Below are 72,089 nucleotides of genomic sequence, written 5' to 3' on the forward strand. Positions count from 1 at the left end.
GAGATCTGGGGTAAACGGTTTCCTCATTTCTCCTCCATAAATCAGCGTGGAGGTTCTTGGCCAGCTCTCTCCTTGCGGGGTGGGCAGCTGTGAGTCAGCGAGGGGCTTACCTCCTCATCTCCTAAACTCGTCCTGCCTTTTGCAGATGCAATTCTTTCCCTGTCTGCCTCACACATAATTATTTTAGCAGACAAGCTCCACGCCTGTAGAAAACAGGATATACTCTTGAAAGTAATTATTGTACTGAAATTTAGTGGGAAAAGGCCCTCCTTCGGTGTGAGGTTTTTGAATCAAATCAGCTAGTGAAGGGGGCTTCCATTTAGTTTAGTTTGCCAGTTAGCAAAGCTTGAGCTATAAGAGTTTAAGATGTCATTTCAGAGAATGTGGGAACAGCAAAGGTTTTTTTTGTGATCCAGGCCATATTCAGAAGTTTTCGTCTCAGTGATTTGATGGCAGAGATGGGGGTGGGAGTGCCACAAATCTAAGCTTCTTTAGACTCTTAAAACATGGGCATTTCATTACATAAATCTTTCCCCTCATATATTTGTTCGAAAGACCCACAAATGCAACAAAACAAAGAAAACTTTCATTTAGAATGCTCAAGGAAGCCTTTTCAATTTTTTTAAAAAAACAAATACCTAGGAGAAGATTTCCATTGGCTCACACCACAAATCTTAGCTTCCCTTGAATGGTATGAAGAGAAAAAATGTTTAAGGCGTAAGAGTGCTACATATATAAAATGGAAGAGAAAGATAACTCAGCCATCTCTTTTCTGAGATTAGTAAAATTATCCAAAACTTAAAAAAAAGACAACCATGAAATTGTCACACCGTTTTAAAAGAGTAGTAGCTTAAAGTCAGAAGATAGTTTTCCTAGCACAGCCTTCACCTGTGTGTTTGAGAAAAGGCAAGTCGGAAACACTGATACCCCCCAAATCCACATTACGAACAGCGTTCTGCTTTAGGGGACCTTGTGATTTTTCAGTCAGTTTTCATGTCATAAGAAATGTATTGATAGCAGTCATTAAAGTGACTATTGGACATCATAAACATTTCCACTTTTGGACAAACTTTGCGTCAACACGGCGAACAAAGAAGGCTCTAAACATCTGATACACATTTTTAGCTAACTGTACTATCAGAGGTGGTGCTTAAAATGCTGGAGGATATTTGCTGTGTGCTCCAGGGTGAAATGGAAAATTTAAGAGAAGCTTAAAACAGTAGGAATGAGATATGCAGGCAAACAAATAGCAAGAAAATGCATCCAGCATCAACCACACACTTTCCTTCTACAGAAAATGCTAAAACTTACTTATATGAGCTATATAAGAATTAGGTTCAGAAGATAAAAGTCACTTCCTACTCACCCAGAGGATCCACCAACCTCCTCCTTGGAGAGCGTTTCTGCACTGAAAACTAACCACCTCCTCACCTGCAGCTGGTTACTTAATTTTAATATGTAGTAGCTGCAGTGCCCCGCCCCCCTCCGTGCAAATCTCTGGCTACAATTATTCCTGCCTAAAAGAGCAAATGCAAGAGTAAGCTTTTCTCTCTCTCTCTAGCAGCTATCAACTAAAATAATAAAATTCCACAAACTTCCAAATTTTATAACGAACTGAGCTTACAAAAAAATCAAAACTTGAATCAATTGTATATAAGTGGTCTCCACACTGCATCCAAGTTCGCTTGTATGTTAGTTGCATGGAACTTGAAACAGATATTTCCTCTCCAGAAGTAAAGCTACATCTGGTAGGTGGGCTCCTTGCAGACTACAAATCATTTCAGTCAAGTGCCTGGATCGTAGTACTAGCTGTACTACCTTGAGTTCAGGGAGCTGGGAACCATGCAAGTCAGAAGGGAGGAGAAAACATCTCTAAAAACCACTCTGAAATAAGCAGTTTGCTCTGGTCACTTCACCACTTCCAGCACCCAACTCGCATCTACAGGGGCCCCTAAAAAGTGAACTTACCCTCCTGACTTTTTTACTCTCCTCAGGATCCTGCCTGTTTTCACCAATGGACTCAGGTGAAACTTAGACCTTCCCTCCACTTAAATCACAAAGAGCTGCTAATCTTCACTAGGTGTCAGTCTGAGTCACTGGACTTCCTTTTAACTCACACCAACCTGTAAATAACTGATGGTGCTTTAACCTTCCCAGAAGAATTTGCATTTTGAGCAAAGGATAGTATCACCACCTGAACTGAGGATTTGTTTGGGGCGGTGGGGTGGAGGTCAGCATCAGTTTCCAGGGCTTGTTGACTTCTGAACCTATTTGCTGAAAGCTCTAGTTTTCAGAAGAGCGAGACAAGGGCATGCAGGTGTGGGCCCTGGGGCCCTGGGGAGACAAGGGCATGCAGGTGTGGGTCCTGTTTGTCCTGTTAATATCCTACAGCAGGGGAGTGAGGGCTTTGGCGGGGATCAGAACCATCAGTGCAGTTGGAAAACAGGCAAATCCTCAGGCCCAAGAGTCAAATTTGGAGGTCCAGAGTGGGGCCCAGGAACTTGCGCTTTTAAACACTCCATCTGATTCTGACTTCAAAGACATTGAGAGGCAATGATCTGAGTATTTTAAAAATTATATAATTATACTCTAGCTACATAAATTTTCTGTAGGATACTTAACATATTAAATTCTACCTAAACTGCTAAGTAAAAGCAAAACAAGCAAAATGGCTTCCCTAACTGATCAAGATCCTTTGAATTGTACCTAGTCAGTAGTTTTAGGTTCCAAACCAACATTCCTTCTCAATAGTTCTTAAATTGAATGCCAAACACTTTCACATGTAGATAGATCTAAGAAAACATATACAAACACACACACACATTTGGAGGTACACTGAAGATTTCAAATTAAGGGGTCAAATGTATATTATCAACTTACTACTTTCAACATTTGAACCTCAGTTAAGGCCCAAATTTCTCTTTTAATTTTTTTTTTTTGTGTGTGTGTGTTACGTGGGCCTCTCAGTGTTGTGGCCTCTCCCGTTGCAGAGCACAGGCTCCGGACGCGCAGGCTCAGCGGCCATGGCTCACGGGCCCAGCCGCTCCACGGCATGTGGGATCTTCCCGGATCGGGGCACGAACCCGTGTCCCCTGCATCGGCAGACGGACTCTCAACCACTGCGCCACCAGGGAAGCCCTATCTAGGTAACACATAGCCTTCACATTGTGTTATTATAAGTAGTCTAGGAATGATTTACAGAATACAGGAGGACGTGTGTAGATTACAGGTAAATACCATGCGATTTTATATAAAGGACTTGAGCATCCTTGGATTTTGTTATCCTGGGGGGGACACGTGGGTAGTGTCCTGGAACCAATTCCCTGCTAATACTAACTACTAAGAGCTGCCTTATTTACATCCCAACTTTATTTTTACTCTGTAGCTAAAGTAACTGCAATATGGCAGGGTTAAAGTCAGTAATTTGGCCTTTACAAAGCACTCAACACTTGCAAATATACTTTTCCAGGTCCTTCCCCCACCTCCTCCACTTACCTCTGATGTAGCATTTTCAAGCTTCTAAATAGTTCAAGAAATTTGAGCTGGAGGAAAAAAAGTGATCCTACAAATACCCCCAGGTACTGTGGGTAGTTGGCCAATTAGTCCAAGGTTAGACAGCATGTTAAATATTGAGCTAAAATCAATCCTTGAGTTTCTGGTTCACTTTCGTTGGATACCCTCTTCGATAGTTCTAAAATTAGTAGTTAATAACCACACTCAGTTGTACAGTGGTCAAGGTTTGTGGGTGAAAAAAAGAATGAAGAGCACTGAGTCATTCATTCCATCAACAATGACACCTAATACAGTGCCCCTCTGTAACATGGACATAGCAATCACACCATTCTTCTGGTGACCAGGAAGAGACTGGATAAAAGACACCAGAGGAGAACCTCAGGAAGTCCTGAGTGACTCTGGCCGTGAAGGGAGCAATGAGGTTCAAGCACACAGTTCATGGAGCAAGAAAAACAAAAATCCTCACATCTGCTCCCCAGACCCCATCCTCAAAGGTTAGTATAAAAGTAAGAAAGGGCTGGGTCAGCTTAATAAATTTTCATGTGTCTTTAGTTGCTTTGTTAAAAATAATATGCCTAGAAGTCTGCAGATGAGGTAAAATGTTGTTGAAAAGAGGCATGTTCCATATAGATCTCTCGAGCATTCCTAACACTGCCAAAGCCTCCTTAAATCTTCCGGGAGACAAAACAGTCTCCTAGAGGGAAGAAAGTCTAACAGAGCTGTAGCTGTGATTTGCTTTTATTCCTAGGGTTTTCTTCCCCCCTTAGGTATTTAAAATCATATCAGAAATAAAGATCATACCAAAAATAAATTATTGTTCGTCATATAGTAGAATGTCACTGAACTGAACTTTGCCTAACAACTAGCATAAAGTTGTCGATCCGTCTTGCATTAGCAAAAACGAAAATATGAATAAAAATAAGAAAATGAAACCAAAGAGAAATACTATTAAGAGGAAAAACAAAGACAAAATTCAAATTTACTTTGAAAAATCTGATTTTATTTTCTGAATCAAAAAGAAGTGTATTCATGTTAAATTTAGAATGTTTAACTTTCCATTGATCTCTCAAAATACTTTCCAAATATTGTTGACAGTGCTCAGAACTGTGTAAAAGATAACATCCAATACCACATTTTTTTTTCCAATAACACATTTTAAAGAAAAAAGTTTAAATGCAGGACCTATTTCTAAGAAACCCTTCTCAAAGGTCAAGGCATTGGCAATTCTAATTTTAAAAGAAAAGAATTTTAATTATTGGAAATTTAAGTGACAAAGGTTTTCAAGAGCTATATATCAGATCTCTTTTAAAACCGAAAAAAATTTAATTTCTGAAGGACTCATACCTGACAACTCCAATTAAACATGATACTTCCCCACCCCACCCCCAAATTACTAAATGCGTTATTTCACCTTGGAATAGGAAAATTATAAAATGTAATTTAAAAACTATACTCTTTCTATATATTAATACATCATTTTAACTGTCATGTTTGCTAGCAGAATTATAAAATTAAAACCAAATTCTACATTCAAGGGACAAATGACAAATGCTTTCATTGCTTTATTTAAGAGTCTATCCCATTCTTTGTTGTCTTCTACCCCCATATTTTAAAATCATGACCAAAGGTCAGAAGTCAATCCATTTACCTGAAATGAACTAGTAGATACTGGTCCTACATCTGTGTCCTTTAACAACTCAGTATTCAAAAGGCTGGGGTGGGGGGGATTTATAAGAACATGACTTAGGAACACTTTAGAATTCCAAAGTGACTCTGATACCCACGTCCCTAAAATCTAACAAACGTTATTCATAGGCTATTCACGTGTACTGAAGCATGTCCAGCATGCAGGCGAACTTCTTTTACTTGTTCAAATTGAGGTAAAACAGACAAAAAATACACAATATTAACAGAAGCTGCATAATTAAAACTAACCTTCTTTTGCTGCTCATTTCATATAAACTGATTTTTAAGTTTCTTCACAAAAAAAGAGATGCTATAGACAATAATTTCTCCAATTTCAGTCACCCAAAAAAGTACGCTTCTTCTTTCAAAGTCATTATTAGTAAAGAATGTTTTGAAATGAAGAAAAACATTTTTCTCCAGAATGTGCATTTTGTACTTAGAGTGATACAATTTCTTATTACTTTATTTTTCAAATTTAGAAGGAATTCAAGTCTGGGTGCTATTTGATATTTTTTCAGATACCAAGCAATACCAACAGGATTCATAAATATGGTTTTCTGACAGGTAAATCGGCTAACATTTACAAAATACCAACAATTCTTCTTTCAAGCTTAAGATGGCTGAGATTTAGTAGTTATGATTAGTTTTTCAGTACAAATATGCATTTAAATCTTGATTTCTTTTTGGCCAACATTTTAAATAGTCAAATTTTACTCCACTTCCAGGTTTTAAATGAAAACATAGCAACAAAAAAAAACTAGTGAAAATTACCCAACTGGCACAAGTCCCATATTTCAATGTTATTTTTAACCCAATAATTATAACCTACTGCCAGTAATTATTTATATGTATCTACTTGTTTTTATTAAATAAGCACTGGTTGGTTATATAAAAGAATTTTGCAAGAATGGTACTTGGCACTGGGTTACCTTAATGCTTCTGGTATTAACAGAAGCACTTAGAAAAATACCAGCTCTTAAGCACTTTTTGTCTGTAATTTGAATTTCCAAAAGCTTTTTTTCAATGTTACTTTTCCATTGGTAGATTCTAGGGAGTATACTCCCAGCTGATCTGGTTGATTTTAAAAAACAAATAAAAAATCCCTAAGTCACATAATAATGGGACACTACACTTGCTTTTTACAGCATATGGAAATAGTTCCAGGCAGACCAAAAGTAGAAAACCTGCCAAATCAAAGTATTGTAAATAAAGTTCATCTTACGTACCCCAGAGCAGAAAAGCTCAAAAATCAAAAAAATAAAATCAAACCCCCCCCTTTCCTCCAAGCAAAATCCCACCCCAAACGCTTTAGTTCTGAGCCTACCATTTCCCTAAAATGTTAATACCAGAAGCTTTAAGGTACTTAAAGCTGCAGCAGTAACACAGAAAGCGCCACACCACAGGGGAAACGCTACAAAGGGTTCAGCAGCCGCCCACTCAGCCCTCACCACCCTACCCCAATAACACATAAAAGCTCCTGTGGAAGTTGTTTTTTCTTATGCTAATAAAGGCATACCACCTAGTGTGCTAAAGACTAAAAACTAGCAGCATTAGAACAGGAAAGTGAAAATAGGAAGGCTACAGGAATGATCTAAATGCCTACTTAGGAGAAACAGAGCAGCAGACAGGACCCCGGCCCTCTAGTGTTTGCAGGGAAGTGGTGGAATTAAGCAGTCAGATTTACCCACATCAACACAAATTTAACAAAACTTCTGCAAGACACCAGAATAAAACCTGACCTTTCCAGTCAAAGGGCACAGAGAGGCCTCATCCATGTCCTGGAGTTGAATGAGTTCAAAGATTGGCAATAAAGGAAAAAAGAAAGCATTAGGGGTGTGATGGGAACCAGCTTCGCAGTTTATCGAACCGTCACCCCAAGTTTCTCCAGCACACGAACACCCTTCTCTTGGTATTCCTGTCGGGTCATCCAGAAGTTGTCTTTGTCCTTCATGATGTCCGCTAGAACTGCGCCACCCAGGAATACCATGTGCTTTCTGCGGGGTGGGTCTTCAATGCGGATCTTGAATTTCTAAAGGAGAAAGAGATGATAAAATGTCACACGCGTGGTGCTTTCTGCTTTATGAAAATGACTTTTTCTTATATTCTCTTGTTGAATTCTCACAGAGGTCCTGTGATGTAAGTATCTCAGTTAGAGAGAGAAATTTTGTAATTTGCCCAAAACTCACAGCCAGGAGATCACACATCCATCCCAGTGTGCTTAGAACAGTCGCAATGTACACCTGTGGCCCCATCGTTAACTACACTCCTTGTCACTCTCAAAAGCAGCCTGATTTGAACAAAGAATTCCATGTTCGCCCTACCAAGAGCCCAAGTACCAGAGCCCTGTGACAGGTTTCCCACTAATGGGCAAATCACCTGGCCAGCTGTCAAATGAAGAGTTGGGATAAGAGGACTGCTATAGTTTCTTCAAGGTCTCACGCCCCTATGATTGTAGTCCCATGCAATAGAGTAAGCTTTAAGTTCTTTTCTTATAAGCAAAGCTCACTTTCTATTCTCTCAAATTCAAACGAAATGTTCTCAAAATAAACAAGGCCTAATACGGTCAAAATAAATTATGAGGATGTTGGAAAAAATGAACACAGTAACCAAAATTAAAGACAAGCAGGAGCCACTATTAACTGTCTAACAAAGACCTCCATCTGTAGGTCAGTCAACACCTGAAAGAGAAACCTCAAAATGAAACAGCAGTTTTATTTACAAAGTCACAAATCCCACAAAAAGACTCAAAATAACTATGTCATTCTACATTGTCTTTACGTCACATAAATGAACCGTAGGATCTGTCATAACACATGACATAGAAAAACATCTGTTTACTTATTAATTCTGAGGCTAACCTACTGTTCTAACTGTTCTAGTTACTTTTTTACTCTTTGGCAGGGGTCAGCAAACTTTTTCTGCAAGGGACCAGAGACTAAGCACTTGAGGCTCTGCAGGTCTCTCTGGCAACACCTAAAGGCAGCCAGAGACGATATGTGACAATAGGTAACATATTATGTGACAAAAGAATGGGTCTGGCTGTGTTCCAAAAAACTTTATAAAACAGCCAGGTTTGGTCCAGGGCTATGGTTTGGCAACCCCGCTCTCGGGGACACCTGGCTAGCCCCTGAGGACACCACTGCCCCTGCAGCTTTCTCAACTGGCTGCTATTTCTCTCTCTCTCACTACCTGCCTAACTCTGGAGGTTGGTAACAGTAATTCTTGTTCACTGTTCTCTCCCTCCTCCATGCAACTCCACAGCCACTCAGAAACTCACCCTATCTGACTATTCCATCCACCACCCCTCTTTGCCCAGGGCAGCTATAGATGCCCAGGTTATTCCTCCTCATACCCGCTCTGTGGCACGTGTGCGTGCTCTCTCCACCATGTCCTGACATCATCCTCAGTGATTCTGTCTTTCTCTCCCTCACTCGGCAGAACACCAACTCGGGTTATCAACTCTCTTGCTCTGCCCCTGCCTTCAAGCAACTGAACACGTGTCGGAGAAACTCAACATCTAGCTTTAAACGTTACCTCAGGTGAGCCCCTCAGTGCTGCTCGGCAATCCCGTGACATTTCTCTTCTCTCTTGCACTCTGCAAGACACCACTTCACATCTCCTCGTCTATCTTATAAACCTCTCCCAGCTCCTTCCTCCTCTCAGAGCCTCCTAACCTGTCTTGTGATTTCACCTTTCCTCCTCCCTTCCCTCAACAATCTATTCACCACCCAGACTTAATGATCCTTTAAACAAGTCAGATCCTACCATCTCTGCGCAAGATCCTCCTTTCTCAATAGGAGGAAAGCCAAACTTCCCCGTGGCTGAATAAGGCTTACATCTTATCTCACGGGAGTACTTCTCTGATCACACTACACAAAGGAGCACACCGTCTCCCCCAATCACTGCCTGCTCTCTAGCCCCTAATCTGACTTCTCCATAGTGCTTATTACTACTGATATATTATTCACAGACTAAAGGCGGGGATTTTTGGTTTTGTTCACCACTGTTTTGTTTCTCCCACCATCTAGACAAGTGTTTGGCACCTAGAAGGAGTTCAAGAAGCATTTGCTAAATAATCATCTGAGACTGATTTTAAATTATATGTATACTCAAAGTCAGACAAATGAGTGAAGTACTTAGACAACATGGCTCCTTTTGAGTCTTTTAATTTGTTTAATGTATGAGTCCACACACAATTTAATTTCAACAATTCGAGTCACAAATGAAAGATGTGACGTAGTGTCTCTAATACATACAGCCCTCTGTAGGATGTAATCTCATTATATAAACTGATCAAAGTTGGTGAGATGAACCTCAGAGATTAATTAGAATTAAACGACTCTTAATTGAATGCATAGTATGTATAGTATACTTCACACAGTCCAGGGTTTGTAGAAAAAAAATCAATGCCAAATAACCACCAACTGTTACGTACTAGTTTAAAAATTTCTTCCTACTCTACACACCAACAACTACCAACTAAAGTCTGTTTCAAGAGCTATGATAGTTGACGGGGATGCAAAAGAACTGGAGACACGGTGTTGTTTACAATCTGACTGGGGAGATAAGACATATGCAAGAAACAGCCAGAAAATAACTCAGTCAGAAACATGAGACAGTCCAAGAGTAGCACTGAATGCTGACTACATATTAAAAAAACAAGTTAAAAAAAAACAAACCCAAAGGGGTCTTTCTCTCCCCATAGTACGACAGGTTCTTCCCATATACTTACAGGCACCTCTGGCTCCAGACTGTTTGTTACAGATGAACCAAAATACCTGGCCCTGGGCCCAGGTGCCTCGATACACTGAATACAGAGGTGCCCCGGCACTAGGACCGCTCTGAGACAAAGCTCATCTTGAACCATTTACTTCTTCCTACCTCTTCAAGGCTACACTAGACTGCATTAGGAATTTGTTTAGAAAGACTTCTTGCTCCCTCTGGTGGCTGTCAAGAGTCACAAACTATTTTACAGGGTTTTAAAAGTACGTTAACAGTTGGATTATTGATAGATACTTACAGAAAGTTTTTCCACATCTCCCTTCAACACTCGTTCTAAGTAAAGCTGTTTAAGCTCTCGTTCCAACCGTGATGGCAGCCCAGGGTACATAGTAGACCCTCCAGAAAGCACAATGTGCTTATAGAATTCAGATCTAGAAAAACACAATAGGTATTCATTAGGGGTTTCAGATTAGGAAAACAGTATCTCAGAGTTGCTTTTATTTACATCAGCCTCAGGTGGCTGCTGGGAGAATTAAATAAAATTCAACATGTAAACCACAAGGCTGAATGTTTGCTATTACTACTGTTAATAGATAATAAACCCTCTTTATATATAAAATTATTAGCATTTTGATAACAATACTTCTAAAGCACATAACATTTTCTAGCAAATGTAATTGAGTCTTTTAGTAATGACCAGTTTACATTACTAACTTGCAGTATTTGGACTGTGCTATCACAGTGCTTCCATGTAGCCACTTAGATGTGGTTGTTTACTATAATTAACCATATTCTACCACGATTCCAGTTCTTGCTTTGCTCCTTTGCTTTGAGGCCGTCAGCTACTCTTTTTGGTTAGATTGATGTGCTTGCTTCTTCTTAGAGCAGTCCTCGCTTTCTTCCTTAAATATGCTGTTGGTCATGATACCAGATAATCAAATCTAAAATAACCGCATATGTAGTAAAAGTAACATCATCTGAAGTGAGGGTCTGAGGAACTCTTCTCCTAGTAAAACTCAGGAGCTAAGTCACATCCATTTTGGCCTCATTCAAACTCACTTCCAGGTTTTTACTTACTTTCAGGTTCTCAAAGGCTCAGGCTATTATAATTCTAGCTTCTAGAATAAGTTCTGTATTGTATTTAATTGCAGAAGTATGCACATGAGTGTGACATAAACTAAGTTGTTGAGGTATAGCTACATGTGGTAAGTGCCCATGAGCATTTATTTTTATTTTATTTTTAAAATTAATTTATTTTTATTTATTTATTTTTGGCTGCACTGGGTCTTCGTTGCTGTGCACGGGCTTTCTCTAGTTGTGGCGAGCAGGGGCTACTCTTCATTGCGGTGCACGGGCTTCTCATTGCGGTGTCTTCTCTGGTTGCCGAGCACAGGCTCTAGGCACGCGGGTTTCAGTACTTGTGACTCACAGGCTCTAGAGTGCAGGCTCAGTAGTTGTGGCGCACAGACTTAGTTGCTCCACAGCATGTGGATCTTCCCAGACCAGGGCTCGAACCCGTGTCCCCTGCATTGGCAGGCGGATTCTTAACCACTGCGCCACCAGGGAAGCCCCCCATGAGCATTTACATGTATGCTTTCAACACACAGGACATGCAAAACAAAATCTGAGTTGTGCTGCTTTCCAGAGCTAGCAACGTGGAGAGGGTACTGAACCTCACTCCATTGCTTTAGGAACACCAAAACTTTAATCACTACCAATAGGAATGCACTTTGAAATATAATTTTGCTATTAGTGATCATTAAATCAAGGGACAAAAGCATCTACCCAATCCCTACCATAAGAATTTATCATAATTATTAAGTCTAGATGAGATTTTTGATCATCTTCCATTAGATTTACAGCTTTTTATAAGCCAACTGCTATTTTTATTAATTTCCATTACCAGCCTGTTCCCCAGCCAGCCCACAAAAATTAGGGGGTTATTTCATTCAGGGTTAAATAAAGAAGTAGGCAAACACTTGCTTAATAAAATGCTTCTGAGTGAATTTCTCAATAACTTGAGTACAAAGGAGAGCTTTCTAAACTATGACTCAAACTCTAGATGCAATAAAAGATTATAAATCTTTTTATATAACTAAATAAAAACAAAATTTTGTATGGCCAAAAACACCATAAGAGACAAATGAAAAATGACAAACTGTCTGCAATAGATGTCACAGAGCTAATATAAAAAGAACTTTTTCAAAAACTGAGAGAAAACATTTTTTTTAATTCCATAGAACAGGCAAAAGCCACAAACAGATAATTCACCAGGATAAGATAAAAAAATGGCCCTAGACATAGAAAAATATATTCAACTTCAATCTTAAGAGAAACGCAAATTAAAACTACATTAAGATATCATTTCTCGCTCATTAGACTTGGCATAAAAGTAAAATGCTGAAAAACTGTGTGAACAAGCTGTTGGGGACACAGGTGCCCTCATATATGACTGGTGGGAAAAAGAAAGGGTACAACTTTCATAGAAGGGAACTGAGCAATAACAAAACCACACACATTTATCCTTCAACCCAACTATTCCCCCCAGACATTTTTTCAGAATATATATGCCCAACAATACAAAGATACAGTGTGCACAAGGTTATTAAATGCAGCATTATCACTGCATTATCACACTGGAAAAAAGAATGCAACTGGAACAAAGAATAAGGACAACCCCTAGGAAGCGGCAGATGTAGAGAACAAACGTGTGGACACCAAGGAGGGAAAGCGGGGGCAGGGCAGGGGATGAATTGGGAGATTGGGATTGACATACATACACACGTGAATAAAACGGATAATAAAAACCTGCCGTATAAAAAGAAGGCAGTTTTAGACATTAAAAAAAAAAGCTTGTTTCAAATACATTAAGTGAAAAAAGCAAAGTGCAAAGGAGTATTTACAGTATGCTACCTTTTGTGCAAGAAAATAAAAAAGAGGGAGGAGGACTAGGGTGAAAGACAAGGGGTGGGGAGAGTAATACTTCTGAGTATACTTTTTTGTATAGTTTTCACTACCTATTCAGAAAACAAAATTAAAGATGAGCCAGGAATATCCTGTGCCACAAAACAGAATGAAGTAGAATGTGCTCAAAAAGAGATGAGGGCACATCAAAGGACACAGGAGCTTGCTTGAAGGGGCTCTCACAGGCGATATCAGGAACAATTTAGCACCAAAATGAAGTAAGGCAGTAATAAATTATAATCCACCAAATAAAATCATGAGACCATACTGATAATCAACAAACAAAACAAGGGAGAAAGGAAAAGGACTTCTTTATGCTAGAATGCCAACTAATAAATACAGAATGACAGAATGAGAAAAAATCACCTTTTTGCAACCACCACAATAAAAATGGATTTAGGCAAGAATCATCAACAGATGCCAAAAGGGGTGGGGGCCAGAGTTTGATGAGGAACAGGAGATTTACACAGTCTCAAAGATTTTCCCACAAATTACTTAAAAGTCAGGAAAGGAAAAAAAAAGAAAACGTACACAGTGGAGAAAATAGGAAACTTCATTAAGAGTTTAACACTAATATCACCAATTCGGAGCAAACAGACATCACTCTGAATGTGATAACCTGAGAAGGACACATCACTTAAGTACTGTTCTAGCCAAAAATGCACAATCTAAATCTAATCATGAGAAAACATTCAAACCCAAATTGTACTCTGCAGAGATATCAATGTCATAAAAGACTGAGGAACTATAATAGATAAAAGGTGACTAAGAGACATGACGACTAAATACAATGTGTGACCTTAGATTTGATCCTTTACTGGAGAAAAGAAAAACTGTATAAAGGACATTATTGGGACAGTGAACAAAACTGAAATACAGATGGTAGATAAAAGTATGTCAGTAATCAATCCCCAGAACTCAATAATGCACTGTGGCTGTAAGAGAATAGCCTCATTCCTAAGAAATACAAAGTGAATATTAAGCAGTAAAGAGGACTTATGCATACAACCTACTCAAATGGCTCAAGAAAGAAGAGAGAGAGAGCACACGAACATGCAGAATGTTAAAATCAGTAAAACTGAAAACTGGATAGTGTATAGGAGTTCTCTATGCTATTCTTGCAACTTTCAACATTTAAACTATTTCAAAATAAGATTAAAGAGGCACCTGAGACACAATGACACACCTGACACAACAACCAGTGTCATCCTATCAGAAACCTGAGTGAGACAACAGACAACTTGGTCATTCTAGCTATTTATATTCCGTCTATTTCTTTTCTTTTTTTTTTTTGCGGTACGCGGGCCTCTCACTGTTGTGGCCTCTCCCGTTGCGGAGCAACAGGCTCCAGACACGCAGGCTCAGCGGCCATGGCTCATGGGCCCAGGCACTCCGCGGCATGTGGGATCTTCCCAGACCGGGGCATGAACCCGTGTCCCCTGCATCGGCAGGCGGACTCTCAACCACTGCACCACCAGGGAAGCCCTATTCCATCTGTTTCTGATAAATAACTTTGAAACAACAATTTCTAATGTACCTGGTATCGATGTCAGCTGCCTGGATTGTGTTAAAAAGCAATTCAGCAACACCTACTCCCTCAACATTGATCAAGTGAGGCTGAAACAAAGCTTCTGGTGCTTCAAATCTCTCTCCCCCAACTTTGATAATGCGGCCATCTGGGAGCTAGAAACCAAGAACAATCAGGTATCAGCAAAAGATTTTAAAAGTTCCTAGTGCTCTTTAGATGTTAGTACTTATAAACTTATAAACACCTGTTCTAGAACCAAAATCATTATCAGCAATATATTTCTCTGAAAATACATTTTTGAAAAAAGACAAAAAAGGTAAATTAAATACATCAAAATAATTGTTTTTATTATCATGCTATGTTCTGCTTTTAAAATGGTATGTCACGGCCCCAAATAGGAGGAATTTCTTGGAGGATTCGCCAACGCACGAGTGTGTGATGATCCACTGGTGTGTGCAGGTGAGCACTACAGGTGGCGCTAATCGCCCATGGCAATTGGATTTTTGCTGGGGTCAGTGTTGCTTATCATTTTAACACATTTGTGAGTTTATGGATATTTTTACCATGGAGCACAGACAAATTCAATTAAAAATTTTAAGTAATTCCTTTCACCAAATAATTACTCTGGGAAACTATTATTTTGTCATCAAAACACTTTATATCACGTGTGAAACTTCTGTCAAATCATTTAATCTAAAAAAATTGTATGATCAAGAAAACTTAAAGAATATTGACCTAGACTATTTATTGGGCAATTCTGTTGTATCCTACTTACTAGGTCCTATTAAATTTTAAATGATAATGAATAAATATAATTTTAAGAAAATGAGATTTAAACAACTGGTCAGATACCATTACAACATGACCTTGTGCAGAAAACTCTTAAGTTACATCATGTTTATATTTAATTAAATGAGAAATGTTAAACAAAAACTCCCTCACAATTCACTGAATTGACCTAGGTAACAAGCATGCTTGTATACGCTGGCATTGGACACATTTTTGTATGACATACCAGAATTAGTTTTACATTAACATTTCTAACAGTATATTTGTTTAAAATAACATAATTAAAATAATTATCTTTAGATTCCAAAACTGACTTTCCAATATGACAAAGCATGATGAAGCAAGTTCCTTAAGACATTTACCCCCGTTTGCTATGATTGTTTACAAGTATGTGCAAAGCAATCACTCCAAAATTATCTTTTTATAAATCAAATCAATGTCTTTAAAAAAAAATTTACCCTTAAAAAAAAATAAACTTTAAAACCCAAACTTGAAATCACCCCAAGATACATGGAAAAACTTCACATGGCACACTACTGTTACCAAAACCTCTGTACCTGGCCCTTCCAGCCTCTGATGGTGTGGCTCTTCTCAAAGCTCTATTTGCAGGCCAGCCTGGGGCCACCTACCCTAGGAACTACCTCTTGGAACTGTTAAAACTGTATGCTTCCCATTTCTTTGCACCAAATCTTACCCTTTCCTTTATTTGTCCACTCTTATCCCTCTTCATTTACTCATCAGTTCACTGTTTATTTGTTGCATGTATTTTTGTAACCTACCTCAAACTCTCTGAGAAAGGAGAATAAATAAATAAAATATGTCTTACACTTCTAGTTCCCTTATGCTCTGCCTCATGACACTTTCTTCCAAAGTCAGGTAGGTGACAAATTATAAATCTAGGGTAACTGCCAAGAAGGCTTCAGGAAAGACTCCCCAGAGCAAATCTGGAGATCATTAAGTTGCAAAGTATCGACTTATTGACTATTTGGATCAGTATCTTCTAAAATTAAACAATATAACTTATAAAAATTTATAATTATTTTTATTCTTTTTTTTTGATTTATTTAGTTTTGGCTGCGTTGGGTCTTCACTGCTGTGCGTGGGCTTTCTCTAGCTGCGGCGAGCGGGGGCTACTCTTTGTTGCGGTGTGCGGGCTTCTCATTGCGGTGGCTTCTCTTGTTGCAGAGCACGGGCTCTAGGCGCACGGGCTTCAGTAGTTGTGGCACGAGCTCAGTAGTTGTGGCTCAAGGGCTTAGCTGCTCCGCGGCACGTGGGATCTTCCCGGACCAGGGCTCGAACCCATGTCCCCTGCATTGGCAGGTGGTTTCTTAACCGCTGTGCCACCAGGGAAGTCCCTATTCATTTATTTTTGTTTTTGTTTTCTTTTGGCTGTACCATGTGGCATACACGATCTTTAGTTCCCCGTCCAGGGATCAAACCCATGCCCCCTGCAGTGGAAGCGCAGTCTTTTTTTTTCTCCAATTTTTAAAAAAATAATTTTTATTGGAGTACAGTTGATTTACAATGCTGTGTTAGCTTCAGGTGTACAGCAAAGTGAACCAGTTATACATATACATATACCTACTCTTTTTTAGACTCAAGATCTTACCATATAGGTCATTACAGAGTACTGAACAGAGTAGCCTATGCTATATAGTAAGTCCTTATTAGTTACCTATTTTATATATAGTAGTGTGTATATGTCAATCCCAATTTCCCAATTTATCCCTCCCCCACCTTATCCCCTGGTAACCTTTTTTCTTTTTTTTTACATATCTTTATTGGCGTATAATTGTTTTACAATGTTGTATTAGTTTCTGCTGTACAACGAAGTGAATCAGCTATATGTATACATATATCCCCATATCCCCTCCCTCTTGATCCTCCCCCTCCCACCCTCCCTATCCCACTCCTCTAGGTCATCACAAAGCATCGAGCTGATCTCCTTGTGCTATGCAGCAGCTTCCCACTAGCCATCCATATGGAAGCATGGAGTCTTAACTGCTAGACCACCAGGGAAGTCCCTATAATTATTTTTTAAATGACTATTATGTACATATTTGTGATAGGTTGAGTTTACATGAATCAAATGGTTTAAGAATACTTGCTTTTATTGCCTATCACTCAATTTCATTTTAATAACTACTAGATCCTAGCAGCACCAATGACATATTGGACCTTACAATTCTTAGTTGCAGGGGATGCCCTGTTCATTGTAGGATGTTTAACAGCCTTCCTGCAAAGCTGTAACAACCAAAAAATGTCTCCAGATGCATTGATCAAAGATGCAATGTGGAAGTACTTTATACCCAGATGAATGACAGACTTAAAGACAGCAATACATTAAAAATTCAGGGAGGATCAACTCCCCTAGTGTAAACTATAACTAGGTTCTAAGTCTCATCAGTTTCAATTTCAAGTTAACATTTGTTTTGAACATCTCATTAAGAAAATACTAAGTCAGGAAGACTGCCACCTACTGAATTATAAAAGCCATCCTATAGGATGACCACTTCCCAAAGTATCTCAGAACACCAGCCCCATGAAATGCTGAGGAATTACTGCAGTCATGTACAAATCAGCATATCAAAGGCTCTGAGAAGTCCTTTAATAAAGTGAAATCAACTCTCTCCCAAACTTACCTGAAAATTAGCCCCCATTTTAATTTCTGTGAAATACCTATTAACATCTCACAGAAATAACATTACATGAAACCCATGCTGAAAAATGCTATTCCAGGTACTAGAGTCTCAAAATAATATCTCACATCTAACTGCATCCTAAAGTAGAAAAGCAATACATGATTCTTGCCTTATTTCATGTTATACGGTATCCTAAAATAATTAAATCATAGAATCATAATGTAGAAAGACATCAAAGATCACACATATACATATTATAACAACCCAAACCAAAAATACTGGATTCCAAGAAAACCTCCTTAAGCATACACCAATAGCCAAAGTTGTCCATTTTAAAACCACATATATATTATACACTGGAAATACTTACTGTGTAAGATTCAACTAATACTGTAGTTTCTAAGGCCAGTTTCTGCTCTTGCTCAATATTATACCCCACATAACACAATTTTTCTTTAATCATGCGAACTGTTTCAAAATCAGCAGAATGGTTGAAGGCGTAGCCCCGCAACAGAAGCAGCTGGTACAAAAAAATAGCAGTAAATCCACAAGTAATCTGAATAAGTTCAACTCTGCAAAAGCGATTAATGCTCTCTAAATATGTCACATCAATACCAAATGCAATGGGCAGTGAAGCCTTAGCTCTTACTGAGTATTTCAGAAATGGGAATATTACTTGCCATAATAGGATTTATATTTCAGTTTCACAGAGAGACAGAATTAACAGTTCATGAATAATAAATGGCCAAAATGAGCAAAATATCTATTAATAAATAATATTTTACACTGGACTCCTATAATTCTGCAATTTGCTCAATCAATACCATATTCATGAAATACCCCAGGTCTTAACGAAGTTTTATCCCTAACTTCTATTATGTCTGACACATATTAGATGGGCAATAGCATTTGTTAAAAACAAAAAAACCCCACATAATATGCATCATAAACAACATTTTCATATAAAAACTTAAGAAAACAAATCCCCTTATCTTTGGGCTTATGTTCAAAAGAAATCCCTTGGGCACTCCTTTGGTAGTCACCTTCGAGTAGAATTTTGGCTTAGAATGAGAGTATTATAATTCTCATTAACAATCTTATTATTACTTTAAATGAGATTAAAGGAACCCAATGTCAAGGTGAAGACTTAATGCAACCTAATTTATTGCACAGATTTCATCCTAGAACAGTCTCTTCACAGCAGCACCAATGACATATCGGACCTTACAATTCTTAGTTGCAGGGGATGCCCTGTTAATTGTAGGATGTTTAGCAGCCTTTCTGCAAAGCTGTAACAACCAAAAAATGTCTCCAGACACTGCAAAATGTCCCTGGGGGGTAGCATCATCCCTGACTGAGAGCCACTGACTGACCTGGAGAGAATACACTAACTACAGAATTCTGGTACAGACAACATTCTAAACCTTTTTTTTCCACATTACAAAAAACCCACATGCCTCCAAATAGTGGCCTTATATACTTTATCCAGCAATGTTTTAAAGAAAATTATAACTAATTATATTCACAAGTACACTTTATCATCCACCTGTTCAAAGGAAGGTCTTATGGCAGAAAGGTTGCCTAGGTTGTTCAAGGAAGTTTTAGAGTCTTCCCCCATCTTTGAAATACCTCTCTACCCATTCCTTGGGAATAGTAAATATAATTACGTAATGATGAACTCTCATTAGTATACAAGAGATCACGTGTGTGAATCTCATATGGATTTTATATGAATAATGAACTGGGCCACTTCTCTGGTGGTGCAGATTAGCTAGAATCCTGAGATGATACATTCAATTTTGTGTTAAGTTGGTACACACAAAACTACAAAATCTAATTCTATCATTTTTTTTTTTTTTGCTTACCTTGATAAGATATCTGGTAATATCCCTCCCAGCAATATCCAATCTCCTGGTAAGGTGAGGGAGAGAAAAGCCTTCATACACTGGGCAAATGTGAGTCACACCGTCTCCAGAGTCCACCACTACTCCAGTTAATAAACCTGTGGAAGAACCATGAGGTTGTAAATAAAAAGCCAAATCAGAAAAATCAAAGCCAGCAAATTTCAAATATTGGTAAAGAAACCAAACAGAATGGTCTAAAAGCCAGCATTTCTTTATTATTTATAAATAATTTTATAAATAATAATTTTATAAATAATTTATTTATTTATAATATTTATTATTTATTATTCTTTATTATTTGCTTATTTTGCAGCTTATTTCGAATACACCGACACTAAAGTCAGTGTTCTCTCACATGCCTCCTGTGAGACTTTTAGTCTAATCATGGGCTACCCCAGGAGATAGCCCTAGGACTATTTTTCAGACCTAGGACGGAAAAATACAACATGGTCTTTATTTTTCCTTCCAACTTAATCTGGATCCCTGAATTCCCTTAAAGTAAAATTTTCTAGAGCATCATGGATAACTTTTACGAAAACCATTGTGAAAGGTAAATATTACACAAGTTGATAGTGAACCTGTTGAAATAATCTAGTTCTTTGTTATTATTTTTGTCATATGACAAAACTGTGTTTGGAAAATTTGTTGATACTAGATAGCTAGAAATCTGAGAACAATTCATCTTGACTAGCCGAAGGATCATTTCAATTATTCACCAGAAACCAAAAAGACAATGTCAGTTAAACCTCTTAAAAAACAGCAAAGAAGCTGCCTTGTTTCTCATATGTGCTGTTTAAAACTATAAATGGCTGCAAATTACTGTTTCACCTTTTGTGTCAGGGTTAATTCAGGAAAGACAAAACTTTTTCTGACTCATGTTTTCTAGTAGTTTTTAATAGTCTAATAATATTTTTAACAACAAAAAAAATTTTAACCAGAATATGCATTATCTACAATTTGCTCAAGCATTCTTTTATCATTGTCCCATCCCCGAGTAGGCACTCTCCCTCTTTCTCATTATGCACTAAGTAACTGATTTATCTTGGAATACGTTTATTCATACCACCTCCTACTGAAGTTCATATAATCTGTTTTTCCTTGACTGATTTTTTAAGTTTCATAAAAATCATACACTGCCTCTTAAGGTTGCATTCTTTTAAACAAGAGACTTTCTATTGTAAAAAAGAAGAATCCACAATATCATTAATTCAAAAATACTCCCAGTAATATCAACTAAAGCAGCAATTTACATATTTTATTTTCCAAATAGACCTTCCCATCCAACCTCACCTTATTTTCTACACTCCCACTAGGTTACATACTGGCCTTTCCCTTACGTATTTGACCGGATTCTAGTACCACACCCTTCTGTCACTGGATTATTCATTCTTTCCACTTCATTCCTAAGGATTCTTTAACGCTCAATCTAGTTCTTACCTTTCCATTTATACCTTCCCTGACCACTTTAACTTCCAGCCCAGACTCCATGATTTGTTATTCCCCTCAATCCTGTCTGCAAAATGCAGTCAAACATACTTTCCTGAATCAGTGTGTTACCTCTCTCTTATTCAAAAACCTTCCCTGGCTCCGAATGCTGCTTCTTACTTTTTTTGGTTTAACTGGTTAGCACTAGCCACCTTGTTTAAGAAGGAGAATTTTTCCACGGCTTAGAGTTCTTTTGATTAGTATTACTGGACTATCATTTCTCAAAATTAAGAATTCAACAGGTAAACAAAAATAGCTAAGTATCAGGAATTAAAAGAGGGTATCTTCTCCTTGGACAGAAATAAATTTATGAATACTGCCAGAAAAATCTGTTAAGGTAAATTTCATTCAATTAAAACAAAATATCATTTCAGCAGAAGTGTCCAATCCCCACCCCCTAAATGGAACTATTATCACCAATTTCAAAGCTTAGATTCAAAATTTTTAATATCTATTTTCCAAAGTATTTTCTAAAATAATTTCTGAAATTTACTTTAAAAAAAATGAAACAAAATTACCTAGGTGCACACAAGCACTAATCACTCACAGCTGGGCTGTAACTGCCTTAAGGACAAGGAGACCACACGTAGCTTACGGAGTAGCTTACTTTACTCACTGCCATATCCTCTGCACTAAACAGAAATCGAGGCACATGCTACACTTGGTGAATGAATAAAGCCTATTTAAAAATTTAATTCTCCCCAAGTACTTTCTTAGTATCTATATGTAGTAGTAAAGACAGTTTAAAAACCCAGCATGTATTTTGAAAAGTGATTTTTACTCATACACGTGTAGAATCAGATGGATCACGACAATATTAGTTTGTTTCCCAAGTACAACTGACCCCTGAACAACATGGGGGTTAACGTGCATATAACTTATAATTGGCCCTCTGCATCCATGGTTCCTCTACATCCCCAGATTCAACCAACCACGGACCATGTACTGCAGTATTTACTATTAAAAAATATTCATGTATAAGTGGACTCATGCAGTTCAAACCAGCATTGTTCAAGGGTCAACTGTATTGTCATACACTGCTTAAGTACTAAGGCTTGAGACTTAATTGTCACCTCCTTCAGAAATCTTCTCTGACATGCTGAATCAATTTCTGTATCTTTTCCCCATTAGATTCTAAGTCCTTGAGGCATCTTTACATTTTAAGTGCCTAACAAACTCTGTAGCACATATCTGATGGCCCCTTAAGTTCTCAATAAGACCATCAGGATATAAAGAGTTCTCCCTACATGGCTACTATTTTATTCCCAATGGACAGCAAGGCAGTTACTAACGGCAGTACCAAGAAAACACAGTAGCTCCCCTCCATTAAATCCACCTCAAAAGTTAGGAAGGCACTCTCAAATGTCTGCCTTTTCCTTTGTATTTAACCTATTATGTATTTGACAAACATGATTTATACTAACATTTTGGCTCTATTTCTTTTTAACTGCCAATTCTGAGGACAAATTCCATTTTCATTCTCCACTTTATAAAACATTTTTAACTTTAAATAGCCTAAAAGAGGGAACCTTCTACTTTTAAAAAAATTGAGAAGTTTCTTTTTCCTAAGTCTTTCATTGTTTAGTAAAGAAAATAAAAATGTGTATATTTTATTTGACAAATTTTAGAAATTGTGGAAATCTGAATAAATACTTAAAATATTTGAATAAATATAAATACATATATATTGTGCTCTTCTGGGACTTACAACTTACCAAAAAATCAAACTCCTCTGACATCAAACATATTTAATAAATATTTGCTGAACTGATTATACTAAAAGTTAAGCTTCACCTACCTTGAGCATACAAAGTCAAAACTGCCTGGATGGCTACATACACTCCAGAAAACTGGTAAGTTTCAAACATTACCTGAAAATGCAAAAGGAAAGGGAAAAAATTAGTATTTAGAAATTACATAGTAAGTATGTATAAGGTTTCTTGATGGTCAGAGTGGATTAGCTATCCAAAATAGAATCAAAGAACCCAAAAGAATCCTCCATTCTCTTTAGCTCTTTTTGCCTCTACTGAAGTCCTGCTGTCACAGAGCTCCAATTTTGGGGACAGATTTTTGAATACACACTAAGTCCCCAAGCATTTCATAAGTGCTACAAAGCAAAGATTTCTGAGTGTTTTAGTTAATGGCTAATTAGAGTGAAAGAAAGCATTCTGCTTTTGAACAAGCCTTTCTTCTCAACTGATGTCCCTTAAAGGAAATATCTTTTAATTTAAAGACAAACTATAGAAATTGCTTAACTGCTTACCTTCGCATCCCTCTCCCTCAACCTGGGCCAAGAAAGACTGTGTCTCTACCTCCAGCAGTTAAAAAAAAAAAAAAGGTAATAAAACAGTAGGGCAGGAAAACAAAAATAAACACAGCAACTCCTGAATGCTGGCAGATCCTGAATGCTCAGCAGCTGAGCCTGCCCTCCCCACTGGAGCCAAGGCTGCATTCCACTCTCTGCCAAGGTACACTGCAGGGAGGAGTTCCCTCATGCCCTCTCTGCTCCCAACCATGCTCATTCTCTGTAGTGTAGGTTGGCTGGGAACATCCTATAGGATTTTCTCTGTCATCTACACTGAGCATTCCTTGATTGGCAGTGCTGACTACCGCTATGAATATCTCATATTTAGAAATTTTACAACTGACCACAATAAGAATTATACAGAATTTAAATTTTACAACTCTGGGGAATTCCCTGCAGTCCAGCAGTTAGGACTCCGTGCTTCCACTGCAGGGAGCACAGGTTTGATCCCTGGTCAGGGAACTAAGATCCCGCATACAGCGTGGTGCAGCCAAAAACAAAACCAAAACCAACAAAACTGAATCACTGTGCTGTACACCTGAAACTAATACAACATTGTAAATTAACTATACTTCAATAAAATTCAATTAAAAAATTCTAAAATACATACATACATAAATAAATTTTACATCTCTGAAACACATACTCATCAATTAAGCAACTAGATATTCTAAGTAGTATTCTACTCCATCATCCTTTATTCCCCCACCACAGGGATGAAAATGGAAGAATAATGCTATACAGTTGACCCTTGAAAACACAGGTTTGAACCGCGCAGGTCCACTTAATTGCAGGTTTTTTTCAGTAAATAAATACTATACCACTACATGATCCGAGATTGGCTGAATCAGTGATGCAGAACTGGAATAAAGAGGGCCAAATGTAAAGTTATACACAAATGTCTGACCGAGGGGGGTTGGCACCCCTAACCCTGCATTGTTCAAGGGTCAACTGTATTTGCATTTATCAACTTGACAGTCTGTTAGAATTTGTTTTTACTTATAAGATCATTAAAAAGTATCTGTAGTTCTAATACAACTTTCTGGATGAGATTGAAGTAGGGCATTATCAATCATAGCCAAATTTGCACTCATGAGTAAAAAAGAGCATTAAACTAAAGATGAGACCTTAGAGTGCAGTAAGACTAATTCTTGTCATTTTTGCAGATTAAAAAAATATGTGTCCTAGTCAAATAGCTAGTTAGTGGATGACACTATACCTGTCATCTCCCTAACTTTTCATTTGAAAGAAAACTTGGTTTTCATTCTGGTATTGTGTTACTTTCCGAAAGGTTTCCTTGTGTAGTAACCTTTTGATTTAATGCAAAAATATCTCTTCACTCTGATTTTGTAATGAGCTGCTAAAAATAAATAGCAATTACAAATGACTACTTATCCATCACAAAGTATTAGTGATTGTAAACCATTCAGAAAGTGTACAATGGGGCTTCCCTGGTGGCGCAGAGGTTGAGAGTCAGCCTGCCGATGCAGGGGACGCAGGTTCGTGCCCCGGTCCGGGAGGATCCCACGTGCCGCGGAGAAATTACATAGAAATTACATCCCATGAGCCATGGCCACTGGGCCTGTGTGTCCGGAGCCTGTGCTCCGCAGCGGTAGAGGCCACAACAGTGAGAGGCCCGTGCAAAAAACAAAAACAAAAAAAACCCAGAAAGTGTAAAATGCAATTAAAATATGAGCTAATACAATAAAGCCCATCTTTCATAGTTTTAGGGGTGGCTAGGGGAAAAAAGTAATAAAATACGAACCATAAGAAATGATATGGATTCTGTAGCTAAAACCATGATCTCAAAATTTTAAAACACTTAATATAAAAATTCTAAATCTCTTCCAAAATTTCCATAAACATCTAAAGATAGCCACTGAGTAAAACAAGATATTTACATTAAGTAGTATCTGGAAAGCTACTAAAATACAAAGCAATTAAAGGTTTCTATCTCATATATAACAAAATGAAAGACAACCTTGAAAAGTTACCTATCTAAACTATTAAGAATGTAGACTTTCTGCTCTCTGTAACTGCCTACCTCATTAGCCGTTTCAACCTCCTTTCCCAGCTCTTCTATATCTCCCTGGCCCTTCGCTTTCTCACCTCTGTCTACTATCACTTCTTTGGTGAACCATATTATCTATATCCTCATGACTCTCCCAAGTTTTTATCCCCAGTCCCAGACTTTTCTCCTGAACTTGATCTTAATAACCATCTACTTGACATTTTTGCTTGGATGTCTAATGAAGACCTAACATGTCCAAAACTGGACTGCTGATCCATTTCCCTCCCAAATCCTCTTCTACTATCTCAGTCTTTCCCCATCCTCCAGTTACTCAAGCGAAATCTTTGCCGTTATCCCTCTATTACCCACATCTAAGAAATCAGAATATATTTTGGCCCTACCTTCAAAACAGAGCCACAATCTGGCCACTTCTCATTACCTTCTCTGCTACTACCCCTAATCCTAACCATTATTATCTTGTGCTTAGGTAACTGAAAAAGTCTCCAAACTGGTCTCTCTTGTACCCTTGCCTCCTTATGTTCTATCTACATTCAACACAGCAGCCACAGGAACCTAAATCTGAGCATGTCCCTTCCTTGTACATTTCACTTGGAGTTTAAATCTAATTCCCTATTAGAGCCTACACGGCCCTAGATTGCCCCATTACTTCTCCCACCTCGTCTCCTGCTGCTCTCCCACACTGGCTTCCTTGCTGACTCTCTAATATGCCAGGCTTGCTCCCATTTCAAGACCTTTACACTGGCTACTTCCTTTGCCTGGAATGTTCTTCCCAAATATATTCTGGCTAACTCCCTTTAAATATCACCTTCTCACAGACACATACTACCACATTCTATGAAAAACGCAGCCTCCCTACATTCCCCATCCCCCTTAACCTACTCTTTTTTTTCCCTTTAGCATCTATTATCTTCTAACAAACCATTCAATTAACTCACTTTTTGCTCTTTTGGTCTGTTTTCCCCTGCTAGAGGATAAACTCCATGGCAGCAGGACTTCGCTTTGTTTACTGGTATATTCTACTTATAAGTAATGACTAACATAGTTAGGTGCTCAATAAATAGGACCTGGGAGAAAATAACAATTATTCTTATTCCTTTTATTCTTAAGGACAACGGTAAGATAAAAGAAAAAACATGTGCTTTAACATCACATCACAGAAACACATATGTGCGCAACCCATCTAAAAACTTACCTCTACAATCTTCTCTCTGTTTTTGGTTGGGTTCATAGGAGGTTCTGTGAGCAAGATTTTACAATTCCTGGTATCTATGTTAAGTTTCTCTGGTCCAAATGTATAGTCCCACAGGTGTTTCATGTCATCCCAATTTCGTACTATGCCATTTTCCATTGGGTAATTAACTTCTAACATTGAGCGTAATTCACTTGCCTCATCACCAACCATAAGATCCTAGAAAATTATAATATCAAAGCTTTAGACCAAATTTTTGTATAAAATACCTTCAGAAAATTATCCTCCCATAATATTTTGGAAAACTTGGGAATAATTAATTTTAATCTTTCTGGCACTTTCAGACAAAGTTCTTCATTCCACAAGTTAAAAAGATCTTTTCTTTCATGAACAATGCCTTGCAAATCTTAATCATGAATAATAAATTTTTATGTACAGCGTGGTTTAAATCAATAAATTGACCTTACCTTTAATACATATGTTTCCAAAAGAAGAGCATTAGCACAAATAAACCCCACATTTTCATATTTTGGAGGGTTTTGTATGAGGTTTCATCTGTTTCTTTTGCTCAAATGTTCAAAAAATAAGGCCTGTGATATGTGAGATAGCACATCAGGGAAAAAAAAAACTTGTAGAAAAATGCTCAATGCATGCAGCACATTTCTTTGTACTAAATATCAAAATGATAAGTGTAACTACTATAAAGCATAATGAGAAGCAAAAAATAAAAGGATGTTTCATTACACTGTAAGAATGGACATATGCACCACATAACTTGTAAATTTCACAAACTTCTACCTATATATGCCTCAATTAGAATTGAAATTAAGTTTCAATATATGCCTCACCAAGATGAATGATAATTTGTAGAGATACAAAAAATTAAGACAAAGAGAAGCAATTCTTCTTTAAAATTATCTCATGAGCGACATCTTCAATCTTAAAGTACAATACTGGAAAACTATGCTATTACACACGAAGCAGAATACTCACAAGTCTTGTCTCCAATGACAGCATACTTAAGATGACCCACATTTCAAAAGTCAAATTTTGTGTGTATAAGGCTAATGATGTCCCAGAATTTAAATTTATTTTAGAAATCAGCTAGTCAAAATGCTAAATAATCTTGATTTCTACATATACTGATGAATTCAATTAAAAAAAAAAAACCCTAGTATCAGAAATAGCTATTTGCTATAAGACCTTAGGATATTTTAAAACAGAAGTTTAAATACATGTATGACTTTAAAACTTTTAAAAATAACTATTAAAAAAAAAGAGAAGAGATAAACAAGGGTGAAGACTCTAAAAACAACAACAATAAAAAAAAACCAAACAGATTTCCAGAAAATCCACTGAAAGCAACAACAAAAAGGAAAAACAAAGTTAAAGCACATGCTAGAAATGTTCACTAAAACTTTTCTGTTGCAACTAATTTTGTATAAAGTTAATTTACCATAACTTAATACTCAAATTGCTTAAATATTAACTATTTAGAATCATCTGATAGGAAAATGCAAAACTAAAAATCTGTATTTGTGAACTCTAGTAACTGACATGCATTTGTTGAATTACTTATGGAGAAGTATACTGATAATTTCAAATACATCAAAAGACAAGATACACTGATGGACTGACAGATGGATAAATGGATAGATATGTGATATATCAGTATAGTAAACATTAATATCAGAATCTAGGTGATGGATGTATGGGTTTCACTGCAAAATTCCTCCAACTCTGCTGTGTATTCTAAACACTTCTTAATAAAATGTTAGGGGGAGGAATTTATACCTCCAAGTACATATATTACTTTTGGCCATCAATATAACTTAATATACAATTTTGTTACTTTCTTCTAGAATATATCTTTCTTTGTGTTATACAAGGTAATAACAGATCAGATAATTAGATGGTTTATATCATCGATATATATTCACAACTACATTTCAACAAATTTAGTATAAGTCTGGTCTGATTTCATCAGACTGTTTAGTTTTTATTCCATGCAAGAATAGGGGCTTACATATGCCTGATCTGATGCCAACTCAAAATAAAAGTGTCATGGATCTACTTCTAGGGCACACATACCATAAACAATTAACTGAAAAAAACATCTGGCATTGAGTATCTTACCATCCCTCTGAACAAAGAGGACATTTAAAATGGAAGAAAACGAGTATTAACTTATCAAATTAGTGCAAATAGTCTTGACTAACTCAAGCTACCTAATTTAAAAACGTATTGATATCTAAAATTTTATTTCAAAAAATCCTAAAACATATAGTTTTCCTTAGAACATTTTAACTTCCAAAACCCCAAAATGATAAAAGGTTATGTAACTTGCCCGCATCCCCAAGACCAAAATTATAAGCCATCAGATCAGGCCTTAGTTTTTTACCACCCACCTCATCATTGGACCAAGCCTAAACCATCACCTATTACCTGAAAGAATGAAAAATTATAGTAACTGTCTGAGATTTTGTTATAAAAGCATTTATATTTTATGAAAAGCAGGCAGTGTAGATGAGATTTGCCAAGAATCATTCTGAACAATGTCACCTCAAATTAAAAGTAGAGCAAATATACTTTAAAACCACAATTAAATTCCTAGAACAAAATTTCATAAAAAACATTAAATTAAGCCTACACTGTTCTCTACAAGTGCACTTTTTTCTTAATCTCCTCCAGATTTTAAGACAAATGCATGATCTTTTATTTAGGATAAATGTAGGAATTTCCACTTTTAAATGCTTTTGTTTATTCAAAAGAAAATTTCACAAAGTTACTGTTACTAGTTAAAATACATATCACTAGAAAGGCCTGATATTAATCTCTGTCAAAGCTGCTTACAAATAATATTAAAAACAAACAAACAAACTTGAAAATATCTACTACAGAAAGCACTTTGACTACCACAGAAAAATATGGTGAAGAGTCAATTGCCTGGGATGCGCCTAGTTCTAGTTCAAAAGAAAAAGGTGCCACACAATGGTATTTATTTAGAGGAAGAATCTATTGTCTATGCAAAAGTCTTACAAGACTTCCACCTTTTTCTTATTTATACTCAGATAATGCAAAATCTGCTCATCGATAAGGATAATATAGGAAACAAGTCAATCTCTTTTTCTCCCCCTTTACTATTTATAGTTCATTTGCACATTAAAATTTTACTCAGTTTATTAAATACACATATGATACTGTACTGGATGCAAATATATACACATATATATAGAGGCTATGACAGGCAGTGTTCAATTTAACAATGGTCAATAAAGTGGATTTATCCAAATGCAACAACTTCACCCCAATTTTCTGGATCACACATATCCTAAATAAAGCCACTTGGTTTCTAATAAAATGCACACCACATTCCATTTTAATCGTAACATTCATCTACAAAAAACACAAGGAAAACAATTCAAAACTATGTTAGTAATTAGTTCTGATTTGGTCCATTGTATGCAATCAGGAAAGTATAGGACTTAATTAGTTGCTACCAAATTGAAGCAATGAAAAAGGTTAAAAATCAAAGTACTTAAAAATTAAAAAATTAAAATATGGAATTACCCCCCTCCCCAATACCAAAGGGACACAAAACAACAACTACTGTCCCACCAAGCAAAAGTGGAAAACAAACAGAGAGCATGTGTGTAACCTCACTTACCATCTTTTTGTTATTCTACTTCAACAGGTCAAGAAAGGTGAAGAGAGAGAAGGTAGAAGTAAGAGTCAGAAAAGGCCTAAATAAAATCCTCACTGAAATTTTTAAACATACAAGCAATAGAGACAAATTAGGTCGAGGTCAGATGCAGTACTACTACAGTTTACGGAGTTAACAATTAGGGCTGAATTAGCATGGACAGTTATTACTCCTGAATGAAAATAAACTCATTAAACAATTTAAATTTCCAGTTTTTAGTCTACCACATTTTAGCTAACAAGACACAAAAAGTATAAATCAATCCACTAGGCATAGGAATTCCAAAAAAGTCATATTTCTTTAATTCATTACTGAATTTAAGAACCTTAATTAAGGAAAATAAATAGCAGAAAAGGTCTAGCTGAGTAAGTAAAGGGTATTTAGAGTTGACTTTCCAAGCTCTAGTAGTCAAGTTAAATTTGACACAGGTCTGTTTTCTTTCACTGTTTTCTACTGGAAGACAAATTAACTTGAAAGACTTAAAAGATTAAGCAGATTGAACAGAAGTGAGCCAATCGAACACAGACTGACAAACCATACAAGCAAATGCTACTGGGGAATTCCTTAGCAAAAACGTCTTATTAGGATATCATCTAGTTTCATTTCTATCACTTGGCCTTAAAAAGCAAGAAAATGGTAATTATTGTGACTATGCTGGTCAATAAAAAGAGCTGTATGTATCTTAATACCTCAAAAATGTTATTATCCATAAAGTATATAAAAAAGCCATTCTTCTTTAAAAGGCTGATACTGAATAAAAGTGTGACTTCCAACATCATTAAAAAGTTTATCCTTATCACTATTATTAGCTAAATTTTAAGTTGAGTTCATTTAAGATTGAATTCAATCAGAATGAAAGGAGTTCACAAAAAGAGAATACAGAATTCCACAAAATTCCCAAAAGACCCTAAAAAACCCCCAAAACAAAAACAAAAAACCTCTCATATTGAGTATCCCTTCTGATTGTAACATAACAAAACAGAGGCCAGAATCATTCACTCTTTTAAGTCTTTAAAAAATTAACACAGAACCTAAGTTTCAGTTTGTACTTTTATTCATTGTGTAATTCAATTCTCTAGTCCCAACAGCAGAGAGCCACCAAGTAGCAAACCTCTACCACCTACTACCACCTTCCTAGACATCTCAAATAAACGTTCCAGAGAGGCACACACTAACTCACACACTAACAATTCAGTGAAGTCTTGCCAAGGACTGTCCAGATAGGACCAACAATGCTAGTCCGTTCACAAATGATTCAGTGAAAGGGCCCCTAAATGTTACTGCATTTTGTATAACCTGATCCCTAGGCCACCTGAAAAATGTAAGTCAATTGGTGACCACTGACTTTTGATTCTTTTTCTTCTACAGTATTGTAACTCCCACTTGATTTTCAATCCCTTTAATAGAAGATAAAAATCTATCACCCTTAACATCCAGTTACTCATGTTAAGTACAGCAGGTAGGCAATGACAATATTCCCTTCCCTCTCCTCGTGCTAAGATAAATACAAGGCCAAATAAAGACTTGCACAGCTTCCTCCTGCACACTATGGAAATCAGTTATACTGGTGAAAAGAGGAACCAATAAGATTTATATCCTGTGTTTCCTGACTAGCTATATAAAAATGTAGGGGGATCAGGCCATGAGAACATGGGAAGGAAAAATCTTAGGTCCCAAAGAGACACTAACATAGAAAAATATATGGAACTGAAAGACATAAAAATACCAGGCTGATTTCTTTTAAAAATTATATTAGGTAATAGGACTTTAAGTCATTAATATAGTATTCACATCAACATAAAAATCTTACTAAGTGTTTTACTTCATTCAGAGAGTGATGGCATCAAGCTATACTTAAAGTCAGATGAAATTAACTTCAGTTTCTGGTGCCTTTCTTCAGGTGTTGATAAAAATTTTAAATATAAGAAATTCGGCCCTCCTCCTTTGCTTTTCAAGGCATCACATTTTAAATCTACTTAATTCAAAGAACACCTCACAGGTTTTGCTCCTCATTTATCAATAAATAAAATATTACCTTGATTTCAATGTTTCCCACTTTGGTGGTCGATCTGATAATAGGTCTTCCAACCAAAGCTGGGAAGATGTGTTCTGGAAAGTTGGAGCCTGCATATCCACACTTCACAAACTGGAAAAGAACAGTAAAAGTGGGTTAGTGTCAAGGTATTTATGATATTATCCTTTTTGTTTTGTTTTGTTTTCATTTTGGTTTTGCGGTACGCGGGACTCTCACTGTTGTGGCCTCTCCCGTTGCGGAGCACAGGCTCCGAACGCGCAGGCTCAGCGGCCATGGCTCACGGGCCCAGCCGCTCTGCGGCATGTGGGATCTTCCCGGACCGGGGCACGAACCCGTGTCCCCTGCATCGGCAGGCGGACTCTCAACCGCTGCGCCACCAGGGAAGCCCTGATATTACCCTTTTAAAAACTGTATCTGAAAAGTACCACTTTGCATTTATATAATATTTTAAACTTTTGTTGCTTTCAAATTACCCAAAGTAGTCACCCCATCTATCATATCCTCCATTTATTTCCTTTATGGCGCTACTACCAGAGTTCCCGTTTCCTTACTGGTTAACTGCTTATTTAGTGCCTAGGTCTCCCCACCACAGGGAGTTAAGCTGAGCAGTTCATGCTGGAGCCCACTGCCTTGATGCACAGAGGGGAAGGGACAAATTCACTCAACAAATGCTAAGGATTTTTAAAAGAGAAATGTCAGAAAATGAACAGAACTAAAGCAGCTTTTCATTCATGTCTGGCAATTCACTTAAGCAATCCCATTTTTGAAAATGGGAAAATCAAATGGCATATGGACTAGCATCAAAATAAACATTTATTAGGCATTTTGGGCTATTTACATCTTTATATTTAGACAAACGTATTCAGTAATAACAAATGACATAATTTCATATTCAGATAGTGTACTTCTCCAATGAGGACATATCACTGACTCTAATAATACTTCCATTTTATGAATAAGAAACTGATGTACTAGGAGATTTAACAATCTACAGTAAAACTGAAAATAGAACCAAGGGTTTTTAGTTCTTATACCAATAATACAGTCTGTTTAGACTTATTTTTAAGAGCAGCCATTACAAGGAAAAGGCAGTTTAAAACTTCAGGGTGGGAAGAAGAAGCTATAAAAGAAAGGAAATGCAATCAGTCTCTACCCTCTCTCTTACCAAGCCTTTATTCAATGTATGGTACACTGTGCAAGGATTTTTGTGTCTATTGATGAATCCCAAGCACCTAGAACAGTGTCTGACACATACTAAATGCATATTATTTAACTGATCAATAAATATTAGAAGTTTTGCTGTTGACCCGTATGATACTATGATTATTTTAACCTAGAGAATATGTTTAATATTGAGAAAGTCTATTGTTCCATGGCTTCAGCTACCATATTCTCTTAGAAGAATTAAGGAGAAAAACAGTAACTGAATGTGATGCATGATAGTAATAACACGGAAGTGGAGAGAAAGCTGTTACACACAAGGAACTGTTTTGTTTGACAGTGGTAAAGGTTAGCAACTACCTGAAACTCACTGACTTCTGACTAACCCTCCAAAATATAAAATTTTTCTACTGCAAAGACAATCTTGTTGGAAATGATGTTGATGAACCGCATTTAATTATAAATAGTCTAGAACATTCTGCCATGCATAATTTCAAGTCTTTTATATATAGAGCTCTTAAAAATATGTTGAAGTCATGTCTTCAGCAGACTAAAGCTACTGGTATGAAAAATATGCCTAAAATTTTAAAATTGCATATTTCCAATACCACCTGAATTCGTATCTCCTCAGTTCACGTTTACATTTTAGAACCTACATAAAACACACTGCTCAGATAGGTTTTCTTCCAAACTCACAAAACCTAGTCCTGCTTAGTTTACCATTCAGCCACATACCCATTTCTAAAACTATGATACAATTCTGACCGGATTAGCTTCCAAGGCAGAAGTTACTGTGATATGATGGCATATGCAATAGATTACCTGCTTGCTCATACCTCTCTCTCCATTTGAATAGTGGTTGATAAAGAGCAATATACTTCCCACCCTAAAAAAGTGTTCAACAGAATTCAGAAATGCTATTCCATTTTTCCACAATGTCTTCCCAAATAATTTAACAATGTGACCCAGAAAGAGTTGGAGTGACAACTGCTACAGAGGAAAAGAATAATACTTACTATTTTCTAGTCTATTCAAATTAAAAGAAAATGAAAAAACCTCTCACACGCTTCTCTTCTAAATCAAACTTGCTTTTGTCCTTAAGTCAAAAGCCAGCTCACTTGACGTGAACGGAAATCAGATGCAAAACCAGAGAATCTCTTCTCATTACCCCACCATATCCAAATTTCTACATAAATAAAATCTGTCATGATCACCAGCTCTAGTCATAATTTATACATATGTTCCAAATATAGAAACCAAATATAATGTAGACATTAAATTCTTATGTATTAACATAATGAACAGATAAGGACACTGGGTGGGTCAAAAGTGTCCATTCACCAGACTGAACATGCTCACATGGGTATAAATGTTCTTAAAAAAAATGACAGAATGAATGAAAAAAGAACCTACAAGTTTGTAAGGGCATTTTTAGCACATTAAATGTAAACAAATGATTTAAGTGAGAAATCGTAACACAAGGTAAAGGTGGGGCAGGAGCCTGGGATGGGGCGTAAGCCAAGTCCTGGTGCAGGGAGGAGGCTGCGAAGGTTGACGTGCCTCCCCTCATTCTGAGCCAAACACACTGGGAAACGTGCAACACAGTAAATCCATAATCACATCACTCAATGTTTACTGATTATAACCTGAACAATTATAGACGGGTAGTTTGCATCTTGAAATTCTTGTCTGAGCATACTTCACGGGACAAAATATTTGCCAAGTGCCTGAGGCAAGATGACAAAATATTAAGAACTCCTGAAACTATAAAAATAATTGTAAACTACTATTCCTGTGCTTTATAAAAAATGGAAATTTGGCTTTTAGTTCAAATTAAAGATACCAATCACTTATTAATGAAATCATTTATTCTGCTTAAGCAGTAGCTTACTGGAAGTAGATGCTGCCATCCAGTGCTAGCATTACTACAGGGTACTAGTGTTTGGTCAAAATGGCAAGTGCTGCACTATTTCACATTATTTCAAATGTGAAAGCATTAATAGTTATAATAACAAGAATATAATTACAATGATGTATTTCTCAATAACATATAACCAACAGACAACCTGCCATTTCCTTTCTTGTAAAAAGCAAGTATTTTTTAAAAGATCTAAACCACGATGTAATAAAATAGAAAGAAAATATTCTTTGTTAAATTATTTGTTTGGTATCATTTTTAATCCTGGAGATACCTCCCCCCATTCCAATCATTTTAAGACTTGGTGGCTTAGTTCTCTCATTGTGTGCAGTAAGGCTGTGTTTAAGAAATAGATTTTACCATATATAGTTTCCTCTTCATAGCACTGTGGTTTAAACTGGCTCCCTTACTTCCTACTGAGTCATCAAATGGTAAGAACATGAACAATATAATGTTCTTTCAAGCAACAAAAAAAAGCTCATCTACATTTGCTCTAAAAGTACCTTTCTCCCTCAAAAAATAAATTGGGATTTATAAAGCCTCATTTGGACTTATTTAATTTGTATTTTTCCTTTATTAATTTAAATTGATGGTATTGACATATTAATTTAATTGCATAGTGATTATTCTGATCTTAGACCACCAAAATATTTATTATATTTATTCCAAAGCACTTTTTTTTTTTTTTTTTTGCGGTACGCAGGCCTCTCACTGTTGTGGCCTCTCCCGTTGCGGAGCACAGGCTCCGGAAGCGCAGGCTCAGCGGCCATAGCTCACGGGCCTAGCCGCTCCACGGCACGTGGGATCTTCCTGGACCGGGGCACGAACCCTTGTCCCCTGCATCGGCAGGCAGACTCTCAACCACTGCGCCACCAGGGAAGCCCTATGCCAAAGCATTTTATAGGGTGAAACCAAACCTGTTTCTGATTTGTTTCTAATTCAAACACTCCTAAATTCATTATATAAATCTGTATAAGCCTGATAAAGGCCATAATACTACAAATGTGAACTGTAAAAGTATAATTACCTAACACTATAAGCTACTTTGTATCACTAGACCCTGAAAATTATACCTACCAGTCACACAGTAGGCACGCCAGAAGTCTTCACTGTTGGTGAACTAACTCAATGTTGATGAAATCACCCAAGTTTGGTAAAAGAATATACAACACCAGGGGCCCAGGCCCCACTCTTGCAAGGCACCCAAGCCTAAGCAGATCTCCACATTTTCACCTATCTGGCCACTTTCCGCAGCTCTATTTTAGGTGCAGGTTTGGACGAAGGCTCCATTTTAGGTTTGAATGGTTATGAAGGTGAAATGCATAAAGTACTGGAAATGGATGAGCTTTTCCTCCTCTAGGAGGAAAAGAGACAGTGGTCAGCTTGGGAGCTAGTGAGGAAGAAGAGCGGGACCAACATCTGGCATGTGATCACAAGAACTCACCTACTCTTAGGGCATTCGATTCAGGGCCTGCCAGAGGGGCTTAAAAAATCAAGTTCTCAGGACTTCCCTGGTGGTGCAGTGGTTAAGAATCCGCCTGCCAATGCAGGGGACACGGGTTCGAGCCCTGGTCCAGGAAGATCCCACATGCCATGGAGCAACTAAACCCGTGTGCCACAACTACTGAAGCCCGCACGCCTAGAGCCCGTGCTCCGCAACAAGAGAAGCCACCGCAATGAGAAGCCCACGCACTGCAACAAAGACCCAACACAGCCATAAATAAATAAATTAAAAAAAAAAAATCAAGTTCTCAAATACCTATAATTTTAACACCTAAAATGTGTAAGAGGCAAATTGCTTTGGAGTAACAACTATTTCCATAAGTTTTTAGAAATTTAATTTTAATATCTTCTTTATTTAATCATAGAGGAATCATTAGACCTTCAGGTACAATCAGGTAAAATCAAAATGACTATGAAGTATAACCATAAGAAATACAGAATCTAAGTGGTTCCTAATTCTCTAAATTTTCAGAAATATCACAGCATTCATGACTACATACCACATCAGAGCTGTTTCTTCATTTGAAGTCTACCATGTCCTATAGAAAATCTGATAAAAATTTTAGAGTAACTAGAAACATAACACCAAATATGTAAGTTTTTGTTTGAATTAACTACACTTTTCTATTTATGTCATAGTAACTGATCTTTTGTCTTAAGAAGCAAGATTCTTAAATTATGGATTAGACATAAGACTAATCAATAATATACAATCAGTTTTCTAACACAGATAAACTAATGAAATAGTAACATAAAAACTAAATATTATGGGACTTCCCCAGTTGTCCAGTGGTTAATACTCCGCGCTTCCACCTCGGAGAGCGCGGGTTCGATCCCTGGTCGGGGAACTAAGATCCTGCATGCGGTGCAGCCAAAAAGAAAATTTTTTAAAAAAAGAAGAAGAAAAAAAAAACCTAAATATTATGAGAAAACATATACTACAAAAACAGGGTTCACTGTCCTTCAAAGAGGAGGAATCCATTAAAACATAACTGACTTCAATTTCTAAAGAAAAAAGCTGACATATTCACAAAACAAAATATATTAACATCAACTTTTAAAGATTTACATTTATTTAGAGGTCAATTTGAGACTACAGTGGGAATCAGGCTAATATTTTTTAAAAAGCACCTTTAACTGAGTTTTAACTGTAAAAGTAATACATGTTTATAGTTAGTTTCATTTAAAGATAGTTTAAAAATACATGGTTTGTTAAAAAAACAAAGAACAGTTTTCCAATAATTCAGAAGGGTGATGAAGTCCTTCCCACCTTACCTCACTCTTAGCCCTAGTCTCACAGGTAACCACTATGAACATACATTTCTTATGAATTCCGCCAAAACTTTCATATACACATACATTTGTAGACACATAAATATCTTTAATAAAGATTGAATTGCTGTAAAACTTTTTTTTAAACTTAACAATAGATCTTAAAAATGTTTCTATAGTGGTGGACCTGCCTCCTTTTCTTTAAGTACTATTCCATTTTGTATGGATGTCTTCTTACTCTCATCCGTTTTTAACTTAGGTCAGATAAAGCTAATATCATCACTGCTTGTAAAAGTCTAACAAATTCAATCAAGGGCAGCATATTATAGCTGTGAATATCAGCTCTTTTTTCCCCTCAACAATCCAGTTTCCAAAGGGCTCTGAAGTTCAAAAAAAATCTATTTTAATTCATCTATCACATTTATGGAAGGAAGGCGATAAAAGTCACAAAATACTGCAGCTCCAAGATGGTTAGGACTTGTAATGTAGGGGGAAGTGATCACTACAGAACTCATCCAAAATAAGTAACACTTCTGTCTTCTAATTTGCTGACTTTGCTGCCCAAAATACATTTTTTTTTAATGGGGTGGGGGGGCGATTGAAAGAAACAACCTTCAAATAATTTCTATATCAGTGTTTTACTCAGATTTTTACAATTATTTGCATTTTAGAATCTTAAATACTAACATTACCTGTATTCTGCAAGTAAGGAAAAAAAGGAGGAGGGGTACCCAAACTGATTAACTTCCCCTAAGGTTAGTGGAATTAACACTTGGGCCTTAAAGGGTGCGAGATCAACCACTGGAACACACTGGTCTCTGCGGGGCTGCACCTGGGCCAAATTTCCAGCATGCAGAACAAAAAGTAAATGATGCGCTGCCGACCTGGTCTCCCTTCCCCTCAAAAAACAAGAAAACAAAAAAACAAACACTGCGAAAGGACTGAGGCTCACTGCATGACAGCACTTCCCTTTTTTTCTTTAAACCCGCTTCCTGCCTCCCGTTCTGTATCTTCAACTATACAGGAAGAGGAAGGCCTCTTGATCTTCTTTTTACACACCGGCAACCCTGGGGAATGGAGCCCTTCTGGAACACACAAACCCAGCCTTTTACTCCTCCGGCCCTTTAGCCAGCCAGAATCCCGCGGCTCCAGCGCGGGGCCGGCCCCGGCCGGGCAGCAGGTGGGAACCCCATCCAGTGCCGGCCTCGCCCGCCGTCCTGACCCCGAGCTGCGGGAGTGGCGGGCTCGGGTAAACTAAGGGGCCCGACCCTCTCGCGCGCCACACCCACGGAGGCGGGAAGCGAGGCCCTGGCCCCTTGGCCCCGGGGGCCGAGGGCCCAGGGGTGCAGCCCCGGGCGCCAAGGGCCCGCGCGCCCCTCGCTCATCCCCTGCCCGAGCCTGTAGCCGCTGCAGCCTCCCCGCGAAGGGCTTACCCCGGTGCCGTTGTCGCACACCACCACCTTCCGGCCCTGGCTGTCCATAGTGCGCCCGTAAGAGAGCCGGAGCCGCCGCCACCGAACAACCTACAACCGCCGCCGTCCGTCGGTTCCTCTTCCTCCTCCTCCCTCTTCCCGGCCCCTCCCACGGCCCAGCTTTTTTCTCCCACCCGGAAGTGGCCGTCCGCCCCTACCCGCCCCTGCCCGCAACCTACTGACTGCCGGCGCGGAAGAGGTGAGGACGGGAGGGAGGAGGCAGAGACTGGCAGCGCTGAGCTCCAATAAGAAACAAAGGAGCCCGAGGTCCCGCCCACGGCACCGTTTCCGGCTTCGGTTCCAGCTCCGCCTTCAGGGTCGCCGCCCATGCAGGTTCTTCCTGTCGGCGTCTTGTCCCCGGCGCTTCACCGGGTGTAAATGGCCGCCGAGGTGGTGGCCGCTGCGGTCTTTTCCTTCTGCGGTCTTTTCCTTAAGGCGTGGCAGGAGTTGGGGGCTCCGCTTACCCGGCTGAAGGAGGCGCAGGCAGATGAAAGCTATCTGGTCTGTGGCGAGACCGCAATGGAATGTGACAGAGAAGCCTGCCGGGAGGGCGGGAGGCGGCAGACACCCTTGCTAACCCCACCATTGAATGAGGTTTGGTGTATCATTGCTTGTAAGCCTTTTCAGTGGGCAGAGCTGCGATGGTACAGACACGTGAAATCGCGCATTTACACCGATTCCTCCAATTCCAGCCCAATCTGTCTTTGCCCGGTTCGCCCTTAGTCAAGTGAACAAGAGTAGGTGCTTAACGATTCCAGCCTCATTGCTCACCACTTCCCTTGCAGCAGCATGATGTTGCTTCACACCTCTTCAGTATATGTACCTATCTGAACCCAGACTCTGTGCTTTGAAATCAGACAACCCCAGTTTCAAACAAGGCCCCGCCACTCAGGAATTCTGTGATCTGGGCCCACTCTACATGAGCCCTCAGTTCAATATTATAATACCAGACTGCTTTTCAGTTTCACTTTGTTTTTTTATTAGACAGTGGTTTACAAACCTTATAAAGGCATAGAATGCTTTATTCAAATTTAATCTTATATGGAAACCCAACATATAAAAATAGATCAAAGTATGGGAGCTCCCTGGTGGTCTAGTGGTTAGGATTCCTTGCTTTCACTGCCAAGGCCCAGGATTCAATCTCTGGTGGGGGAACTGAGATCTCACAAGCCGGACAGCCAAAATTTAAAAAAAGAAAAGAAAAAAAAAAAGATCAAAATAAAGCTGCCATAGTTGTTGGAAGTTTGAGAAGTTAGTCTGAGTAGGAGGCCTCGGGGGAATCTCTTCCCTGCATCTGCTTCAGTAGTCATTGAGGTACCTCAGCCTGCTGAACTTTGCAGTAGTTCATAAATTACATGTCTTACTTTTCTGGACCCAGTGCCTAACACTGTGTAGTTTTCATGGAATTATATTTAATTGGTCTCAGCAAATTGAATTCAAGCATTTCTGTGTCCTTTTACTTTTCCTCTTTATGAAATTAAATGGATTACTAATTTTTACTTTTTAAGAAGTAACATTTGTTTTCTTCTAATTATAAATCACCACATGCAAATGATAGGAAATATCAACAAACATCTATTTGCTACACTAATGAAAATGCAGCAAAATGCCTTGATTATGCAAATACAGATATAATGCTGTTGGCAACTGTTTCCTGCCAGAAGGCAGGCTTATCCTGGTCATTTCCCTTTCCCCAAAATAATGTGACCTCACATTTTAGGTTACTGAATTTTTTTGTGTGTGGGAGAGCTTCATTTCTAGCCTTCTGCTGAAATTGTATGTATATTATTCTGCACAAAATCTTGCTAGGCAGCTATTTCCTTTTTACATATGACAAAACGGGGGCTTTAAAAAATTAAGTCTAGGGCTTCCCTGGTGGCGCAGTGGTTGAGAGTCCGCCTGCCGATGCAGGGGACACGGGTTCGTGCCTCGGTCCGGGAAGATCCCACATGCTGTGGAGCGGCTGGGCCCGTGAGCCATGGCCACTGAGCTCGCACGTCTGGAGCCTGTGCTCCACAACGGGAGAGGCCACAACAGTGAGAGGCCCGTGTACTGCAAAATAAAATAAAATAAAATAAAAGATTAAGTCTACCAAGAACTACATGCAGAAATCAATATATTTATAAATGCCAACAGCTAACAATCTGAAAATTAAGTAAGGAAAACAATTCCATTTACAAGAGTATCAGAAAAATCCAAATAAATGTAACGAACGTAATGCAAGACCTATACGCTGAAAACTACAAAACATTGCTGAGAGAAATCAAAGATCTAGGTAAATAAACATACCATGATCATGGATTGAACATAAGTTGACGGTTCTCTCCAAATTGATCTATAGGTTCAATATAATCTCTATCAGAATGGACATGAGGACATGGGGAGGGGGAAGGGTAAGCTGGTGTGAAGTGAGAGTGGCATGGACATATAACAATGCCAAATGTAGAATGGATGGCTGGTGGGAAGCAGCTGCATAGCACAGGGAGGTCAGCTCAGTGCCTTGTGACCACCTAGAGGGGTGGGATAGAGAGGGTGGGAGGGAGACAAGAGGGAGGGGATATGGGGATATGTGGATATGTGTGGCTGATTCACTTCGTTATACAGCAGAAGCTAACGCACCATTGTAGAGCAATTATATTCCAATAAAGATGTTGAAAAAAAATATATATATATATAATCTCTACCAAAACCCCAGCAGCCCTTTTTCTTTTTAGAAATTGACAAGTTTGATTCTAAAATTTATATGGAAATGTAAAGGAACCAGAATAGCCAAAGCAATTTTGAAAAAGAAAAGCAAAGGTGACAGACTTCTGCTACCCGATTTGAAAAGTTATAAAGCTACTACACTAATGAATACAGTGTGGTATTGCCACAAGGATAGACATATAGATCAATGGAACAGAATAGACAGCCCAGAAATAAACCTTTACATTTATGGTCATTTGATTTTCAACAAATGTGCTAAAACAATTCAATAGGGAAAGACTAAAAAAATTTTTTAACACAAATAGTGCTAGGACAATTGAATATCTGCGGGGGGTGGGGGGAGAACTTTGACCCTTACCTCACACTATACATAAAAATTAATTCAAATGGATCATAGACCTAAAGGTAAAAGAGCTAAAAGTCTATAAATTCCGGAAGAAAACAAAAATCTTTTGATGTTGAGTTAAAGATTGCTTAGATATGACACCAGAGTCATGATCCATAAAGGAAAAAAATTGACAAGTTATACTTAATAGAAATTTAAAACTTTTAATTCATGTATTAAGAAAAGATAAAGACAAGCCATGGAATAGAAGAAAATATTTGCAAATCATATATCCAACAAAGCACTTGTATCCAGAAAATATTAAGAACATTATAAGAAGACACATTACCTAATTTTAAAATGGGCAAAAGATTTGAATAGACGTTTCACCAATGAAGATTTATGAATGGCTAATAAGCACGTGGAAAGATGCTCAACATCATTAATCATTTAATGCAAATTAAAATCATAATGAGATATCACTTCATACTCCCCAGAATGCCTATAATCAGAAAGAAAACATAACAAATGTTAGCAAAGATGTGGAGAAACTGGAACCCTCATACATTGCTGGTAGGAACATACAGCGCTGCAGCAACTTTGGAAAGCAGGTTGGCAGTTTTTCAAAAAGTTAAACATAAAATTACCATACCCAGCAGTTCCACTCCTAGGTATATATCCAAGAGAAATGAAAGCATATATCCACAGACTTGCGTACAAATGTTCATAGTGGCATTACTCATAATAGGTGAAGAGTAGAAACAATCCAAATATCCTTCAATTTGTAAATGAGTAAACTATGTGGTATATCCATACAATGGAACACTGTTTGGCAATAAAAAGGAAACTACATACCATAACATGGATGAAACTTAAAAACATACCAGCTGCAAAAGACTATGTATTGTATGGTCCCATTAACATGAAATTTCTAGAAAAAGTAGATTTGTAGATATGGAAAGCACATCCATGACTGCTTGGGCTGGGAGCCACGTTTGGCTGAATATAGGCATGAGAGAACTTTTATGGAGTGATGGAAATTTAATACATTTTATTTATTTATTTATTTTTGGCTGCATTGGGACTTCACTGCTGAGTGGGACTTTCTCTAGTTGTGGCGAGTGGGGGCTACTCTTCGTTGCTGTGAGCGGGCTTCTCATTGTGGTAGCTTCTCTTGTTGCTGAGCACAGGCTCCAGGTGCGTGGGCTTCAGTAGTTGTGGCTCATGGGTTCCAGAGCGCAGGCTCAGTAGTTGTGGCGCACGGGCTTAGTTACTTCGCGGCATGTGGGATCTTCCCAGGCCAGGGCTCAAACCTGTGTCCCCTGCACTGGCAGGCAGATTCTTAACCACTGTGCCACCAGGGAAGCCTGAGTGATGGAAATTTAAAACTAGACTTTGGTGATGGTTGCACAACGGTATAAATTTACTAAAATCATGAAACTGTACATTTGAGACCTGTAAATTATACCTTGTAAATTCAACAGAGTTGTTTTTAAAAATTGTTACCTGCCCAAATTCATCAAATTATCATATATCAGAACTAGGAATAGTTATGGGTATGCCTGACTCCAAAGTTCCGTTTACTCAGGATTTTGGGGAACTTTAGATCTGTCATGAAAACCTGAAGCTTCAGTTGGCATCCCAGTTGGAGATGACTTCCTTAGCATTTCACTTGGATCTGATTTAGCTTCTGTCCTCAAATGGAACAGTATGTTTTTATGGTTGCAGAGCAATACAATGACTGTTAAAATACACTCCTACTCATTGATATGTATTCTACTTAAGAAGGAAAACAATTGAAGTAAGGTAATAAAAATAATTAACTCTTTTCTCTCCAGAATTTATAGATAAGAATGATTTCCTTGGAATCTCTTAAAAATGCAGTTACTTGTATCTACAGTTTCTAACTTAATGAGCACAAAGTCACCTTGGGAATGTTTTGAGTAAAACTTTAATTCACTCCAAAGGTGTTCACTCATTTTAGAAACTGATAGTATTACCATGTATATTACACCTTATTCTGTACCTGAAGAACTCAGGAAGAGGACATCCATATCATTTATTTGGTTGATATGTCTCTTAAGATTCTTTTAGTCTATAACACTTCCCCATCTCTTTTTTATACTATATTTTGGGTGAATAAACTGGATCATTTGTCCTCTAGATTTTCCCACATTCTGGATTTAGCTGATTGTATCCACGTAGTATTGTTTTTCTTGTTCCATGAGCCTCCATAGTTTTTGTAAACTGGTAGTTAGATCTAGAAGTACGATTAGATTAAGGTTCAATTATCTTGGCAAAAGTATTTCATAGGCAGTAGTATGTACTTCCTATTGCATCACACTTGAAGAAACATAATGTCAAGGTATCCCATATTTAGTGATGTTAAGATTATTCACTGGAATTTGGTGTTACCAAATAATCTATTACAGAGTTCCCCATAAACTTGTCACTTAGGACTTGAAGCAACCATCAATGATTGTTGCCAGATTGGACCAAAAAACAGTCAAGTACTGTTTGCCTGACCCACAATTTCTCATTTCCAAAGCTAAGAGGTTTTGACCTAATTAGCTGCGGCAGTTGCTTTCAAATAAGAGTTATAGTTTTGAAACTAGGCTAGTTAAATGACTTTTAAAATAAAAAAAATAAATCTCATAGGCATTAAGTGTACAAAGTTAATAATTTTTTTTTTTTTTTTTTTTTTTTTTTGCGGTACGCGGGCCTCTCTCTGTTGTGGCCTCTCCCGTTGCGGAGCATAGGCTCTGGACGCGCAGGCTCAGTGGCCATGGCTCACGGGCCCAGCTGCTCCGCGGCATGTGGGATCTTCCCGGACCGGGGCACGTACCCGTGTCCCCTGCATCAGCAGGCGGACTCTCAACCACTGCGCCCCCAAAGCTATAATTTTAGTTGGCATTTTAGTTGTGATATTCCTCGCTCAAAAGGTTAATCTCCTCCCACCTCACCATATATAAAAATTAACTTGAAATGGATCAAAGATGTAAACTTAAGAGATAAAACTATAAACCTCATAAAAGAAAACTGGGGGTAAATCTTCATAACCTTGGATTAGGCTTTGGTTTCTTCGATGTGATGCAAAAGCACAAGCAACAAAATAAGAAATAGATAAAACGCACTTCACCAAAATTAAAAAACATTTGTGCTACAAAAGACACGAACAAGTGACTGAAAAGACAACTCACAGAATGGGAGAAAATATCTGCAAGTCATATATCTGATAAGGGACTTCTATCTAGCATATTAAAGAATTCTTAAAATTCAATAATAAAAAGACAAATAACCCAATTTAAAAATGAGAAAACGGGGTTTCCCTGGTGGCACAGTGGTTGAGAGTCCGTCTGCCGATGCAGGGGATGAGGGTTCGTGCCCCGGTCCGGGAAGATTCCCACATGCCGCGGAGCGGCTGGGCTCGTGAGCCATGGCCACTGAGCCTGCGCGTCTGGAGCCTGTGCTCCGCAACGGGAGAGGCCACAATAGTGAGAGGCCCGCGTACCACAAAAAAAAAAAGAGAAAACGTTTTTAACAGACATTTACACAAAGATATACAAATGGCCAATAAACACATAAAAGGAAGCTTAGCATCATTAGCATCAAGGAAACCATGAAGTAAATGCAAATCAAAACCACAGTGACGGGCTTCCCTGGTGGCGCAGTGGTTGAGAGTCCGCCTGCTGATGCAGGGGACAAGGGTTCGTGCCCCGGTCCAGGAAGATCCCACATGCCGCGGAGCGGCTTGGCCCGTGCGCCATGGCCGCTGAGCCTGAGCGTCCGGAGCCTGTGCTCCGCAACGGGAGAGGCCACAACAGTGAAAGGCCCGCACACCGTAAAAAAAAAAAAAAAAAAAAAAAAAAAAACCACAGTGAGGTTCCACTTCATACTTACTACGATGGCTATAATCAAAAAGATGGAACATAACAAGTGCTGACCAGGATGTGGAGAAATTGGAACCCTCATGCATTGCTGGTCGGAGTGTAAAATGGTGCAGCTGCTTTAAAAAGCAGTATTTACCTTTCTCAAAAGGTTAAACATAGAGTTAACGTATGACTCAGCAATTCCACTCCTAGGTATACACTAGAGAAACAAAAAAAATGTCCACACAAAAACTCACACACAAATGTTTACAGCAGTATTATTCACAATAGCCCAAAACTGGAAACAATCCAAATGCCTATAAACTGAAAAGTGGATAAACAAAATATAGTGGCATGTCCATACAGTGCAATAATATTCAGCCATAGAAAGGAGTGTAGTACTGCTACGTGCTACAACATGGGTGAACCTTGAAAACATCACACTAAGTAAAGAAGCCAGTGACAAAAAGCCAAATATTGTATGATTCCATTGATATGAAATGTCCAAAATAGGCAAATCTTTAGAGACAGAAGGTAGATTAGTGATTGTCTTATGACTGTCAGGGGTTTGTCAGGGAGGAGCAGAGAAATGCAGAATGAGTGCTAATGGATATGGGGTTTCTTTGGAGGATAATGAAATGTTCTAATATTGCTTGTGGTGATGGTTATACAACTCTACTATTATATTGTTTTTTTTCTAGTTTTATTGATATAGTTGACATATAGTATATACTTCAAATAAATGAATTGTATGGTATCTGTATATCTCAATAAAGGTTTGTGGTTTTTTAACTTTCAGGATAAAAGTTAAAGCAGTTCACTCAGAGACAAACTGCTCTACTGTTTATGATGGACTAAAACGTGAATTCACTGATTCTATCAGTACTCCTTCCAATCCAAAAGCTATTCTTCCTACCAAATACTCTAATTCCGTCACTGAATAAACTCCAGGTCCTAAATGCTGTCTTGCTTCACCAAATAAAACTGAGATTTCTGGCATAAATAAATAAATTGAATAAATGAATGGATGGATGAATGAATGAATGTTAGTATTCTGCCTAAGTCAGTTGAGGGAATATGCTAACATATTAGGACTATAAGACTGAGAAGGATAGCCGTGGGGGCCATTTTAGTGGCGGGATGGTGTAAAAGTTAAGGGTTAAGAATCCAGCATCATAAAGACTTGGATTTAAAATTTGGTCCCCCTGCTTCCAGGCTCTCTCCTTGGCAAACTGCTCAATCTCTTGAATGCGTTTTCTCACCTGGTCCTCACAGCAGTCTTAAAATATAGGTATTGTTAGTCCCATTTTTTTTTTTTACCAATGAGGAAACTTAAGCTCAGTAAATTAACTAGTCAAGTTCACTTTTCTATAAATGGTAAAACTGATATTCAAACTTTTGTCTGCCTACTTTGAAAGCTGTGCCTCCTAACCAATCATATACCACATACCAGTTTATTAATTTGTGGTGGGAGACATACCTTTCTCTTGACCAAGAGGTTTAAGTCATCTTTTCAGAGGCTAATTTTCTAGTTTCAAACACTTGGGACATTGAATTAGTAATTAGAAAATTGATACATGAGTGTGAACTCTGAGCAGAGAAAATTGAGGATGTCTTCCGTGCAAAGAGTCTAGAGAATTCTGCCTGCTTTCCTAATACCAGTAGGGCTCTGACCAGACTGGGCATCGTTATTCACTCAGCAAATATATTTAGAACACCCACTCTATGTCAGGTCCCATTCTAGGACCTGGATGCGGTCCCAGCCTTCATGAAGCTTACATTCTAGTTGGGAGAGACAAATGTTAAACAAGTGAACTTAAAAATACGATAAATTCAGATAACAAGAAGTGCTATAAGGAAAATAATAGAATATGACTTGGGATGGGGGACACCACTCTAAGAAGGTGACACTAACCTGAGCCTTTGTGTCCATTAGGATTAGATTCAGCTGTAAGCGACAGAAAACCTAGAACAAAGTGACTTAAAAATGGTGTTATTTCTCTGCCACATAAATGAAGTTTGTAGGTTAGCATTGTAGGGCTGAATGACACTCTACAGCAACAGGGATCTAGTCTCCTGCATCTTGTTTGCCCCCGCCTCCATTCTAATTCATGGTTGGTTGTGATCCAGTTACCATTTCCACATGCCAGCCAGTAGGAAGGAGGAAGGCAGGTCAGGGGTATGGAGATGGTCAAGAAAGGCAAGCATCTTCCTTTTAAGGACCCTTCCTGAGAGTCCCATATACTATTTCAAGTTCCATCCCACTGGCTTGAACTTGGCCAGCCATATCTAGCTGTTAGAGAGACTGGAAAATGGAGTCTTTGTTCTAGATGGCCATGTGCCAAGCTAAAAACGGGAGGTTCTATTTCCAAGCAAGAGAAGAGAATGGACGTTGGGGATGACTGGTGGTCTTTGCCTTATATGATGAGAAGAACCTAGCTATGTGAATATCTGGGGGAAGATCTTTACAGGGAAGGTAACTGCAAGTACAAAGATTCAAAGGGGAAAAAAGAAAAGAAAGAAAGAAAAAATTTTAAATGAGGTTGTTGGACTTCCCTGGTGGCACAGTGGTTAAGAATCCACCTGCCAACGCAGGGGACACGGGTTCCATCCCTGGTCTGGGAAGATCCACATGCTGCGGAGCAACTAAGCCCGTGCACCACAACTACTGAGCCCGTGTGCCACAACTACTGAAGCCCGTGCACCTAGAGCCTGTGCTCTGCAACAAGAGAAGCCACTGCAATGAGAAGCCCACACACTACAACGAAGAGTAGCCCCCACTCGCTGAAACTAGAGAAAGCCTGTGTGCAGCAACGAAGACCCAACGCAGCCAAAACTAAATAAATTAATCAATTAATTAATTTAAGAAAATTTAAAAAATAAATAAAATGAGGTTGTTGTGTTAATTCAAGGAACAGAAGAAGGCTATTGTGACTGGAGCACAGTGACTAAAGGGAAGAGGGTTACATGGAGGGCTTTATAGACTGCGGCAAAGAAAGTAGATTTTATCCCAATCTCAGTGGCACACCCTTGAAAGTTTTGAACATTGTGGAAGGTTTTGTTTTAAAACTGAACGTGGAGAAATGGTAAGGACATCAGTTAAGCATGACACATTTTCTCCACTTTCTCCCTAATTCCACTAAAATGACACAAAATGGTTTTTTAAGCATAAAACTCACAAGACAAAAAAGGTGGAAAACAGATAAAAGAAAGCTATCAACAAATATTTGTAAGCTGCAGAGCAGATGGAGGAATGATAGTTACTAAGCAAAGCCTAGAAAGCCGAAAACTTAATGCCTGAGGTTGAGATGCGGGAAAAGAAGCAAGTCCATCCACGAGAAACCTGAAAAGGAACTGACTGAAAATAGGTTAGAATCATTTGGACCCCTAAATTTCCTCCTTCACCCCTTCCAGTCAGATGATACCCTGCCCTGCACCACATACCTCTCTACCTACCACAATCCCCCCCATCCCCCCCCCCAACTTCTGTCATGGAATGGAATGGCTTTACTCTAGAGTGAGTTAAAGCCAAAGGGACTCCATTCTCAGGGACAGGCACTGCTGAGGATAACAGGGAGGTTAAGGGAAAGACTACATCCAAAAGAGTGAGACCCAGCCTCCTTCTGACTGAACTGCAAACAAGCTGGTAATCAGTTTTGCATCTCTATCCTACTCACTGCCCACTCTGCTCTTCTTCCTCTCCTGGGAAAAAGCAAAACCTATACAGAGGTGAGACGTACAGATCCTGACAGCTTGGAATCCTCTAACAAAAATAGCCAACCTCTGCTAGATCACATTACAATGAAACCCAATAGTCAGCAAGACTCAGCGCCCAGCAGACAGCTTCCAATAAGTTTTTAGTGTTTCACTCTTAAATATCATTGGACAGGCTAGGATCATCAGACAGTTGAGGAGAATGTCTAACACCTAAGACAAAAACCAAAACAGTGACAATGTAGAAAGCAGAAGATAATTTTTTTAAAAAAACGTCATTATAGTTAATATCTTCATATCCCCAGAGAGATAACATTTTAAATATGATAGAAGAAAAATTTCAATAGAAAAGTTAGAATATAAAGTTCAAGAAAATTTCCAAAAAGTAGAGTAAAAAGACAACAGAATGGAAAATAAGAGAAAAAATTAAAAAATAGAGGATCGGGACAGGAAGTTTAATACCAGAAAACAGAAGGAAAATTATTTCAGAAACAATACAAGATTATTTCAAAGAACTGAGAAACAATTTTCTAGACATGCTCTATTTCTCAGGAGGTTACTAAAGGATGTACTCCTGGAAAATGAAGGAGTTATTCAAGAAATATAAAATCATGAGAACTAGGAGACCAGGGATTGGGGACATGAGAGAAATAAGAATTCCATGAATAATGGTGGGACAAAAATATCAAGTAACAGGACAAAGTACTTCAGAAGGGAAATTATCTCTCTCTCCTGCCCACCCCTCCCCCCAACACACTCAAGTTTTCTGATGTATTTTAAGTGTTTGAGAGATATATACTTCTAGTGGAGAGTTTGGTAATGAATTAGTTAAAACTTCTTTAAAAAAGGAAAATGAAGCAATGATTAAATCCAGGGAAAATTTTAAAAATTGTAATACAAGGAAATGTCATCAGGTATACTACATGGCTCAGTATGAATATAAATACTAAATAATGGTCTAATCAAATATCATGATATGTTGATGTTAGGAGGATAAGGAGTAGGGGAGTATGTGTGTGTTGGGGAGGAACTGTATGAGAGTTAAATGATCTTTTACCATAGTTGGTTAATAAATGATGTCTAAAGTGAGAAAGATCAGGAAATAGCTGAAGAAACATGTTCAGAAATAAGGAGCTAAATATCAGAAGAAACAACTAAAAGAGTTGAAGGTAGTTGCCTTGGGGAGGCAGAAATTGAGAGTAGATGTTCATCATTAAAAGCTTTTTTAAACCGTTTGACTTTTTAACGTGTGTGTGTGAGGCTGTGTGTTGATGTAGGTGGAACACTCGGTACCAAATAAACCATGGCTGATTTTTTTGCTTTTTTTGGCTTTCTTTTTATCAAGCCTTTATTACTTGATGCAATATAAATTGCAAGATTATAGTGTATCCTGCTTAAATTAAATTTTAATCCTGGATTTGGGAGCTTCCTTAGGCTTTTAGATAAAATATGGAAGACACTCTACCATAATCTCATCAGCAGCACTTTTACAAATTTTGAAACTTCATTATGTACGTTGCTACCTAAACTCAGCCACTTACTGTTGATTCTTATAAGCTTCTATCTCCAGGTTTAATTCTCTGTCCTTGAGGCTTGCTGACCGACAGGTACGCAATGACTCTTTTGTTGTATAAGTTTTATTACAAGTTGTATAATAAACCTATACTATAATGAAATGTATATCACATATATAACGCATATAAAAGTAAAATATATATGTGATAAAACTATACAGTGTATTACAAAATGATATATAAGTTAGTGACAATTATTAAAGTTTTCTTAGTGATATTGTTGATACCCTGTATTACTGAAAGAAGCAATGCAAAGTCTATTAATCCACACAGTTTTAAAAAGATCACAGAGGGACTTACCTGGTAGTGGCTCAGTGGTTAGGAATCCTCCTGCCAATGCAAGGGACATGGGTTTAAGCCCTGGTCCGGGAAGATTCCACATGCAGCAGAGCAACTAAACCCGTGTGCCACAACTACTGAGCCTGTGCTCTAGAGCCCGCAAGCCACAACTACTGAGCCCATGTGACACAACTACTGAAGCCCGCGTGCCTAGAGCCCGTGCTCTGCAACAAGAGTAGCCATCGCAATGAGAAGCCAGCGCACTGCAATGAAGAGTAGTCCCCGCTCGCCACAACTAGAGAAAGCCTGTGCGCAGCAACAAAGACCCAACGCAGCCAAAAAAATAAATAAATAAATTTATTAGGAAAAAAAAAGAGCACAGAGCTTAAAATACACACACAATGATACTATACATATTCTTTGTCCTTACTTAGGTATATAAATGTATGTAAAAAGGATAAACTGATACTCTCTTGGGAGAGTACAAGATTTGACAGGGATGAGAAAGGATTTACCCTAACTAAAATAGTCCAGTTTTCTTTTTTTACAGAGGGGATGTTTTCATGTATTTCCCATGAGTTTAAAAATGAATGTTTAAGTAAATGTATAAAGTTTAAAATAAATTTTATCGAGGTATAATACACATATAGAAAAATGCACAAATGATATTTTAATGGCCCAAGACGTTATCACTAAGTGAACACAGCTATGTAACCACGCCCAGGTCAAGAATGACAATACTGCAAGCACCCCAGAAGATGTCCCCACACCTGCTTTCCATCACTGCCCTACCTCTCCACTTCAAAGGAAAACATTACTGACCTTCTAACAGCATAGATTAATTTTGCCTAGTTTTGACTTTGTATAAATGGAATCATGACACTATATATTCTTTTGTTTCTTTTGCTCAACATTTTGTTTGTGAAATTCATTCATTCATGTCATTGCTCTGAGAATTTAACTATTAATAGATGACTTTTAAATAAGGATCCAGTACCACCAAAAAGTTTTTAAAATAACCAAGTAGGTTTGAGTTTCCCTTTTCACATGATTTAGGGGGAAAAATGTGCCTGACATCAGTATCCAACATCAAAATGTAAGCTCCCGACCTCCAAGTGATCTGTCATCACTGAAAGAAAAGTAAACTCTCAGAACAGCAAAAGTTTCAATTTGAGAATCATTTGAATTATCTACATAAAATGTATAAAATTTGGTTAAGTTCAGAATTTATCTATCTTTAACCTAAATAAGATACTCTGTTACCTCAATACTGTGATTAAAATCTGATGTTAATAATTTGCTATTGAAAAGAGAAGAAACACAATGCTGGTGGGGGCAGTGATAAATTTAAATTTCTAATGAAAGATGAAAAAGGAGTATGTTCCATGGCCAAGTCCCCCAACAGCAGCGTGCAGAACAGCATGAGCTTTTGTCACAAGCTGTCAGGGCCTTGAAGCTTAACAAATGAGTCTAAAATAAAGATATGTAAGTTTATGGAAATAAAAATAGAACTTAATAAGACAAAGCTCGAGCCCTGCCTCTTCCATTGGCCTGGAGGTCTAGGGTCAGCTTCTTCCACCTTCCCAGGATCACTTCTTATCTGTATTCTGGTCTTTACGAGTCCAGCTGAGATCTCTACCTACAACTGCCAGAGGAAGCCATGAGCCCTCTTCAAACTCTGACTCATCTCCTAGTCCTGGCTTTCAGAGAAGGCGTAGACAGAGAGAGGAGTGAGCGGGAATTAACTCTCTTTCTGCCACTGCTAAAGCAACATAGCAGTCTAGTTCAGTGGTTTCCAACCTTCCCAGCACGAGAACCCCCCAGAGTGCACTTTGCTGTTTAATTTTGACTGTTGCTCTGCGCTGTTGCCAGACAGAGCACATCCTCTATTTGCTCACCGTGCACAGGTGACTGTCTGACACATGCTCCAGTAACTTGTGGCATACCCTGAAATAATCAGTATCACTGCCATGAAATAGCAGTATCACTGATATTTGGCAGAATATTGAAAATAGCCCACAGATGCCCATGATTACCTTCAGACTTGTTACCACCCCTTTCTTTTAAAGATGAGTAGACTGAGGTACAGAGAAGTTAAAAGATGGAATAATGGATATAGGTATACCATGGAATAATGAATCTAGTGGAAAGCATCCTGAACCATGAATAAGAAGACCTGGCTTCTAATCTACATTTTAAGAAGATTTAACTTTGTGATCCTGACCAGACTTTTTAAGCTTTTCTCACTTTACACAGTTCAGTTTGGGTTTTTTACCCCCAATAGATGCATTACTCTGTGAATTTATAAAAAGTATTATTATTATTAGTTATTTTACAAATCACAAGTTATAACATTGAAATTCATGTTCCCTTTTATTTTTTCATTGGGTGAGCATTAAGACGATCAGATAGGCTCACCTCATATGCTTGTTCCTTATTCTCCTTCCTACGTTTCCTTTTTCTCCTTAATTATCAGAACAAGATTCACCACGTTCACCCCCCATGACCTGTATTAACATTTCTAGAAATACAATCAGTTCTTTATGTGTGTTCAGGTAAACATAGGTAATTGACACGTGACACTTGAATTGAATTCACACTGTAAATGAGAAATGCAACGTGTTGTCACCTAGAAGAATGTTGGCATTGATGACCAGACATCAACAGTGGCAGAGAAACCTAAGTGTGCTAACGTGGACTAATTCATGTTGGAGAGCTGTCACTTAATTTTGGTGACATGGCACCTGCATTTATCACATAGTGCAGAGAGCTTGAGTTTCTTTTGAATATCTGGATGAGATTTCATCTTGGAATGTAAAGTTGCCACAGGGAAACAGACCTGTGCAAACCTGTTTGGGCATTGTTAAGGATAAATGATCACTCTTTGCTCTTTGGTTAAGATTATGGGACAGGGATACTTGCCACGTTGATCTGTTCTGACAATTACACTGATGTAGAAAAAAGGCTTTGTTAAACATTATAGATATTTTCGTAAATTTCGAGGACCTCAAGGAAAAGAGTTTACTAGGGATTTGCTAGTGTCAACTTTGTACAACCTAAAAGCATAACCTATTACTCATTTAGGAAGCATGGAATGAAATCACTAAGCATGTTACAGCATGATACTATTCCTGAAAAATGAACACTAGTCCATTTATTGGAGGATAAGTGGAGTCAAAGGTCTAAATAAATTAAACACTAACAAAGTCTCATTCTTACTAGGAATAGTAGCTTACTGCTACTTACTGAGCAACTCTTTTCTGCCACACATTATACTAAGCCCTTTTAATATATTATCTAATTTAACAAATTCCTCATGTCAATCCTATGAGGTACTATTATCACTACTTTACAGTCAAGAGAAGTAAGACTAAGAGTTTAAAATCAACTACCTAAAGTCTCACACTTGGTAGGAACATCAGAATTCAAACCCAAGTCTCTCTGATTTGTTTTTGTTTTTGTTTTTGTTTGCGATACGCGGGTCTGTCACTGCTGTGGCCTCTCCCGTTGCGGAGCACAGGCTCCGGACGCGCAGGCTCAGCGGCCATGTCTCACGGGCCCAGCCGCTCCGCGGCATGTGGGATCTTCCCGGACCTGGGCATGAACCCGTGTCCCCTGCATCGGCAGGCGGACCCTCAACCACTGCGCCAGCAGGGAAGCCCAAGTCTGTCTGATTTGAAGTCAGAGTTCTTTCCATGATAAAATACTGCTTCTGTTTTTTATTCTGTGCTTTTTTGTTTTTAGTTAATAATTAACTACATAAATAATACATGAATTCATTCTTCTCTTAAAATATAACACATTACAGGTACACGTTAAGTCTCTGTTAATACTCATCATTAACCCCAGTTCCTTCTCACTTTCCCAGAAGTAATACTGCTTTAAGTTTTGGTGGATCCTTAGAGATTATTTATTTATTTACTTACTTACTTATTTATTTATTTACTGGCTGCATTGGGTCTTCATTGCTGCATGCAGGCTTTCTCTAGTTGTGGCGAGCGGGGGCTACTCCTCGTTACGGGGTGCAGACTTCTCATTGCGGTGGCTTCTCTTGTTGCAAAACATGAGCTGTAGGCGCACGGGCTTCGGTAGTTGTGGCTTGCGGGCTCTAGAGCGCAGGCTCAGTAGTTGTGGTGCATGGACTTAGTTGCTCTGCGGCGTGTGGGATCTTCCCGGAACAGGGCTCGAACCTGTGTCCCCTGTGTTGGCAGGCAGATTCTTAACCACTGTGTCACCGGGGAAGTCCGAGATTATTTTTTAAATATCCATTAGATTCACAGGAAAAGATATTCAACATCATTAGCCATCATAGAAACGCATATTAAATCCACAATTAGATACCACTACATACCTATTAGAATATTAAATGACTAACATAAAAGATAGTGATAATATCAAATGCTGTAAGGACGCAGAAACTGGATCTCTCATACACTGCTGGTCAGAATGTAAAATAATACACTCAGCCTGTAAATTTCTTATAAAACTAAACGTCACTTACCATACAACGCAGCAACTGCATGCTTAAGCATTTACCCCAGAGAAATGAAAACATACATTCACAAAGAAACCTGTATAGGAATGTTCATAGCAGTTTTATTTGCAACAGCCCCAAACTGGAAACAACCCAAATGTCCTTTAATGAGTGAATGATTAAACAAAATGTGGTACATCCAGATTATGGAATATTACACAGTAATAAAAAGAAACTATTGGTACACACAACAACTTGAATGGATCTCAAGGGAATTATGCTGAGTTAAAAAAAAGCACTCTTAAACGGGTGATATACTGTTTAATTCCATTTATATAACATTCTAGAAATGACAAAATTTTGGAGATAGAGAACAGATCAGTAGTTGCCAGGTGTTGGGGATGGGTATGACTCTGAAGGTATAGTTTGAGAGATCTTTATGATGATGGAGCAGTTCTGTATCTGGATTGTGGTGGTGGTTACACAAATCTATATAGATGTGATAAAATTGCACAGAAGTACACTCATACAGAGACTTCCCTGGTGGTCCAGTGGTTAAGAATCCACCTTCCAATGCAAGGGACTCGGGTTCGATCCTTAGTTGGGGAATTAAGATACTACATGCTGCGGGGCAACTAAGCCTGCCCGCTGCAACTACTGAGCCCAAGTGCCACAACTAGAGAGAAGCCCGCATGGTGCATCGAAAGATCCCGCATGCTGCAACTAAGACCCGACACAGCCAAAAAAATAAATAAAATAAAATAAAAATTTTAAAAAATACTCTGGGGGAAACAATAAAGAAGGCTAGATTCAGCAAATGGGCAGAATCTTGATAATCATTGAATCTGGAAGATAAATACATAGTTCATTGTACTTGTCTACTTTTTACTATTTTAAGCAATTTTATAATAAATTTTAAAGTGCTTTATTATAAAAGTAATAGAAAACATGGAAGGAGGAGGGTAAAGCTTAGAAAAGTAAGAGAAAAAATTAGAGCTCATAACCTACTATCTAGAGACAACCACTGTTAAAATTTAGGTGCATTTTCTTCTAGTATTTTTCTGTGTGAATTTTGATTAGGTTTTCATAATTAAGATGAAAATCTGTATGTAAATTTGTGTTCTGCTTTTTCCCTTTACATATATAATCATTTTTAATACCATCACGAATTTTCTTAAGCATCGTATTTAATGATGGCATAATAGTCCATTGAGTAGTTAGAGCTAAGCTGCATTTGCGACCTCTCCTCTGGGCTCACATGAAGATTTCTAATAAGGCATTTATTCTGTATCACATTTTTGTGGGGAGAGGTGCAGTTTCCTCCTGTATACCAAACCTAACACAGTGCTTAATACATACTAGATACTTTATTTACATAAATTAAATGAAAAAATTGATATTTTTTTGATTATTCAATTAGCTGCACACAATGGCCCATGTTACTTTATTTTACCAAGCAAAATATCACGAAAGACCATGTTGGTGTCCTTATTTGAACTGGCATTTTACTGAATTTCAGAATATTAACCCACTCAAAAATTTAAGTGACTTTGCTTAATAAACCTCTACTGGTTCTTATTGCCTACCACCCGATCTTAGAAGAACTTACCAAGCATTCATATAGTAGTCTATCCTACAACTGTGCTGGAGATCAACAAACTTGTCTGGCAGCAAACTGGTATTCCATGAATTCTTCACAAGAGTACCACAAAATCTTAACTAATGTGAAAAATTAATACTTTCCATAACTGAGTATACACATGGTCATGGTGATGCCTGTCTGCTACGACCTGGAGCTGAGAAGGTGATGTGATAGAGCACAAATTGGCACCTCATTTGCTTTGAGGTAATTGCCTTATAATGTGACAAAAAACAGGCAACAAAGAAAGTTTGCTTGTAACCTAGAACATTAATAAATTAGCTGTGGGAGAATAAGATTGTCAGAAAAATCAAAGAATAATTCAAAGAATTAATTACTAGCATGCTTTTTTATTTGTATACTAGAAAGATAAACTGATTGATTCTATCTAATGAAAATGAGACAGGATTCATATAAGGAAAATAGGAAAGAGGTGAGAAAAATTACAATCTGAGAACAGTGAGCTTTGTTTTCCTTTTCTTAGCTGTGGAATATTCACTGATGGACCATTGTAACACAGAAGAGCAAACTTGACTCCATATTAAGTCTATTCCTTTAGCTCTAACGCGGGTGCTCTGTTGCCTGTGCTTAGTCATGCTGGCTCTGCACCTTTTGTAAAAGAATGTTGCCTATAGCCTGAAATATACATGATAGCACATTCTGAAGGCTCTGAACTTTAAAGGTGTAACACTTTTCCATTCATATGGAGATAAAAAGTTACAGAACAGAGAATAACATTTGTCTTGTTGGAGGTTTATAGGAATATCGTGACCAGACCTGCATAGACAGCTGCAAGAACATAGGATTCCAGCACCAAGAAGTTTGCAACAAACAGCCACACCCCCTCCCCTTTCAGTATAAAAGAAGCCTGAATTCTGACTTGGGTATGGTTCTTTGGGACCCTACTCCACCATCTTCTTGGTCTGCTGGCTTTCTGAATAAAGTCACTATTTCTTGTCCCAACGCCTCATCTCTCGATTTATTGGCCTGTTGTGTAGTAAGCTGTATGAACTTGGTAACACTGCGTGATGTCTACCTGTATCCTTTATTAGCGCATTTTGTTCATCTTAGTTAGCCCAGGTCTACACATCAGCATTTCTCCAGGGTTCACAAGTCAGAAGAGTAAATGGTTCTACTCAAATAGGACACAGTACTGAAGAGTAACCAAGCTAAAATTTCATAAGAGAATTTTCTCTAACAAGTGATTGGCTTAATTAAACTAAGTTAAGCTGGCTTAATCAGAATATGAAATTAGTTGACTCATGTAACTGAAAAGTGTAGGGGTGGACTTCAAGCATAATGTGATCAGAAACTCAAATAATGACATCAGGACTCAATTTCTCTTTTCCCATCTCTTGATTACATTGCTATTGTGTTGGCTTTATCTCAGGCAAGCTTTTAGCTTGAGATGGTAAGATGGTGTCAACAGTTCTCCATCCTATATCATTCTGGGTTCAAAGTCAGTTGAAAAGAAATCTTTTCCCGTGACTCATCGTGATTAGGCAAATTTGGTCAAATTACCTCCGCTGAACTAATCACTGTGACCAGGGAATGGAATTCCAACACTTGGCCAGTCCTGGTCACATGCTCAAGTCTTGATGGAGGGACGGTACCCATTTGCTGCACATGGACCAAGAACAGGAAGAATTCCTAACAGGACACCAGAGTGAGGTTACCAAAAGAAGGGGAAATGGATATGTGCCGAACAACCAAAAAGCCACAGGAGGCCTCCACAGTGCAATAATTATATGTATCAGTTAGGACTTTTTCTGACACAGATGAAGTAAAATCACAAATTTTTCTATGGCGGGCCAATCAAACTAAGACAGAAAGAAAAAAATAAATAACGCGTCCCCTTTGTGTTAGGTCTTTCCCAACGTAAAACGTGCATCTGCATTATACATTAACCAGACCACCTCAAAGCAGGAGCATGTAATCAACTTTTGAGAAAAATGGTATTTCTTCAGATACCAGCACTGTAATTTTTTTTTAAACTTATTTATTTATGGCTGCGTTGGGTCTTTGTTGCTGCGTGGGCTTTCTCTAGTTGTGGCGAGTGGGGTCTACTCTTTGCTGCGGTGCACAGGATTCTCATTGTGGTGGCTTCTCTTGTTGTGGAGCACAGGATCTAGGCGCACTGGCTTCAGTATTGGCTTTTAAAAAATAAGGAAAGGGGACTTTTCTGGTGGCCTAGTGGTTAAGAATCCGCCTGCCAATGCAGGGGACACGGGTTCAAGCCCTGGTCTGGGAAGATCCCACATGCTGCAGAGCAACTAAGCCCATGCACCACAACTACTGAGCCTGCACTCTAGAGCCCGCGAGCCAGAGCTACTGAGCCCACATGCCATAACTACTGAAGCCCGCGTGCCACAACTACTGAAGCCTGCGTGCCTAGAGCCCATGTTTTTGCAACAGGAGAAGCCACCGTGATGAGAAGCCCGCGCACTGCAACGAAGAGTAGCCCCCGGTCACTGCAACTAGAGAAAGCCGGCACGCAGCAACAAAGACCCAATGCAGCGAAAAATAAATAAAATAAATTTTTAAAAGACAATAAGGAAGGCATTTATTGAGTTCTGTTCAAAAATTTACCCAGGATTTGTTTTAATCAGGTAGGGTAAGACACGCCCACATGGAAATGATTGTCATGAAAGAAGAAGTTTATACTCACAGATCCCTAGAAACAGGAGGCCCAGCATGCCACACAGGGCCACGTGGGAAAGGACCAGGGTTGGTCATGGGGCAGAGAGGATAGAGAGGGGAGAACATGGCCCAGAGCCATTAAAAGGGTTTTGATAAGAAAGAATGGGTGAAACAGGGTAGGTAACCGAGTAAGTTTAGGATTGGATAGTTGACTTATTCCAGTAGGCTCTGGGCTGTGGGATGGTCTCTAGCTGTCTGGTACCTGGCCCTGGGTTGATTTAGGGCAGGGGGAATATTGGCTTGGTGTGTGAGAGTTTGATAAAGGAAATCATTGGGGAGCTTGACTCTGGATTCTTTGGTTTGTATGTCAAAGGCACGCTCTGGGTGTGGGAAAGGGAACGAGCAGGGAGAGTCGTTTGCTATCTATCTCTAAGAATTAGCTAGCCCTGGGAGGGGGAGTCTTTCCAGGATCAAGGTCCCAAATGCAAGAGCATCAAGAATATAGAGAATAAGAAGGTATAGTCAAACACAGCTCCCATAACTGAAAAGTTCAGATAAATAAATTTTCCAGCATAGCTAGATATGGCACATAAAATGTTATCTCTGGGCTTCCCTGGTGGCGCAGTGGTTGAGAGTCCGCCTGCCGATGCAGGGAACACGGGTTCGTGCCCCGGTCCGGGAAGATCCCACCTGTCACAGAGCGGCTAGGCCCGTGAGCCATGGCCGCTGAGCCTGCGCGTCCGGAGCCTATGCTCCGCAACGGGGGAGGCCACAACAGTGAGAGGCCCGCGTACCGCAAAAAAAAAGAAAAAAAAAAGAAAAAAAAAAGTGCTATCTCTGCATTGTGCTCGGGCTCCACCTGGTGGTTCCAGGCAGTTACAGACTCCACTGCTGCCTTCTCCATACCCCACTCCATGATGCCTAAAAGAAGGCAGCAGCTCTTTCCAACATCCTTTCTGCCTCAAATCCAGAAGGAAAGAAAGAGCTTCTTTCCTCCAAGAACCAAACAAAAATCCTGGTCCTCGTTCTAATTGGTCAGGTTTGGACCAATCACTGTGGCCAAGGAGATATGAAGTGTTTATTGACTGAGGGAGCCCCAGTGCTCCAACCACACCGATTGAGAACAGAGAAGAGGCGGCTCTCCAGGGATGTTCTGGTGTGCTATTTTCTCTGAAGAGTGGGGAATGGATGCTGGGAAACCAAAGCAACAGCTGTTCACTACGCAATGAATCTCAGACATGTTTATCCTCGGGTGGCCAGTACCTTGTAATTACTGCTGACTTGTTTAGTGAAACTTTGAGTCTTTCAATCCAGTCACATGTGCCATCAAGAACTGTAGTATTTAAAAATGTCTCATTGACACTCAGGAGTTGAGAACCACTGTCTTAGAGTTAGTTTAAGTTGCTATATTAGTTGACAAGAGTTGATCCTCCACCTAACCCTCACCATCCCCCATTTTTTTTTTTTTTTTTTTTTTTTTTTTTTGCGGTACGTGGGCCTCTCACTGTTGTGGCCTCTCTCGTTGCAGAGCACAGGCTCCAGACGCGCAGGCTCAGCGGCCATGGCTCACTGGCCTAGCCGCTCTGCGGCATGTGGGATCTTCCCGGGCCGGGGCACGAACCCGTGTTCCCTGCATCGGCAGGCGGACTCTCGACCACTGCGCCACCAGGGAAGCCCAATCCCCCATCTTATAATACTGTCTACATATGTCTAGTCTTTTGGTATTTCATTTGTTCTTTAAGATTTTTCAAATCGCTGTTAGCAGTTCTGTGATCACGTCTGCAAATTCTTTTATTGCAATACGATGCAATTTCTCTTGACATTTGAATTCTGCTATCATCGGCTTTAATTTCATCTTTAAGATATTCATTCTACCAACATCCATCCACTCCTTACAAATAATGTAGCAGCTATAAGACCCCAGGGGGTGTATTGACAGATCCCTATCCCCGGCTTCTAGGGAGAGCTCTGATGGGTTTAATTCAATCAGTGTAATTCCCTCTCCCTTGCAGCATCATGGGTCTAGGTAACCTAAATAGAAGCCCGTTGCATGGGATTGGCTGATCTCTAGAACTGGGTCAGAACTGGCCTGATGAAGGAAAAAAATTTTGTTCAAAGATTTAAAAAATCCTATTTATTTCTTATTTGGATAGTATTGTGCTCTACTTTCACTGAATTTATAGTATAGTGTAGAAATGAGATATAGACAAGTAATTGCCCCTGATATCCCCTCTGGAGGATTCTCACCCTCCTCTGATTGAGCTGCCTGCCCTGCTCCCATATCAGTTTAGATGGTGGTCATGGAGAAAGCCTCCAAAAACTACAGAACACTGTAATTCCTTCTCAATTCCAATACCAGTATATTTGAGCAATGCATTGATACTTCTGTCTTTAGGAGCTCATACAGCAGTGTGTGTGTGTGTGTGTGTGTGTGTGTGTGTGTGTGTGTCTATATAGCTATATCTTTGTTAGTCATTTTAGGATTGTGGATCTAAGAAAGGTCATAATGATTTATTTTCATTGGCAAAGTAGGAGATTTTTAACCTATAGATAGAAGTTTATTAAATAATGAATGTGTGCACAGATTTAGCTGCAAAAAGATGCTCTTTAAAGTGTTTTTAGAAACATTTTATAAATGTTTTATTAGAATGTTGCAATAAGCATCTTTAGTAGTTAAATCTTTGTATACATAAATATCTCCTTAGAATGTAAATGCCCAGAAGCAGAATTCTTTATACACAATCTTTAAGACCCCTATTCTGAACTACAAGCACCTTAGTTTTCTAACTCGTTTTCTTGCCTCTGATCTCTCCCTCCATTCTGTCTTTCACTGGTAAATGTATCTTTCTAAAATATTGTGCTCATTACTTTAGATCCTTACTGAAAACCCATCCTTTCCCCTTGCTGGGGCCCAGTTCCTTACCCTGATATCTGAGGACTTTCACAATCTGACTCTGCCTCAGATTTCTAGGCTTTTCTGCTACCGATCCCCTGTATAAATCTTCCATTATAACTGAAGTCGTCTACTCCCTACCCACCATTACACTTTGCAACTTCCTATCTTTGCACATCTGTTTATGCTTTTCCCACCTCCTGCAAGAAAGGAGGTGGGAATTGTACAATAAAGGAAATGTTAGAATTAGGAACGAGTAATTCAGTTTATCACAACCCTCTATAAACCTTTCCCCACCCACTTTTCCCCACTTGACCCAAACAGTTGAGTTGTCCTGCCTTTGGTGCTGAAAACATCAAAGTATATGTGTTGATCCTCCCTTCCTTCCTGTTCATCCCCGCACCCTCCCCAGAGCTGAGGGCTATTCCACTTGCTGCCTGGGGGTTCCACTTCTTTTCCTTTCCACCATCAGAGTCTGGCCTCACCCTCCTCACCCAACCTGCCCTCTCACTTGTTCAGGTCCATCTCCACCTGATTCATCACTCCCCTGTTCTCCATCTATAGCCCTCTGGGTTCTGCAATTTTCTGGCCATTTCTAATCTGTGTTTCTGCTGCTTACCACTCTCTCTCTGGTCCCCTTTTCTTCTTTCATTATGTTTCCTGTCTCTCAGGTTGATGCTTCTTAGCTCCTGTGTGAAGAGACAGGCCTTCACGGTGCCGAGAGCATGCCTTTCTATCGTTTTCAATAATTGTCTTCTCAGAGTCCATCAAGCAGAACATGCTTTTCCATCCTGCTAGGCTCTTTTCATCATGGCCTTCCTTCCTTTCCATTCCTTCCTTGTAGACGATGCAACTGTTCCTGACACCTGAATGCCCTGGCCAAAGTCATAGAGACCTAAACCTCAGCAGTGGGGAGAATTGAGAAGATGACGTATAATAACTACAAAAGTTTTAAAGACGGAAAAAAACATTATTTGCTTCATAAGTTTTTTCAATCTCAGTTTTGATTTCTACAGCATATTATAAAAGAAAGCATACATAAATTCTTGAGTATTATTAGAGTCAGATGAACAGCTATAAATAAACTTAAAATAAAAAGGCTTACATAAAGCACAGCCAAATTGTTAACAACTCTGGAATTGTGACAATTACTAATGATAAAGAGAGAGTTTAGAAATTAAAAAAGACTTAATTTAGTTAGAGAATTTAGGTTTAACCAAAGGAGACAAATACATAATTCTCAGACAGTACAGACAAACGGGTTTTGAAAAATAATTTCCTTAACTTCATTTGACTGTCTGGGGTTCTTATTCCCAATAAGAAAACAAGTTAGAGATAAAACAAGTGAGAAAACTTAGACTTTTGTATACATGGTAGGTTATAGGATTAAATGATGGAGACCTATTATGTTCCTTTTAGCTAGAATCATTTTTCATATTATACCAATTTGTAACAATTTAAATTTATATATGTATATGTAATAAAATAATTTTTATTTCATTTGTTTCTATGTCCTTTGTTCAGAGAGTTCTAGTTGAAGCGAAAAGAACTTTGAAATCAATATAGTATAAGACGTTCAAAGACATAAAAATGTGATTTCTTGAGAGAAAGAAAAAGGGCGGAGAGAAAATAAAGTAGAAAAATATCATTCTCAGTATTTGTAATATCCTCATTGTTCAAAGATCTTACAGGATTAAATAATAATTTGTCAAATCTTTGCACGTCTTTTAGGTAAGGTTACCTGAAAGAGCTATTCTTTGTTATTTTGAATTATCCTTTAATTAACATCCTTTTAGAAAACTGTAACTCATTTGCTTTTTCTTTAAACAGCTTTGTTGAGATATAATTTGCATACTATGAAATCTACCCACTTATAATGTACAATTCAAAAATAAATCAATAGGGACTTCTCTGGTGGCGCAGTGGTTAAGAATCCACCTGCCAACGAAGGGGACACGGGTTTGATCCGTGTATATTCACCAAGTTGTGCAACCACCATCACAACTAATTTTAGAATATTTTATTACCTCCAAAACAAACCCTATACCCCTTACGTATCATCCCCAATTCCCCCATTCCCCCCAGAACTAGGCAACCACTAATATACCTTCTACCTCTATAAATTTGCCTCTTTTGGATATTTCATATAAATAGAATCATACATTATATGGCCTTTGTGACTAGGTTCTTTCATTTTGCATGTTTTCAAGGTTCATCTATGTTGTGGTACATATCAGAACTTCTTTGCTTTTTATTGCTGAATAATTCTATTGTATGGGTATACCACATTTTGTTTATCCATTCATCATTTGATGGACATTTGAGTCATTTCAACTTTTTGACTATTATGAATAATGTTTCTATAAACGTTTAGGTACAGTTCTTTGTATATAAGTACAAGTTGTGCAAACATATATTTTTATTTTTCATTCCTTTTAGGTAAAACCTAGGAGTGGAATTTCTGGATCACAGAGCGACTTTACGTATAACATTTGAGGAACTTCTGGACTGTTATTTAAAGTAGCTACACCATTTTACACTCCCACCAGCGATGTGTGAGGGCTCCCATTTCTCCGCATCCTTGCCAATACTTATTATTATTTGTCTTTTTGATTACAGCATATCTCATTGTGGTTTTCATTTACATTTATCTGATAGCTAATGATGTTGAGCATCATTTCATGTGTTTATCGGTCATTTATGTATTTTCTTTGGGGCACTGTCCATTCAGATCCTTTGCTCATTTTTAATTGGGCTACTTGTCTTTGTTAAGTTGTAATAGTTTTTTTAAATTAATTTATTTATTATTTATTTTTGGCTGTGTTGGGTCTTCGTTGCTGTGCATGGGCTTTCTCTAGTTGCCGCAAGCAGGGTCTACTTTTCGTTGCGGTGTGCAGGCTTCTCACTGCGGTGGCTTCTCTTGTTGCAGAGCACAGGCTCCAAGCGTGCAGTCTTCAGTAGTTGTGGCACACGGGCTCAGTAGTTGTGGCTTGCAGGCTCACTAGTTGTGGCACATGGGCTTAGTTGCTCCACAGCATATGGGATCTTCCCGGACCAGGGCTCAAACCTGTGTCTCCTGCATTGGCAGGTGGATTCTTAACCACTGCGCCACCAGAGAAGTCCCAAGTTTTAATAGTTTTTGATATATTCTAGATATAAGTCTCTATCTTTTGTTGCTTGTGCTTTAGATGTCATACCTAAGAAATCATTGCCTAATACAAGGTCACAAAGAGTTAAGCCCATGTTTTCTTCTTAGAGTTTTATAGCTGTAGCTCTTACGCTTAAGTCTTTGATCAATTTTGTGTTAATTTCTGTATGTGGTTTGTGGCAGGGAATGAACTTCGTTCTTTTGTGTGTGGACATCCAATTGTCCCAGCACCATTTGCCAAAAAGACTGTTCTTTCCCCATTGAATTGTCTTAGCATTCATGTTGAAAATCAACCAATCATCAGTGTGAGACTCTCAATTATAGTCCATTGATTGACATATCTATCTGTATGCCAGTACCACAATGTCTTGATTATTGTGGCTTTGCAGTAAATTCTGAAACTGGAAAGTGTGGGTCCTCCAACTTTGTTATTCTTTTTCAAGATTGTTTTGGCTATTCTGGGGTCCCTGAATTTTCATATGAATATTATACTAATTGATTTTTGGATGTTAAATCAATCTTGTATTCCTGGGATAAACCCCCCTTGGTCCTGGTGTATAATCCTTCCTATATATTGCTGAATTTAATTTGCTAATCTTTTGTTGAGAATTTTTGCATATATATTCATAAGAGATATTGGTCTGTAGTTTTCTTTCTTGTGATGTCTTTGGTTTTCATATCAAGGTAATATTGGCCTCACAGGATGAACTGGGAAGTGTTCCCTCCTCTTCTATCTTTTGGAAGAGTTTTTAAGAAGTTGTATTAAATCCTCTTTAAATGTTTGGTAGGATTCACCAGTGAAGCCAGCTGGGCCTGGGATTTTCTTTGTGGGTAGGTTTTTGGCTACTAATTTTTTTTTTTTTTTTTTCAGTACGCGGGCCTCTCACTGTTGTGGTCTCTCCCTTTGTGGAGCACAGGCTCCGGACGCGCAGGCCCAGCGGCCATGGCTCACGGGCCCAGCCGCTCTGCGGCATGTGGGATCTTCCTGGACTGGGGCACGAACCCGCGTCCCCTGAATCAGTAGGCGGACTCTCAACCACTGCGCCACCAGAGAAGCCCTTGGCTACTAATTTAATCTCTTTATGTATCATGTTTATTGCCATTTTCTATTTCTTCTTGAATCAATTTCAGTCATTTGTGTCTTTCTCGGAATTTGTTCGTTTCAGTTGTTACTTAATTTATTGGCATACGGGTCATAGTATTCCTTTGTAATCCTTTTTATTTATGTAAGATTGATAGTCCCGTCTTCCATCTTTAAATTTAGTAATTTATGTCTTCTTTCTTTTTTCTTGGCAATCTCGCTAAATTTTGTCAATTTTGTTGATTTTTTAAAGAAAGAACCAACTTTTGGTTTTGTTGATTTTTTTCTATTCTCTATTTCATTAATTTCTACTTTAATCTTTATTATTTCCTTCTTCCTTTTTTGCTTTTGGTTTAGTTTGCTCTTCTTTTTCCAACATCTCAAGTTAGAGGCTTAGGTTATCAATTTGAGTGCTTTCTTCTTTTTATTTTTTATTTTTTTTGTATTTTTTGGCTGCACCGTGCAGCATGCAGGATCCCAGTTCCCTGAGCAGGGATCAAACCTGTGCCCCCTGCAGTGGAAGCATGGCATCTCAACCACTGGACCTCCAGGGAAGTCCTGAGACCTTTTTTCTTTTTAAATATGGAGCATTTGGAGTTATAAATTTCCCTCTAAGCACTGCTTGACTGAGTCACATACATTTTGGTATGTTGTATCTTCATTTTCATTCATTCCAAAGTATTTTCTAATTTCCTTTGTGATTTCTTCTTCTACCCTTTGGTTATTTAGAAATATATTGTTTAATTTCTGCATATTTGTGAATTTCCCAAATTTCTTTCTGTTGTAGATTTCTAATTTCATTCCCTGTGGCCAGAGAGTGTACTTCATATTATTTATATCCTTTTAAATTTATTGAGATTTGTTTTATTGCCTAGCATGTGGTCTATTTTGGAGAATTTTCTGTGTGAACTTCAGAAGAATTATATTCTGCTACTTTTGGATGGAGTGTTCTATAAATGACTTTTAGATCTAGTTGGGCTTTAGTGTTTTTAAGTTTTTTATTTCCTTGTTGATCTTCTGCCCATTGTTCTTTCCATTATTGAAAGTAAGGTATTGAAGTGGCCAACAATTATTGCTTTTTGTTTTTTGGGTTTTTTAAATAAATTTATTTATTTTATTTATTTTATTTTTGGCTGTGTTGGGTCTTCGTTGCTGTGCATGGGCTTTCTCTAGTTGTGGTAACCGGGGCTACTCTTCATTGCAGCATGTGGGCTTCTCACTGCAGTGGCTTCTCTTGTTGCAGAACACAAGCTCTAGGCACACGGGCTTCAGTAGTTGTGGCTCATGGGCTCTAGAGTGCAGGCTCAGTAGTTGTGGCGCATGGGCTTAGTTGCCCTGTGGCATGTGGGATCTTCCCGGACCAGGGCTTGAACCCATGTCTCCTGCATTGGCAGGCGGATTCTTAACCACTGCACCACCAGGGAAGTCCCCAACCATTATTGTTGAACTGACTACTTCTCCTTTCATTTCTGTGAGTTTTGCTTCATATATTTTGGGGTTTTGTCATTAGGTGCATATAGGTTTAAAATTGCCATATTTTCCTGATGGATTATCCCTTTTATCATTATAAAATATTCCTGTTTATCTCTAGTACAGCTTTTCTTTTGCCTCAAAGTCTATTTTGTCTGATATTAGCATAGACACTCCAGCTTCTTGTTTGTATCTTTAAACCTAAAGTTTTATACAATATAGTTGGGTTTATAAAAAAATCCAGTCTGACAATGTCTGCCTTTTGATTAAATCAAATCAAGTAATTTGATTAAATAATGACATTATTATTATTAGTGACACATTTGGATTTACATGTGATGTTTCACTTTTTGTTTTCTATACATTCCTTGTCTTTTTGTTCCTGTAGTGCTCCTTTACTGCTTTCTTTCTATTTTTCTTATTTTTTTTGGTGGTGGTGGTGCTGTGCGGCTTGTGGGATCTTAGTTCCCTGACCAGGGATTAAAGCCAGGCCCTCAGCAGTGAGAGCACAGAGTCCTAACCACCAGGGAATGCCCATCCTTTACTGCTTTTGTTTGCATTGACTGAATATTTTCCATTGTAATATTTTAATTATTTAAAAAAATTTTTTAGTTATTTTCTTAATGATTGCTCCAAGGCTTACTATATATACCTTATCAGAATAAACTTCAGACTTATACTAAATCAAATTCAGTGAGATATAGAAATATCATTCATACATATCTCTAATCTCTTCACATTTTTGTAATATTATTGTTGTACATATTGTCTATATGTAACTGAAAATGCATTATTATAACTACTGCCTTATATAATTTTATGTCTAGTAAGGAAGCTAAGTGAAGAAAGGAAAGTATATATATATATACACACACATATACATAGAATTTGTTACATTAACCTTCCTTTTTTACCACTTCTGATCTCTTAACTTGTTCCTGTGGATCATAATTACCATGTGGTGTACTTTCCTTACTCACTCCATATAGCTCCCACCATCTCCTTCATGTTGCTATTGTCAAAGATAATACCTTTCTGCATATTATGGGCTGAACAATACAATTATATACATATTGTTTTATACAACTGCTTTAAAATAAGAGGAGGTGAATAACATTATGGTATTGGCACAAAAACAGACACATAGATCAATGGAACAGAACAGAGAGCCCAGAAATAAACCCACACACTTATTGTCAATTAATCTATGACAAAGGAGGCAAGAATATACAATGGAGAAAAAAAGTCTCTTCAATAAGTGGTGCTGGTAAAACCGGACAGCTACATGTAAAAGAATGAAATGAGAACATTTTCTCACACCATGTACAAAAATAAACTCAAAACTGATTAAAGACCTAAATATAAGACTGGGAACGGTAAAACTTGTAGAAGAAAACATAGGCAGAACACTCTTTGACATTAATCGTAGAAATATTTTTTTTGGATCTGTCTCCTAAAACAAAGGAAATAAAAGCAAAAATAAACAAATGAGAAATAATCAAACTTATAAGCTTTTGCACAGCAAAGGAAACCACCAACAACGAAAAGACAACCACTGAATGGGAGAAAAATATTTGCTAATAATAAGGGGTTAATATCCAACATATCTAAACAGCTCATACAACTCAACATCAAAAAAAAAAAACCCCAATAAAAAATGGGCAGAAGACCTGAATAAACATTTTTCCAAAGAAGACATAAACATGCACATGAAAAGATACTCAACATTGTTAATTATCAGAGAAATGCAAATTAAAACCACAATGAGGTATCACCTGAAACCCATCAGAATGGCTATCATCAAAAAGAACACAAATAACAAACGTTGGCCAGGATGTGGAGAAAAGGGAACCCTGGTACACTGTTGGTGGGAATGTAAATTGGTGCAGTCACTATGGAAAACAGTATGGAGGTTCCTAAAAAAACTAAAAATAGAACTACCATATGACCCAGCAATTCCACTCCTGGGTATATATCTGAAATAAACAAAAACACTAATTCGAAAAGATGTGTGAACCCTAACGTTCATAGCAGCATTATTTACAATTGCCAAGATATGGAAGCAATCTAAGAGTCCATCAACATATGAATAAAGATGTAGTATATATATATACAACAGTATACTACTCAGCCATAAAAAAGAATGAAGTTTTGCCATGTGCAACAATATGGGTGGACTTGGAGGGTATTATGCTAAGTGATATAAGTCACACAAAGAAAGGCAAATACTGTATGATATCACTTATATGTTGGTATCTGAAAAAAAAAAACTAACTAGTGAATATAGCAAAAAGGAAACAGACTCACAGATATAGAGAACAAACTAGTGGTTACCAGTGGGGAGGGGGAAGTGGGGAGGGGCAAGTTAGGGGTAGGGGATTAAGAGGTACAAACTATTATGTATAAAATAAATAAGTTTCAAGGATATATTGTACAACACAGGGAATATAATCA

At 38.2% G+C, this 72,089-nt stretch overlaps 1 protein-coding gene across 1 annotated transcript; it reads right to left on the reverse strand.

Moving 5' to 3' along the window:
• Positions 1-4,491: 4,491 nt before the first annotated feature.
• ACTR2 (actin related protein 2) lies at positions 4,492-39,962 on the reverse strand. The gene is made up of 9 exons (XM_067704884.1): positions 39,785-39,962; positions 32,498-32,608; positions 26,763-26,978; positions 23,032-23,104; positions 19,710-19,846; positions 18,215-18,364; positions 14,423-14,568; positions 10,220-10,352; positions 4,492-7,228 (listed from the first exon to the last, which is right to left on the reverse strand). The coding sequence occupies exons 1-9, from the start codon at positions 39,830-39,832 to the stop codon at positions 7,058-7,060; spliced, it is 1,185 nt and encodes a 394-aa protein (XP_067560985.1). The 5' UTR covers positions 39,833-39,962; the 3' UTR covers positions 4,492-7,057.
• Positions 39,963-72,089: the final 32,127 nt, after the last annotated feature.

The sequence above is a fragment of the Pseudorca crassidens genome, chromosome 14 (genome assembly GCF_039906515.1).
Source record: "Pseudorca crassidens isolate mPseCra1 chromosome 14, mPseCra1.hap1, whole genome shotgun sequence".
Lineage (NCBI taxonomy): Eukaryota > Metazoa > Chordata > Mammalia > Artiodactyla > Delphinidae > Pseudorca > Pseudorca crassidens.

Coding starts and splice junctions, on each gene's coding strand:
- ACTR2 (XM_067704884.1), bottom strand. CDS start 39,832: ATGGACAGCCAGGGCCGGAAGGTGGTGGTGTGCGACAACGGCACCGGG. Junction 32,609..39,784: donor TGTGCGACAACGGCACCGGG/GTAAGCCCTTCG, acceptor GTTCTTTTCCAG/TTTGTGAAGTGTGGATATGC. Junction 26,979..32,497: donor TGGGAAACATTGAAATCAAG/GTAATATTTTAT, acceptor ATAATTTTCTAG/GATCTTATGGTTGGTGATGA.